This window comes from Perissodus microlepis, chromosome 23 (assembly GCF_051167445.1).
Source record: "Perissodus microlepis isolate ML-2025 ecotype Zambia chromosome 23, ASM5116744v1, whole genome shotgun sequence".
NCBI lineage: Eukaryota > Metazoa > Chordata > Actinopteri > Cichliformes > Cichlidae > Perissodus > Perissodus microlepis.
This window is the reverse complement of record NC_140482.1, coordinates 28,817,719-28,889,807: the sequence shown is the minus strand read 5'-3', so window position 1 is coordinate 28,889,807 and position 72,089 is coordinate 28,817,719. Positions and strand designations below refer to the sequence as shown.

The window sequence follows — 72,089 nt, the reverse complement described above, 5'->3', positions numbered from 1 at the left end:
AGAGAGAGGTATGAGATATTTGGTGCTGCAAAGACAGTGCTCTCCACTTTTCAACCAAAGGGTGTTTACAGAATAATCTCTTGGTCACAGAATGTTTTTACTGAAGTACCAACCTGAAATACTGAGGATTTTTCTTTTTTTTTTTGGCTGCTTGAATAGCCTTTCAAGGACCGCAGTGAGACACTGGGCAGCCGCAATAGATATTTGGCATTTTCAGGTAGGAAAAAGTCCAAGCTGGCCTTACATTCAGAAATAACACAAGTTCTTAAACTATTGACTGCGCTGAAGCAGTAGACTTCAAAAGGTCCTTCTGACCTGTTTGCTGAGGAGCCTCAAACCAAGTTTTTTTTCCTTCTCCTTCTTTCTCTCCCCAGTACTATGCGTTTCATTATTAATATGTTTTTTCTCAAGTTTCTCTCTGACCCAGGACATTAAATAAAACATTGTATGGTTCATGAAAGATTATGAAAGAGCAGAACGTAAGCAGCAGGAGGTGTAAACTCAGCACAATTCATTCTGGTATATAATGTCAATGCCAGCACCCCCTTCTCACCCTACCTCCATGCCCTGCAGGCATATTGGCGGAACTACCAATGGATGCTAAGCTTTTTCCGACAAAGCTCCGAAGATAAAGTATCTTCCTTTTATCCCTTCTGCAAATCAATTCTGGGCCTTACAGCAAAATCCCATAAAATAACTTCAAACACCACTACTTACTCCAAAAATTTGTATTATGGCTATATCTCTTTGAACCCATACCAGTGAAGTTTTGGAGGAAAATGATTTAAGTGTTATCTGCTAAGACATCAGCATGTCAGCACTTCACCTCAGTTTTTCTTCACATGTCAACCTGAACCTTGTATTTCTCTCCTTGTGTTTGGTTTTTGATTGCTTCGAACCATCCAGGCCTGGTGATAAATACAAATGCTGCTTGTAAACTTAATGGCTGTAGTAAGTGCAAACAAGATGGTATGAAGCCCTGCTGGTGCTTCATGCTCACTCAGCTGCTGAAATATTCATTCCCTTCACTCTTCCTCAGCAACATGATATAAAGTGGAGCTGATAAGACGAGTAACTGAAAAGCAGAGTGTCGGTGTGATTACTGGAGTAGCCACAGTGGCGGCTTGATCCAAAGACCGAAATGATCTGAAGACTGTGAGGTCAATTAAACTGCAATATATACATATAACTACAAAAATTAGAATAAAAACTCGCACGTATCCCAAATCTGTCACAAACGTAATTAGTTACTTGAAGTGTCTTTGCAATTAACAAGTTAGCAGATACCCTCCTAGTTTAAAGAGAGACATACACTAATGCACAATAGTGCAGAACATGTGCATCAACTTTATGGTGATTATGTAAATTTCACCATCTGCCAGCCATAGGCCCATGTTTTAATAAGTACTCATGACACTCTAAGGATGATTGCTCTTAACGACTGCATTTGGAAGACAAATTAGATACTCCACAAGGTTACTGCAAAGTACATGTTAAAAAAGTGAACCATTTCTGCTCCCAACATATTTTAATGTCAAATCCACAAGATGTAGCCCTAAGCTACATAAAACTGCTGCACCGCCAATGCGAGATTGAGCAGTTTTCTTTCATTTACAGTAGGCAGCAGTACAAATTTAATCTTTGTGCACAAAACTGAATTTGCCCTACTAACGCTGACTTGTGTATATGTACATGTAACCTTTATCTTTTCAGTTGGCCTATCCGTGGGATGAATATAGAGCTGTGAGATCAGAGAAGGCTTGAAAAGATGACCTGACAATCATGGTCACATAGTCTTACTGGGCTCCTCTGACCTCTGTCAGCAACACAACTTCAAAATTTCACCTTCAGGAAAAAGAGGAGACATCCAAAGCCCACAAAATCAATAGCTTTACTTACTGAGAGGATACACAAATTTACAAGTCACAGAGATATTTCCATGTTGGTGGGCCCCAAATTTTTCCCTTGTGAGGATGACATAAGTACATTTTACAGCAGTCAAACGTATTTTATGATAATGTCTTCCATTCTTTTAACCAACAATTGCTCCACCTACACAGCACTTTATCCACAGTTTTACAGATTCCAAACCTCTCACTCCCATTTATACGAATCAAATCACATATTAAAATATTCCTGTTTATACTGTAGTAAATATATGTTTGTACTCATAAAGTGAACTTTAACTATTATATATTGGGTTAGATTTGAGGCAGCACAGTGGTGCAGTGGTTACAACTGCCGGCTCGCAGCATCACCTGGAAAAGGCTCGAGTTTCCCCTTGAACGCGGAAACCCTGAACTGGATAAGCAAAGCATCAGAAAATAGATGGATTGATTGGGTGCTAGATTAATTTTATTCATCCACAAGGATATAATGAGTTTTTAAAAAAAATATAATTAACTCTTATTTTTGTTAACATATCTTATATTTCAGTTTTAGCTGATATCACTTGCAAGTAATACAGCACTAAAATATCTAATCAAAGCTTCATTTCAAATCTGTGTTCGCCTTTTGCTGGGAGAAGAGAAGCCAGAGATAAAGTTATATGGTAGCAACTAAATTAATCAGCATCAACAGTCATTAAGCTACTCTAATTAAATTTAACAACCTGTAGCTACAACCTGAAAATGAGCAGAGAAGTAGCAGAAGCTCGGATAATTGATTTATATTGACTGACATAGTAAAAAAGCTGTAATCTAAATGCTGGAAGTCCTGATTCATGAATGTGAGGTTAATGAGGTCATGATATTGATTCAAAATGAGAACCTGCTAAAATATTTTTACAGTCTTAACTGTGTTGCACTATAAAAAAAAACCCTTTACAGTCAGGTGTGTTTCCACTTGACTATAAAGTGAGTGTATATACAGTATATATATTCTAACTTTGGTTAAAGTAACAGAGAAAGCAACCAGCTTTTGTAGCTACATTACAGATCAGGTTAACTTTGCACTCTCCACCTCCATTGCAGACATTTAAGGAAATGAACAGTTGCATAAAGCAGCAATGTCAGGGCAAAAAGTGCAAGCTCCCTGCAGCTTTGCAAAAAAAACCCACAGGTTTTTCCCTAAAATATTCTTTTTATGGCATTTTTCCAAAACTGAAGTTACATTAAAGATACACTGGAAATTTGGGAAAGAGAGCAAGGGAATGACATGCAGCAAAGGTCTCAGCCGTGAACAGAGGCGCTGAGAGCATTTTCACAGATATGTTAGCGTGCCCCATAAGCACTCAGCCGTCGGGTCAAACTACACGAATCATTTTAAAAGTTTGCTTTTGAGTGTGCCTGAAAGTAAACAGAGGTTTTCTGGAAGAGCCCTTTTGGTGGGGAGGAAGTTGCAAACAGGATGCCCAGCACATAAAAAAAAAACCTTAATGCAATGTAATAATGTTTTTTTTATTTTTTTCTGCAGACTTTGGGGAGATGGGGAGAAACCACCTGTAACAAAGCTGGCTTACCTAAATAACAGCAGTGGAGGTGGAGAGGGTGGAAATCTTGGTTGATGGAGTGGAGTGGGTATTGCCTATGTGGAGGAAAGCTTCACCCATCCAAGATTTTAAAAGTAAAGTCTTTTCAGTCAGTCCTCCTTAAAAAAATTAGCAATACAATACAGTTTTAATCAATTGTATGAAAACATTAAAACAAACTAAGAAACAATTACAGAACAAATAACACAAGTTACCCTCTAAATGTGTGTTATTGTTTTACCCAATATTTCACCACGATCACATGGTATACAAAAATAAAAAACATACATCTTTTCTGCAGTCAAATATATTTTCATATTTAAGTGCTGTATTTGTTGAGCACAATTTTAAGCATGACTAAAACTCACATTAAGTGTAGTTTCCTGTACTACATTTAGCCATGAGAGCAACTTTGAAGTTTAAAGGGTGATGCTGGGTTTTTTTGTGTGGTCTTTTTTTTGTATTTTGTTGTCATTTTTTGCCAAACTGGTATATGTACAAATTAGTGCTGTCAGCGTTAATATCATTAAAATGACGTTAACGCCATAACCGCATTAACGCGCCAAATCTGCTAGCGAGTTAGCGCGGATCGCCCTGTGCGTGGGGCTGCACGGCGCTAGCGCGTTAGCACGGTTAGCTCGTTAATGTAATTTGAACAAAATTAACAGTGACAGCACTAGTACAAATTAATATTGCAGGTAAGTCATGCTAACTTTGTACGCTCCATCTCCATCGTAGGAATGGAGGGCAATGAGAAGTCCGCATGATTCATTCCACACACTTAATTTTAGGTAAGCTGAAAAATTTTACTCTAATTAGTGCCCTGGAATTGTCATTTTGCCAGCTGTATTGGAGATCTACTTTCAGGATACATGCTGCTGATAATCAGTTATTTAATCAGATTTGTTTCAATCATTTAGACTGTACAAAATTGGTATGACACAGACTATAAGATATTAGTGACATCATTATCTTTTGATAAACGCTTGAACCATTCAACATGTTCAGATTTAGCCAATACCAATAACTGGCAGACCTTTAAGAGCATCCATAAATACCAATGTTTATTGTTTACCTGTAAAAGCTTAGAAAGGACATTATATATGCAATAATAATCCACTGTGATCTTTCTATGTGTCATTATGCCATATAGAAATACTTCACTGTGTCACTTCTTTACCAATACACCTGCACTTTCATAGTGTATACACAATACTCTATGGTATATTAGTTGTTATAATGGTATAATGTTGAACTTTTAACTACTGGTAAGTATTTTTAAAGGGAGACATTGTTCCTGCTACTTATATATATATATTTAAAAAAGAAAACTGTTGGGAAAAGTACAAACTCCTCCTAATTAAGCAAAACTAAAAAGAAAAATGGGAGTCAAACTACACTGTTCTTGTGAGCTTTTTTTAGGTCTCAAAACTGAAATATTAGCAGAAACATTTTAATGTAAGTTGCTATGACTGATATTTTAATGTGAAGGGGGTTGTCCAAGTGATGAGCCTACAGAAAGTGATTAATAATTAATCAATAGATTCTTTACTGGGCTGGGTAGGAATTGTAAAAGAGGATATGTTACTCTATTTAGATAAATGTTGCCGTCAACAGCGTTGTAAGCTGCACAAGTATTCATGAGAATGTATTTGAATAATTCAGACTCTTGCCAACTGCTGAGGGAGGCCAAGTGACAGTCTGTGCATTATCCTTTGATCAAGGGTTCCATAAGAGCGCAGCATCGGCCGCACTGATGAAAAAGCATATTTAGGCCAACACAAATGCACAAATCCAAGATAACAGAGCACCGGAACACTAAGTGGCCCCTAAATATTTTTAGCAGCTAAGGAATATGAACAACATGGGTTGACCCTATGTTAAGAAGTAAAAATCCATCAACTAAAACATCCCATCTGGTGGTGCTAGATTTAGTGACGAAAGAGCGCTAGCTCATATTCCCAAAGGTTATGGTCTTTTTTAGAATTAATTAAAATCCCCTTTTTTTGAGAGTGAGCTTACACAAAGTAGGAATGCTACAGGTTCGGCTTAAGGGGATTTGTATACATGGGATCCATTTAGTTAACAAAGGATTATGAGCCAGTTGACTAATAACATGAATTCAGTGAAGCGTGAGATTTACAGTATCATGAGGAGGAAGAGTGTGAATGTTAACCTCAGAATAAAACATTTAAATATATAGGCCTAGTTTAACTGCGCAAGCTAACACAGAATCATTAAAGAAGCTCGCGTTACCATAAAGTGTTAAGACAAACAGAACAAAGGAAAATGGAGCACTAAGAAGTACGATTCAAATTCCAGACCCAACACCTTTGGACAGCAAGTCCCTGGATGCAACCCGCTACAAACCAGATTATTTCAACAAAGACTGTCACAAAACGAAGCACTGCACCACCCAGGCATAAGACAGAATACAAAAAAAGTCACCCGCTGTTCTGAAATGCTTTGTCACTAAAATTAAATGTGATGTAGAGCGATTTTCCATGCATTTGCCCCTCAATTATGGATCGTGATTGTAATTAGTGGAGATGGCACCCAAACACTGAACTTCTGTTCAGTCCCACTACAGTTTGGCAAGGATTAAAAATACATTAGTTGTGTATACATACTCACTTTTTTTAAAGCAACTTTTAAAACACTTCTGCCACAAAATCCCACAGAGTCGGCATGATCTTTCGCTGATTCAGAAACAATTCGAGTAAATATTCCCCAGCGACGCTATGTGGAGGACTCTAGGATATAATTATATTGCTGACTCCCTGGGAGAAGTGCTTCTCCAGATCCAGCTTTGGGAAAGGTTTTTATATGTGGATATCTTGAATTCAGTGACAGGCTGCTGTTATAAAGGAGAAACCTAATGGAGAATGATCTTTAGCTGACTGGTTCAGGGCCTGCACTTCACTGTCTGCTTCTCAACAGGGCTCCGGGGTAGAAGAATCTCTGTGTAGCATGTCTGTAAGTGCTGTTTGTTGTCAAAAAAAAAATCTACTACCCAATGTTCTGGATTAAATATGCAACATCTCCTGTTTCTTGTCTATTTCCCCTGTTCCATCTCCTGTAAATGAGCTCAGTCAGGTTAAATAAGAGATGCAGATTGACTGTAGCAGCGTAAATAGACATGTGCTCAGCTCTGTGCAATCCAGTCTGTGGCCTTTGCCAGACAACTTGGCTGTCATCTTGACTTGTGCTACAAGAGAAGCTGTTTCAGGGCATATGTAATGTGTCTTTCTTTCACAGCAGTAAACGTAATCCCTTCTTCCTGTGGAGCTGGGTTTTTTTGGTTCGTGTGTGTGCCTTTGGAACTTCAAAATGGTCGATAGCATGGTGTTCCACATATCACATGTAAATACAGCTTCATGACAATATCGGTTTGGTGAAGAGACGGAACAAGCGCTAGCTTCATTCCCATTGTATCAGTCTCTTCAGAGACCCCATAACAAAGATGTGAACTTAGGAAATCATATGAAACTTCACACTGACCTTATGTGAAATAACCAAGGATTAACAATGCTTTCTCTATTTTTAAACCTCCAACAAAATCACTCTTTTTATTGTTTAAACACAAACACTAAGCGCCTCAAGGTCCCACTTCAAACTGCTAACAAAGTTGGCTACCTAATCAAAAGGACTTTTACTTTTCTCTTGAGATTAAATTTATAGATGTGTTGGTATATATTCCAAAATTTTTGCAAGAAAAAGTAGATAGCAGTTTCAAATCCTGCTAATTATACATTTGAGATACACAGAAGGACATCTGTTGATATCCTAAGATTAGATTACACTTGGATGACGCAGTCCTACATTTGATGATGAGATGAGATAGTCTTTATTTGTCAGTTGCAGGTCTTTTGCCCACAACCGAGATGACAGACCTTGCCGACCGTACATAAAATACACAAACATCACATTGGGGAGACAGGTCAGGCTAGGTAGCGAGGAAAAAAACATCGAAATGTGTAACACAAAAGGATAATACAGGAATGCACAGATATCAACACACCATAGCACAATAAACACAGAAAAGCAACATTTTTGTCATGGATTGGGTTTTTTTTTTGTTTTGTTACAATATAAAAAGCTGGGAAAAGATTTTGTTTGCAAGCACACATAGTGATTCATTTATATATCCATACAAATCACAATAAATGAGAAAGAAAGCATTATTTATTTTGCACTCTTTCTACAAAGTAAGAAACTGCTGAAGAAGCATTAAAAAATTTTTAATCACCATTATACCTTACAGCGTAGTGTACAATTTCACTCTGTATCAAAAAATACCATTCAAATTACAACACTAGCTTTCAGTTGGCCTCAATTTGGGCTGCTGTTACGATCTAAATGAAGCTGAAATCAAGTAATGGAGGGATTTCATAACAATCGCAAGGAGCCAGAGTACTACACAGAGAGAGTATGCAGACACCACACAGAACTCGGGATCTTCTTACTGTGAGGCAACAGTGTTAACCACCGCGCCACCCTACTATTACCTTCTATTAAATACAAGAAGCTTCTGCTCAGACCAGTATAATTAAGGCTGTGGAAGTCCTGTGCAAGACTTTTCTTCATTGCTGATTGATTCATATTTCATATTGTTAATGGGGATGTTTATTGTGATCAGTGCAGTATTAATTATGATAATCAGCCCGACAACAATAATTAATGTGGCTGTGGTTCTATTTAGATATCCTCTATTAAAAACCAAGCTTGAGCCACAGAGCAGCTTGTCCGCTGGTTGCCTTTCCCTCACTGCTTCCATCCACTAGAAAGAGCAGCAGTAAACTGTGTTATCTCATCTGGGCCTTCTGTGCCATGTATGCAGTGAGCAGAGACTTGGTGGGGAGGCTCTGTAAACACAGCGTTACAGGGAGCACACATGTCTACCTTCTAAAACATCAGTCTCACACTGAGGCTGTCAAAGACACGAGGAACAGGCTCACAGCACAGCACACACAATGGGAACGGACCTGTGGCATCGCTTTCAAATGCAATCAGAGCTCAGCAAACCAAACAGGAAAAAAAAAAGAAAAAGCGAACAGCTCAATGTATTTTAGTTGAAAGCGTCACATCTGAAAAAGTACAAATGAAGGTTTGCTCAAAGGATAAATAATACCGTGACCTGCATTTAAGGCAGGTGAACAGAAACAACTCATTGTCTTAAATTTCAAACACACTCATCCAAACGGCAACTGATCTAAAGGATACGTTGAAGAAATGCAATGACTATGCTATTTGAATGAAAATAGTCACTTTGCTCACACTGACATGAGAGAAATATGCGCAGAGCTTTCCCCAATACTGCTGAGAAGCAGTTTAATCGTTCATAAACTTGAGATTTTACCAAAACTAGCAGGTTTCCTGTCATTGTTTCAATACCACCCACTCAGAAGCCAAAAAAAGCAGACAGCAAGAGAGTGAAAACGGAGCCATTTATGGGATGTCTTATACACTGAGCACACATCCTGCCATCAGCCTGAATGTTTTGAGCTCTTAGATGTTATAAAAGCAGTGGATAATGATTGCCGGAGACTCTACCACTTGCTGTTGTTCTCACAGAGACACGGGGCTCTTAGTGTCACCCATCACTCTCTGACTTTAATTGAAACCATTTCCTCTTCTGTATCTCAACGCCTCATCACAGTCTCCAATGAGCTTCGCAGAGGTGCTCTAAGGCAGCCACGATGCTAAAAGGATCAGACCTCTGGGGTGATCCGCAGCCAGAGAAGAGAGCGTTTATGCAACGCCTTTAAAGCGACTGTTTTCCTGGCTGTGTGACTGGCTTTGGTCCAGGCTTCCTGTGACTGGGACAGTCAGGGAGCCAAGTCGAAGTGGCCGCTGTGATGTCCTCATTTAAAAAGTTCTCGCTCCGAGTTGTGTGCCGTACAATCCCTCGACCACTTAGGGAGAAAACAGCCGCTTGAGAGGGCTTTGATATGTAGAAATATGAAGGCATCATATTTATCCCCTATTCCCTTCATTGAGAATGCTTGGATGAAAGCAGCAGTGGGAGCAGGCTGAAGGCTGAGGATTAACAATGACATAACATGAAGAGGGGTCTGTCAGCACAGTGACACCTCGTTTCGCCTGCCATTGTCTGATTACCCCAACAGCAACCCACCAATGACAGGGATGATCACAGGAAGGCGGGAAGAACACAACTGTCAAGCTTAGGCTGTAAAGCCAATTCCCACCATTTCTGCTCCTTCAAACCAGATTTTAGACAAGAAGAAACAAGAGAGCAGCGGAGAGTGAGAGAGAAAGGGTGGAGGAGGAGGAGAAGGACAGGGAGAGAGTGAGGGAAAAGGACACACGGACAGCTTACAGGGGATACAAACCAAAAGATTATGGTAATCTTCCCTCCTTTGTCCCCTGCGAAATGTTTTCGTACTACGCCTTTTATCTGTGTAAGAAGGGATGTGAACCTCTTCAGTTAGTGACAGTGGGCACTTTCTGTGTGGTTTCTGGGTAATTAGCACCAGTAGCAGGCCCTTTCTTTTTCTCTGCTCAAGCTTATGGTCTTCTTAGGGACGGCAACAGGGGATTTTCCCCCTCCAACCCACTGTCTGCTCTTAAGGAGCGATTCCCAGCCTGGGCCGAGCCACAACAACCATCTGTTGGTGCTAGAAGGATCAAAACCTTCAAGACTCTCAGCACCACTGACAATCAAATGGACAGCTTAAGTTCAGACAGGTGACTGAATTAATTATACTATTCAGGGCGCAACAGAGATGTTTTCAATAGGTCGGTCAATGGACTGCTCATATGCTCTGCTCAGCTTTTTGTTACCGTGTCCATACTGCGGGAACACCATCCCCCCCACCACCACCAAAAAAGTATAATTCTTCTTTGTTCTAAGAAATCACTCAAATCTTTACTTAAAATGACCAGTGTATTTAATCAATTAAAAACACAAAAAACTCACACTTTGTTTGATGACGTGACTGAAGCTCTGACTTTTCATTTTCCCTTGGTGGTTATTTGACGGGGGAGAATCTGACTGCTAATCTTTTTCCCATGCGGAGTGACAGAAGCCAAAGGATAAATTGGCTGCTGCCACCACAAACACGCCTTTTCAATTCAAGATAGTGCCAATACCAGATCTAAAAGAACACCCAAAGCTTACGCTCATCATATCAACTGGGGCTTTTGAACAGGGGGTCAAAGGTGGCCCTCAGATAAAGTGCTATACAAGAGATCAGTGGGGCCAGGGCCTTCTGCACACTAATAAAAGCACACACAGTGTTAATAGTGACACATTTCTTGACCAGAAGTATCGCCACTGCACTCCTGAGTCAATTTCTCTTCTTTTTCATTATCCTTTGATGTTTTCTTAATTTTTCTTCAACAGCGACTCTTCTCTCCACTCCACTGGATGAAACTTCTTTTTGTTGTGGTTCAAGCTGCATCTTATTGTCTCTGTCACGGGTGCTTTGTCTTACCAAGGCCCGCTGCACCCACAGAAAAGCAGGGGGGCTTCATCAAAGCTCAGGCGAGATGGACTCAACAACAGTGGATTAAGGTCTTCTGCATGATAAAGTCCCTACCTAGGGGTGGAATTAAGTTAATATGTGAAAGAATGTTATTGAGAGGGAATAAAGTGCCAAAAAGCTCTGTCATTCTCTTCGTAATGTCCTAATCCAGTGCCTGACACAGAGACCTTGGGTTGGAGTTTGTTAATCACAGAGATGCCCATCTGTATTCCCTGTCCTTTAAGCTATTTAAACTTCGCCTAAACTCAATTATTGTCCCCGGGAGACCAAAATGGCATATTAAGTTACGTGAAAGGGTATTCGACCAGGGGGAAAAAAGGAATCCCAGCCTTAAAGCGAGTGGATGTCAACGCAGCCAATTTAAGTACAGCTAAACAGATTAAAGGCAGAATCTATAGACTTGAAAAACAACGTGACAATGAGTTAAAGCGAGGAGGAATCTCACTTTCAAAGCATCCTCTAAACTGTTAAGCAACCCAGTCATAGAGGATCTGAGAGACTGTGCCCTGGCATATATTCCTCTATTTACAGCTCACACATGCCTGAGATCACTTGGACCTCAGATATTCAGTGGCTATACACCATTTAATCTCACCCCAGTATAAGTCATCGGAGTGATGGTTGCAGTTTTAATTAAAAGAAAAAATCCATTCCTTTCCTGAGCAACAGTCAGAGCAAATATATTTGCTATTTATTATAAAAGGTTTCAACTTTAAACACACCAAAAATAATGAAAAACAAGTGTTTGGTTTGTAATAGTTCATTTTCTTCTTTTAGGATACTTAAAACTATCAGTATTGGTATTGGTACTGGCAATAGACCCTGTATTTACTTGCTATTGGATCAATATCAAAATGTAAATCTAGTTGGATTGAAACAAATGCATTTTAGAAGTAAAGACATGACACTCAAAGAATCCCAAAATATTCAGTTCAGTTCAAATGACATCTGCAGGAGGATTTTTTTATTATCAGCCAATGCAACTGTTGTGCCTCTGCACCTTACCAAACCAGTAAACCCGACACTGCGCAGTTACACTGACACATGTGGATACAAGGCCTACAATGCTTTTAATTATTTTCATGTTTTTCATGAGTATTTAGTGGTGAGTGTATCAAATTTCATCATGGATACCAACTTTGCTCACTGTTAAGTTGCTTTAAATATGACATGTGAAACAAATGCAAATTGAGAACAACATCGTATTCACTTGGAGATAATGACATAAACATAATATGTATATTTCTTAAACGTGTACAAATAATATAGTCAATAATTTCTGTATGTGTGACAATCTCGATTGAAAGTTTTTTGAGATTGGCCCATCCATTCAGGTACACATATATACGGTACGATCATTAAAGTAAGATGACAGTTTAAGCTATGTGGTTGCAGGCATGTCAACTTGTGTTTGGTAAATCATTTTGTTAATTGTTTTTCTTAGTTTACTGTATCCACAAGGTCAACTAGCGAGGCGTTTTTTAGTTCTCTAGCAGCTGGAGTTTGTTTTTTGGTTTGTTTGTTTTTCATTTGACTAGTGAAGCTAGCCATTGGAATTACAGTATTAGATATCTCTCCATTCCTTTAGATAAGGGCTTTGGTGTAACTGTGCACACAACCAATAGGAAGTATTACTAAAACGGCTGCTGAATGGCAAGACTTGGATGAGACCTCGTGCCTTTGAACACCATATGATATGATTTACTTATGTTGCACAATAATCAAACCATTCAGTGACTCCTCATGTCCTATGGATGGGAGCATTGTCTTATTGGATGAGTCCACTTTCATCAGAAAACAAATGCTTGATCCTAGGTCATAGAATATGATTATTTGATCTCAATTTTTAGGGATTTTTTTTCTTTAACAGGACAAGTTGAACCAAACCATGTCATAAAAATGCCTCAAATAAGAAAACAAAGCCACTGTATCTTCTCATTGTACAAGAGGTCTGCTCCATATGTAGAGTAAATGTCTTTTCATTTCAGCCACATGGTTAAGGGAAAGCGCACTAGTTAAGGCAAATGTAATCAGTTTGGAGCACACAATAATGTCAGATTTGCTTAGAGCTGGAGACAGCATCGCAATTTAGAGTCAAAAATTTCCTTAAATGAAAGAATTTGGGCAGTGAGCTGGAAAATTGCTGGCCTTTGTCAAACCATCCATCCAAAATAGCCATACACGCTTGAGTTTGAAAGGAGATGCTGCTCCCTCTGATAAGCATGGTGCACATCTTTTGTCGCTCTGGGTTGTAAATGACACAAGACTATCCAGAAGTCTGCGGAGAGCCAACTTCTCCCCATGTGGCCTGAATAGTGTGATACCGCTCGGAAAACTGTAAACAGGCAGATTAACAGGGTTTGTCACACCATGATTCACACATTTGCTGTAAAGATAAGAAATGCGACTTGTCCATGCAATGGTGATGTGAATTTATCAGAGCTTGCATAAAGACTGAGATGATAAACTTAACTGACCGTACTTTCAGATAAAATTAAATAGCTCTGAAATAGTCTTGATAAATCATTGTTTTTATTTCTACTCAAGACACGTGACAGAAACCTACACTCTTACGCACCTTCAACCAAAATCACAGAGCTCTGATTCTCTGATGATTACGGCGTAAAACATTTTAAACTAAAACAAAATTCAAATGTTTTTGTTTCAGTGAAATATTCCAAGCATGTGCACCAGTGTGCACATCTAGTGGAGAGTATGCTTCTGCTGACATGCTGTATGGAGACATTAACCTGGCCACCATCGTGCCAATGGTGAAAGCTTCTGAATAAAAAGGAGGACACGATTGTCACAGCATGTTTACTCTCTTGGCTTCCCTTGTCTGAGCCATAAGGCCTTCACAGTGCGGAGAGGAAAACTCACAAAGAGGAGCTCTCTAATGAAACGAGAGACATCGGGGACGGTGAATGTAACCCTTCACAGAGGCTAAAAACACAAACCCTAAAAAATTCTACACTAAAGCTTGATACCGTCGTTTTCAATAAAAGAAGAAAAAACTGAGAAATGTGAATGCTGGCTGCAGTTCCCTCTAGATAAACCTTTGAGCAAAAACACCACAGGCTATAAGAGATATGTGTGTCTGCTTAAGAGCTGAGCAGGTTTAATTACTGTAAATAAAGTGGTTACGGCATGTGGCCTAAAGGGAACGCTACAGTCTTCACTTCAACTCTAAGTGTTTCTTTATTACAACTTCGAACATTTTAAAACATCTAAACTAAAGAAAATATTAATATCTAATGTAATGCAAGCATCCTTGTTTAAAGCTTCACACCCTTCCCTTACTGTCAGCGTGGGCAGCGAGTCGTATTTGCCTAATAACAACTCCAGCTGTAGTTTTTTTATTTATCCTTATGATGCTAACACGAAAAGAAAAATGCACTTCAGTTTGTCTTAGTGGTCATCTCCCCACGGACACACTATTGTCTCTTACTGAGAAGAAGCCCGGCCCTCAGCGCTTAATTTGTAGCACTTTCCAAAGTATGGATCTCCTTTTTACCCTCGAGTGTTAAGGACGGAAAACATCGGATGTAGATAATACTCCAGCGCACACGCAACTGATGTCAAAGATTATGCAAAACTGCAGCATAAAAGTCTACTATTTACACCCAATTCTTAAATTTACGTGTCTGTTCTTGAGGGCTATAATTAAAGAGATAAAGCAGGCTTCGAGGGTAGGATGGGGTAGGAAGACGAGCTCACAGAATAAAAGAAATGACCTTAGGATAGTCAAGACAGAAAAGAAGGTACACATCTCTAACTGACCACTCATGCTCCATCAGAATCATATTTTTTCCACTTCATGCTTGGTTTGCCAATGAATCTTTCCCCCCTCTGTAAACAAAACACATATTTGCACAGAAAATTGCATATACAAGGAGATGTGTGCTTTACACTCAATGCTTTGGACACTGCGGCTTCTCCAAATGGAGCAAAACAAGGGCCTTTATATCTAGTTACGGACAAAGTGCACTTCAGCATGGCTAAGTGGTTTTAGAGGGGGTAAGGACGGAGGTGGAGTCAAGATCTGTCTTGACATTTCTTGCACCACAATTCTGTAGGACAGAGAATCCAAAGACAGATGTGAAAACTTACAGAGACAAGCTTTAAAGAGCATTAAACAAATACACTTTGGAATTCAAACCAAAGGGTGTCACAAATGTATTTCCTGAAACTACCACAGTGGGAGACTCTACAAAAATTTTGATGTTTATTGGTTATAATGTGGCCTCCTTGTTGAGCAGTCTGCAATGTTGCTGGAACACATGGCACAACAACTGTAATGGAATCACATCTGACATGTATATATTCCAACTACAATTTATAAATACCTTAATACATTTTATGCTCTCCCGCACCACAGTACTGCTACACTAGAAATAAATGAAAGAAGACATTTGCCCTCTGTCTTCTCGGCACACAAATAAAAGAGAGTTGTTAGTAGGTAGGTATGCTTGCATCTAATGTGGTAGGTTAGAGATGAAAGAAACCTGAGCAGCTAGATAGGAGAAAGTCTGCTCATTAAACTCAAATTCTTAAAAGCTAAGTAAAGAAACAAAGTTCTTCACGAGTACTCTCTAAAATGAGAAGCACACTCACTTTTCAACAATTTCTCTCAGCTTAAGACAGCAGTGAAAGAGCCAGTGATGGGAAAAGGTCAATTAGCTTATTAGAGCCTATTCATATAAAGGTGATTTCATGCTGTTGACATGTAATATTCCTTTCTTGTCCACAATTTGACACTGTTCTTACATTCAATAACATTTGCAATTTACGCTAAAGTAAACCTGCAAGATAGATAGCTATAGTTAGGTATTGCTAGATCAAGCATACTGATACAATTCAGACATTCATCTTTTTTTAACAACGTAAGCCTACTTGGAGGTATGAGGTCAAAAACAATCCACATCTTCAGTATATAAATGTTAATATGGTAACTTGGCTCACTTATGATCATGATCCCAATTATGGTGTATATTGAATTGGTCATTTTCTTGATCTTATTGTTAGGGAGGGGCAAACACTAACTACTAAGCTTTGTTTGGGGCTGCTAAATACACATTAGATGAGACTCAAAATAAGAAAACATTTGCTGGTGAATCATGATCTCCTAAAGTCAGAGTTATGAAGTAACAAATTACAAATACTCTGTTACTATACTTAATTAGATTGATTTTTTTGGACACATTTTTACTTTTAATTCACACATTTTAACACAAAGATAAATATGTTGATGCATGCTCAATCATCCAGATAAGAAAATCCCAAAAAAGTGGATTCCGTTCATCTGGACGTAGCGTTTGTCCCATTGGAAACGCTATGTCCACATGAACGAAATCCACTTTTTGATATCAAAAATTGCAGTGATTTCCTGTCACTGCAGGCCAAACATCAAACCCATTTGAAACAGAAAAATGAAAATGGCGATAAACATATAATCTATTATGATATAATTGTGTTTTTGGTGCGGATGCACTGCATTAGCAACTAGCTAGCTTTACAGAAGAGAAGAGAGAATAAAGGGAGTAAGAGTGTAACAGTGTAACAGGCATTTATTTAAATTTAAGCAGTTGGTTCACACCTTTTTACCATCTAGGGCTGAAATAGCCATGGAAGCCATGATAGCTCATGTAGCATCTGCTTGTATCTAGCTAAATTCAGCTGGTTAAATCCATAAAGAGGAATATCATAGCTCAACTGATCACTGCACCACAACAAAACTTAAGGTTGAAAACTGCAAATCCCACTTTAAAGTCTGGACATGATTATTTCCTTCTTCTTTTTTTTACATAATAGAAGTGGAAGCTGCATAAATTCATTAGAATTACAATTTAAAATGAAACAGAGTTTGTATTCCCTCAATATTATTGCACGATCATATTAACAATGTGCTTCAGTTTTGCACAAGATAGATGATAGAAATGCCCTTTACATTAGAAAGCTAGTTTTTGCTTTCATATCTTGAGTACTTTTCAGAGCCTGTATTTTTCCACTTTTGCTTGAATAGAAGAAGCAGCCTTTTACTTCTATTTAAGTGACGAATGTGTGCACTTTTGCCACGTCTGCTCTCTTTAGGCAGAGGTTTCGCTAATCTGAGCAACTGGATAACAATAAACAGAATATACACTTATCAGATGCTTTGTCATCAACTTGGAAGGTGTAGCTAAAATTGTCTCTCTTCTCGTCTCTCTTTTTTTCCACTGCTGGACCGTACGAGAGCTCGACCTGCCAGCACGAGTCAATCAAACACAGACATGAAAGTAGAAATTATGAAGTATTTGAGATTTTTGTTGGATTTTAATTACATTTTGTACAGAGTGGATTGAATATCACTGCTTGTTCCAGTAGAACAACCAATGAAATCCTACATCAACAGCTCCTAACACAACTTGAATAAATTGTGGCAAGGTGAAGAAAAGAAGAAAAAACACACAATTGGAAAAATACCTGCTGGCATGAGCTCCAGAGAGGTCAGCTCATTGATACCGCTGGCCTGTCAACTGTGGTCTTTTTGAAACAAGGCCAGTCCCAGGGGTCACTGCAGGGTAGCCACTGCCCGTCGACATTTGTGTTACTTTTCAACACCAACCTTCTAAACAGAACATTTGTAAGTTTCCCTTTGTAAAAGGAAATCGTTTGTTTGTCATTATTATGACTGTCTCTGATGCACACTGATTCACTTCCTGTTCATTTTACTTAAGTTATGGGTCAAGCATAATCATATCTCTTAATTTCTTTTAAATATCAATAAATGATTATCAAGACAACCCAGAAGCGACAGAAATAAACTCAACTGTTGTATGAACTGCACTAATGTATCAATAATAAAGGCCTTTTCTTCTCATGTTTTAATACTGGGATGAATGAAACTCATGCATTTAAAACATGCTTTCAGTATCAATTGGAATGCTAACAAAATTTCAATATGCCAACAGCACACTGTTCCAAGGCAAAGCTGTGCTGTTGAGGATGTAATCTTAATATAGATGTGGTTACCCTGCTCTTCCTATAGTGCTTAATACTAACGCAGGCAGCCAGGCTTGCTCCATCACAACGTCTTCGCCTAATGAACAGTGAAACGCTCCATTGACCAGGAGAGGGGAGGGCACTGGTTTGAGATCGCAGCAGATCTGTCTACAAGGCTAATGATCATTGCGGTTAAATTCAACTAATTAGCCACATGCATGCCTGCTAAATCTGCTGCTGGTTTCAGATATGCGACAAGAAATACTGAGCTGGTGGTTTCAAACGCGGAGACATCTTCAAGTGCAAAAAAAGATTTCCCCCAAAGGCTCCTGTGGCCGTGTTCATGGCACCCAATATAAGTTAAAGACATTCTCATGCTTATGAGAGAGAGCAGGCAGTGTAATTTAAATTCTGTTGACATTTACTGTCAAGGAGTATTAATTCACAGGCATCCTTTGCTGCATGGGCTTACTCAGCACCAGCGGGCCGCAGGCTCTGGAGAAAGACAAGCTCCCTTTACTGTACTCTTAGCAGATTCCCCCTCAGACTGTTCCTGTGATCAGAGGCACACAACCCCCAACCCATAGGTCACAATGGGAAAACGCAGGCATATAGCCTGGTGGAATGTCAAACATACAGGTTGTGTCCTCTAAGCACAGAAACACCTTCAGACTGCATTTCAGGGACTGTTTCTCATCATCTCAAGTCACCGTAATTCGATATTTTGTTCCATTTAGAGGAAAATATCAACCTAGTTTTCTTCGTGTGTGATCTACTTCTGGTCAAACGTAACTATTATTGGGCTAAGCATCACAACAATTTCCAGAGGGTAAAAGTAACACAATGCATCCATTAAAGGCTTGCAGCTACTATCTGATATCTGACTGCCGTTTCAATTTATGTAGGCTTTTTTCAAAAGAGCTGGAGAGAAAACGTTCAATGAGATTTGACCTGATTTGATTCCTTAAAACACACCACAAGCAGATCGATTCTTTGAGCTCCTATGGTTCCCATTTGTTATTCAATTTTATTTTCTTTTTTCCATCAGACTTTTCTCAGATTCTCAGAGTTTACCACATTCATGTGTGGCCATGAAACGTCCTGAAACAAAACACACATGCGTTCGCATGTTCTTTACAGCACGGTTTATCATGCGCACGTATACAGTTATCCACTGAGATAAAGTCTATTGGACAAGGCTCGTGCATGTTTGAGCTTCTAGCGATGACACAACCTTGAGTGAATAATTCAGCTTTAATAAGCAGATGATCTGGGGCTAAAAACTTGAGGGGAAAATCACAAGCGTTTAAATGTAACAGAGAGCAATTATTTGTTTGCACAAGGCTAATATATAATTGATATTTAAGGAAATGTGTATTATATGTGTTAAAAGTACAATGTGAAAAGAACAAGAGAGCATGTAATAACATGATCATGGCTATATTTAATAAGTTATCCAATAAAACACATGGTTTTGCTTCTTAGCCACTGTGTATTTAAACATTTATAGCCAGGAATCAGGGAAATTTTAAAAACCAAAGCTGATAAAAGGGGGAATTGTGCTCATTCAATTTTCTTAAATTAAGAGGTGTGTGTGAACAAAAACCTGCATTCTTTCTGGTGAATTGTGACCTAAATGGAGGATTAAACTGCGTATAACAGAGCCTTTAACTGCCTGTGCTGGAGCTGTGACAGGTCCTTGGGAGATACACAGAGACTGCTTGCAACACATGTCATATATCATAGCTTCAATCTGTACCCCAACCAGTACCTGCAAGCTACAAATGTGCACTTCTCCTGTCATTTCTGTAGAGACAGAAGAGGAGAGAAAAAAGGGGAAGGGGGGTTGCAAACTAAAAAAGCCAAATAGCTTTGCATTGTTTTGTCTAGCCTACATTGTTTGAATCTGGGGGAATGCTGTGATTTGAAAACATAACCATGCATTTATGTTTTTCACCAGAATGATGCCTCTAGACTTTGTCTCCACCATGAAAACTGAATATAGTCGCTTAGATGAATCAGTCATGAGAAATAACAGGCATCCATGTTGATGGGATTAATTAGTTTTTATTGTTATTATTCAAAAAAAGACTCTTGCCCCCAGCCTCAGTGTGTGCAAATTTGATTGCAAAGATGATTCAGGGAGAAGCGTACAAGAAGCTACAGTAAATCGGATTTTTCATTCCTCATCTTCACCGACATTCACCGCCCATGTAATTTCGCACTTTTGCTTATAGCTGTTCAACCATTCAGTGCATACTTTGGCATATTTTTTATTTCAAAATACGCCAAATGTCGTCAGTGTATGTGAGATCTGAACCAGACTATTAATCTTCTGAGCCATGCTGTTGTAATACAGAAAGCTGTTTGGCATAGTCTTGCTGAAATAAGCACTGTCTTTCCTGAAAAAAGACACAAGTGGATGGCAACATACAGTATATTTCTCTAAACCCTGTTTATACTATTGAGTATTAATGAGGCAAGCAATTAACAACTTGTGTTGCCGAAAACCCCACAATACTGTTGTACATGCTGGCTTCCAAACTCTGCGCTGATAAAAATGAAGCTGGTCCTCTTCTTTTAGGATGGCGAATTCCAAAAATCTTACTGACCACAGGACAGTTTCAGCCTGGAGAACGCCTTCTTTGTATGAATGTTTTGTTCATTCCAAAAAAATAGTTTTTAGTAGTACTTTTAAACCAATGCATTGGTTTACGTCTGGTTTAGTGCAGTGCTTGCCCCTTGTCCCAGTCTTGTCCCTTAAGTTAAGAGATTTCTACAGATTCATTCATTTTTTTGACTCTTAAATGATATTATGTAGCTTAGATGATTAAATCTTTACAGTCTTTGCAATTTTACATTGAAAAATATTATTCTTTAATTGTTAAACTGTTTGGTACACAGACTTTTACAAAGCCCAAATGACTCAGACCCAATCCCAGTCTTCACACCCACAGGTTCAGCAACTTTGAGGCACATTGCCGCTAAAACCGTGTGGACCTATCACTGTCACACTGTAAAACTGAAATCTGCATTAAGGCCTCTCTCACAGACATTTTTGAGCCCTTGATGCACATTTTTTTAAGTCCAAGTTCTGAACACTTTGTCTGAGGGATTTATATACAATTCACGGGGCTGCAACATTAAACATGGGATTACCAGGAGAAACTTAAAAAAACAAAACAAAACAAAACAGGAATGGAAGAAGCAACAGATCCTAACATTACCAGAAAAGTTTACACGAAATAAAATAATAAGCAAGAATATATTCTGTAACTCACTGCTAGCACTAGCTAGCACCAGTTACTCCTTATGTACAACAACAAGGCTACTGATGGTGGGTCATTTAAGCTAACAATCTAACATTATGATTACATGGATGTCATAAGATGATGTATTAAGTGCTTAAGCCTTAGGGTAAGGACTAGTCTTGGGCCTTAGCCACTTTGGGATAACATTATTATACTCAGCCATCTAGTGTTTTGTCAACTGAACTAATTAGCTGTGTGAAGTCTGAAAGGTGTTACTGGCATCAAATGAAACTAACTAGTTTTTTTTTTCTCAGTGTTTCCATCTGAGATTTGACATTTGATAGTTTATGTAAAAAAACAAAATGTTGTTCATCAGTAAGAAGAAAGCAAAAAAATATATAAAATGAATTAAGTGGTCTGCACATCTGTGTCTGAAAACTTGAATTTGTCACATTTGAAATGAAATCGGATGTTTACCCAAATCTCCCTGACAATTACCCGAAAAGAGAGACAGTAAGTGTAACTGTGAATGAGGACACTCTCAGGTCAGTTTATAATATTGCTCAACAGCGTAATTCACTGCTACTGAGTGGATCGGACACCAAGTGCGCCTGCAAATTAAATAAATCACTAACCAATAATACCACTCAAGCTCTGAGTGCAACATCAGTCACACTGAAAATCAAAATCCTTTTTGCAAGACCTAGCACCTGCCAGTTCACTTCACCTGGTGGATAAACAGATTTCTTTCCTCCTTTTTCTCATACAGTATCCAATCATCATATGATACTTCAGCAAATCAAATGGGCATGAAGAAGGATTATAAATATATGTAATTTATATAGAAAACCTTGTTTGGATGAACAGGTGTTATGGGTAAATATCACCACAACTTCAGATAGGGACTGCAGTAAGGCTGCATCCCACACTGTAATTACAGAATTATCAGACAAAAGACAAATTGCACAAAATAGGGTTCTTGTATGGGTGCAATTAGACATCTCATAAACTGTGTACTAAGAGCTTCTTGCATTCTGACCAACAGCGCTGTTTGAGTTCTGGACTAAACTCAGGACAACTTGCAATTTAATTTAAATTCAATTCAATTTTATTTATACAGCACCAAACCACAACAACAGTTGCCTCAAGGTGCTTTATATTGTAAGGTAGACCCTACAATAATAAATGAAGAGAAAAACCCAACAATCATATGACCCCCTATGAGCAAGCACTTTGGCGACAGTGGGAAGGAAAAACTCCCTTTTAATAGGAAGAAACCTCCGGCAGAACCAGGCTCAGGGAGGGGCGGCCATCTGCTGCGACCGGCTGGGGTGAGAGAAGGAAGACAGGATAAAAGACATGCTGTGGAAAAAAGCCAGAGATTAATAACAACTACGATTCAATGCAGAGAGGTCTATGAACACATAGTGAGTGAGAAAGGTGACTGAAAAGGAAAAACACAATGCATCATGGGAATCCCCCAGCAGTCTACACCTATTGCAGCATCACTAAGGGAGGATTCAGGGTCACCTGATCCAGTCCTAACTATATGCTTTATCAAAAAGAAAAGTTTTAAGCCTAAACTTAAAAGTAGAGATAGTGTCTGTCTCCCAAACTGGAAGCTGGTTCCATGGAAGAGGGGCCTGAAGGCTCTGCATCCCATTCTACTTTTAAATCCTCTAGGAACAACAAGTAAGCCTGCAGTGCAATAGCAAAGTGCTCTAATGGGGTGATATGGTACTATACAGTCATTAAGATAAGATGGCGCCTGATTATTCAAGGTCTTGTAAACTTGAGTCGTCTTGCTATAACTGTATGCTTCTTTCTGTACAGACTTTATATTCTGGTTGTGCAATTTAAAGCAAAGGGGGAATTTCAGGTAGCTGAGTAGTCTTTAAACCTGATTGAGGCAAGCTGTTATCACTGGAGGTCTCTACCAACCTGGTCTAGGTGATAACATTTGAAATAAATTCTGTCTTTGATTTTTGTTTTCATTTCATGCCTTGGCAGAGAGTTGTTTGAATTAATTATAACAGTTCCACACACTTACAGTAATCTCACAAATGAACAAGAACACAGATTGTTAGTTCACCGGTGTTGCCTTTTAAAACTCACACATTGCACATTACTATTCTTATTTTGATTAAAAGCTTGAGTGACACAAAAATCATCGCATGCCAGAAAACTTTTATTTCATGAATTCTAATTTGATCTCTGCCACAGAGAATGAGCAGGCTCATGCTGGCTTCTTAACTGCTGACACGGCTGGTCAACAAGATGATTTCTTTCCTCTCGGCGGGTGTTTCTCGACTTGAAATGGAGAACATTGGCAGGACTTAAATTGGTGGCATTTTGTGGTCTTTAAAGAAAGGGGACTCATTAAAACTAACCCAGAGAAACCTCCAAGTTTCCTCCATCATTAGCCAATGTAACAGCATATGAGAGAAGTATAATTATAGATCTGGGTAACTTGTGTTGTCAATTTAAAAGTGATGGAGCTGCATAATACCCAACCTTGTAATATGACCCTCTACCCTGCAGTGCTACCCTTGTTTTAATGAGTGTTAGCCTGTGCAGAGGTATAATCACAGAGATGGTCACTACGGACAGCACACATATTACTTCTGTCGTAAATCACAGGCTGCTCTTCTTGTCACATTTCGGTCGTGTTACGTACTCTGTTAAATAAGGAAAAATATCTTTGAATGACAGATTGTACCTGTGTGTATCCACTGAGCGGGTGCACAGGTCCAGTGTGATCTAAATGAAGTTTAATTTCAGTCATTTGATTTATTGAAAAGTAATTAGCAATTTATTCTTACTCCTCTGAACACCGATAGTCTGTTTGATGAACATGAAAACAGCCATTTTAAAATCTGTTTTTATTCACTGCAAATACAAGAATTAATTGGAATATATATATATATATATATATATATATATATATATATATATATATATATATATATGTAAAAGGGCAAAATATGTAGAATTTCCTAACAAAATATTTGTTAGAATAATGATCCAATAAGACAAAACGTGACTAAAGTATCCAACGCCACAGACTGACACAAATTCACACTGGAAGACACAAATAGAGGCAAATATGCATCTGAGCTGAAATTCTCCTTTAAACTGAATTATCCTGATACCACTGACCGGGAGGCTGACGCTGTAAAAATAATCAACATCAAAGAACTTTCTGTTAATTAGGTAATACTGATTGGTTATGTTTTGCATGGAGGTAGCTCTGTGATTGGCTGTCAAGACATTTGTAAGTTGTGAAATGTCCAAAATTGTATTTGCACGAGTAACACAAGCCAAAACATTGCTTCTAACTTGCTCTGAGTACAAATTTCTGTGAGTGTAGGAAATTGAAGTTTGACCTGGAGTACGTTCATTGACAAGACTTTTCAGAATATGATAAGTGAATTTGAACCAATCACTTCATGAGGAAACAAAGTGTAGGAATGGAGAGATTCAAAGTCCTGTTTGCAGGAAGGTTCAGCCAGTTTAGAGTCATGACAGGTTGCAGTTTTATTAAAATAAAGTATGAACACAAATAAATTCAATACATGATCCTGGTGGCAATCTACTGGTACAGATTATTGAAAACTAAGAAGCACTTTAGCTCCATTATTATTAAGAAGCTGGATAAATGGATTCTGATTTTCATATTTAATTCACCATATTGTCTTGCAGAATTGAATTAGAGTCATATTCATGTTGTGGTCTTTTTTCCAAAGACTGCTGCCTCAGAGCTGGTCTGGTGAAGTCTATCGTGTACTTCCTAATCTTTGTAGTAAACCTTCTGTGTAGACTAGGATGTCTCCAAATGCTATGTCTACACTCACTCACCATTGTTGTCTTCTGTTGACATCCAGGCCTTTTTATTTCACCAGCACTTTTTGTTTTTAAAACTGTTGATCTTCTTATTCTCTCCATCTAGCTCTATGTATGTGTGTTTGCATGTGTGTAGAATGGATTGGCTTTGTTTTTGTGTCCTATAGATATGTAAGCTTATGTCACACTGAGAATTCATGTGGCATATAATGTGGGTTCACATCTTTTCCAGACATTTTACCTGCTTAATTTATGAAGAGATAATGAAGCAATAGCTCACATCTGTCTATGAAACACCATTTGAGTGAAATAAAATGCATTTGATACCCTTGTGCTTAAAATGGCTCTGAGTCTTCAAAGTTACTTCAACCTTGAATTAAAGCCATCATTTGCATTTTGAGTATTTAATTCAGTGTCTGAAAATTTCCAGAGCCAACTGCACAAAAAAAGCAACTCTTCAACTATACCTATTTTAACTTATTTCCTCACCTAATTTTGGAAACACCAAGCATGATTAAACATTAGAGGATAAGGTTCAAGTAGGCATTTTACCATAAAATTGCAGTCGCCCCCACCTCCCTGAAAAAGATCAAAAAGACGGGAAAAAAGGAGCTGCATAGTAGTGCCACACATGTGGTCAAGGGTTTTAAAAAATTAGCAATGCTCAACTGGAACGGAAGTAGCTTGTGGTGACGGCCACAGCAGAGTTCCTCTAATCATATGTAACATCTACCTCTGGAACGTAGCAGAGGGAGTTTACAATAAGCTTAACCCCTACTTTTATATTGCACTCAGCAGGCTTCCCCTTCCATGTTGGGCACTTTGAACACTATTTTGTTATTCTGACTTCATTTGGTTTAATAATCCGCACTTCCGTGGCAATATTTTTTTTTTCATCATAACTTGAAGGCCTTTGATGTTTTGTGGAAACATGCAGTTGCTGCTTTAGCTCGCTGGTATTTGTGGAGTTAACCGATGATTTAATATGGAGGTTAAGTTTTCTGACTTTTGTTCAGTGGCTAAAATATAACTAGAGTGACATAGGCGTGAAAGCTGAGTTTTTTGTAAGGTCACGGAAGGTAATTTGCTGATGTAGAGAGAGTGGAGGAATTAGGAGCATTCCCTCCCACCAACTCATTTGATATCGCACAACAGAGGCTGCTTGAGAATTTGGCAGGCGTCATTGTGTGGCGTATTTAGGAAGGGTTGAACTTTCAGGAGGTCTGAGTAAACGTGGGAAAAGACAGAGAGCTGTAAAATGGATGCGAATTAACTGAAGTCTGTACATAATTCTGCATCAATGGCCTCCTCTGTCCCGGTGCTGAGCTCTGAGAAAAAGACGGGACTCGATTGCTCAATATTCATCTGCATTTTTTTTCCTTGGATAGGCACAATATGGCGGGCTTAATTAACTTCTCTCAAAGGTGAAGCAGTGCGCACCATCTGCTGTGAGACAATCACATTTGTATGCCTCTCTGAATAATCCCGTTACTCCATTAAAGCAAACCAGAATGCAGAGAAAGAGAAGTCTGGATAGAAAAGACAAAACTTCTCAATTATATATCACTTTGGAAAGCTTAATAGCATGCGCTTGTGCCCTTTTTCGTTGCAACGAAGGAAAAGTTGAGGGTGAACTTAAAAACAGTCATCATAAAACGCTCAAACAATTATGCATTAAGTGTCCAACTCATTCGAATCCACTCAGATGGGTCCCTCTGATAATTTCAAACACGTTATGGCGAGACAATTTCATTCCTTAATATATCTGAAAGACCACACATCATAATCAAGGGCCTGCTGAACTTGCCCTAAAGCCGGGTCATTATTTGATCTTTGTGCATCTTAATCTGATTATCTCATTGTGGAGGTAAACTTCAGACTCAATCTTGTTAGCAGCTGGCCAAGATGGATTACGACGGCCAGTGAGGTGGAAAATGAACTGAGCAGTTCAGCTTTGGCCTTGCTCTCTTTCAAGATACTCACCACCACTACTTCAGCTCCTTCTGCTTTTCTTTCTGCTGGCCCTTCAAACGAGATATTATCCTCAGGAAAACCATTGGCGCGCCCCCCCCCCCATCCTCCCTCCCCACACCCCCTTTTCTTTATCTGTGATGCTTTAACTAAGTGAGCACAATGGCAAAAAAAAAAACCTGACCTCTCTTAAACACAGATTTTCAGCCACTGGTAAAATGGCTAAAACCTAACGCCTAGGTCTGAAAGCTTTAAAGATGAAGACTTTATGTTTTAGCTGTTGTTGGGCCATTTTAACCAAAAAATGCAGTAACCCGATAGGTCGAGAGAGGTATGCGTTGCCTCGATTCTCGTCTTAAATGAAGAGGGTTGGTTTTTTGCCTTTTCTCTTTTTCCCCTCCTTCAATTATGCAAATGCCTTAGATGTGTGGTCCCGCTTAAGACACTCAGTTTTGCTTGTGGTCTTATTGCGGCATTGAGTGCCTTTACAGTGAATGCACACCACAGTCCACAGCACAAAAAGTCCCCCTAAAGGCTGAAAGGAGTTCAAAGCATTCAAAAGACAAAAAGGACTAAGCTGGGATTTTTTTATGTACACTGAAAAGAAGAATAAAATATAAGTTCTCTATGGTGCCTGTTATGGCTGTGCCACCCATATTAAAGCATTATGTTACGATATAAAGGCTGCCTGAAATTTTTCTCGAGCACCATATGCAAAGAAGAAATGAGAATAACTTAAAGAAGTGGTGATTTTGTAACACGAAGCACTGAATGCTCTTTTTGACACACTATTGAGGGAACAAGGAATTCAAAAGAGGTTATATTCGATCAGGTTTTCTGCCTCAATAGGTTATAATCACTCCTAAAGTATTGAGCACTACACAGAGAAGAGAGCTTCTAAGGAGGCTAATCAGCAGGTTTTCTCCCTATTATCGCTTCCCATCTGAGGGTAACAGCGCACAGAAGTACCCCCTTCTATTGATTATCTGGACTGGAATTTAAATATTAATACACTGCCCGGCCCTGCTTGGCACTCTCTCTAGAGCTGGGCTGCATGGCAAAGCACTCATTCCTCAGATTAAAAACCCCTTCGCTCTCTTTTTTAAAGCACAATCCTGCTCTCTTTTCAGCTACAAGAAAAAAACTTCAAGGGGGAAGTTGAGAGGAGAAAGGGGCCAGAGCTCTGTGTCTCTGCAGCGAATTCAAAGACGACACTTTTCCTTTAGGCCTGGGTCTGCTGAAGACGCAGGAATCACATGGCAACCATTTAACCACTGCTGTCTGCTATAGAGAAATAAAGACTAAGGAGCTATGTTCTCTTGTTGGCTGGTCAAGTTAAAAAAAAAAAATCAGTGGATTCACTTTTACCACTTTATGGCGGACTAATTATGTTGAAAAATAAGGCAGGTTTGAAAAAAGAGTTAGTGAGCGCTATCTGAAACAGTCCAAGGAGAAGGTGGCATAAATACAACATGATAGCTTTTCATATTTTCCGTACATTACATCCATGAACCCAAAGACCTTTGTCCACTCGACCTTGTGAATGTGCACATTTGCCTTCAGGGCTTCGGTCTGCAAAGAGGGGACAAAAGCGCAATGACATCAGTGCTGGTGTAGAACCCAAACACACAAGTTATGGCCCCACTTGACATGTGAATAGTGAGCCACAACAGAGAAAATAATATTTTCTGTAGACTGAATATGAGCAGGACTAGATAGAGGCTATTGCACTTAACTGTTACACACAGAGGCGGTCTACCTCTCAAGTGTCAGCTGCCTCAGCACAGATGCAAAATGTTGCAAAGACTCTTTATAACTAGCACATCAGACATCAGCGAAAACACTGTTCGTCAAGTGTTTTAATATCATCCAGCTTTTTTTCTTCATACACTATCTTTATGGTGTTTTCTCCTTTTCAATTACAAGTCAGACAGATCGGTTAAATCCTAGAGTAATCACCTGAGAGCTATATAATGAAGAGATCAGCCCAAAGCGCAAGACAAACAATTTAGCATGGTGTTAAGTCCGTGTCTCATAGAGTGAGAGATGTCTGTTAATATAGCTGCTATGATTTGCATTCATTCTGGCTGGGCTGCAACATCAGACAGCTATTTTTATTCTGAAGTTGTGTCCTAAATTACATAAAGCTTCCCCTCTCTGCATGGGATGTATTTAGGCTGTAATAGAAACTGTTGCCGAATTTGGAATGGCAGGCTCTTCTCCTCTGTGACAGTGCACACAGCCTCACTTCTGCATTAGACAGTTATTTTATTATAATGAGAAAAAATAAATAAACAACCAAAAAAATCTCTTTTCTGCACCGAACCTGCCAGATGCATTGTGTAACAAGATCTATGTCAGTCCCATGTCTGTGCTTTAAGAATTCAACTGAAGCTAAGACGTGGCTAGCCTAGATTAGCATTGAGGCTGGGAAGAGAAAGAAACAGCAAGCACTCCTAAAAACAGCCTAGAATTTCTTTTTGTCATCTAGTCTCCATTGCTGTCATAAATCAAGGGTGAGGCAGGCTAAACCCTGAATACATCACCAGTCTGTCCTTTCACATAGAAAGTGATCGCTAGGTTCAGCAAACAGTCCAAAATTTGCATTGAGCTGTCCGCTGCTCTCTCCATTTACTGTAATTCTTTGCAACCGGCCAGGGTTTTCAAATGTACTACAATTCTGCATTTCTATTAACTGCACCAATATAAGTTACACCATGCCACACACGAGTACTGGCAGGCTTGCACTGCTCTTTGCTCAATGCAATGGCAAATTGTTACTGTACAGTGCAAGTAATAGAAAGGTAGATGTTTTAGAGCACAACACAGTGCATGCCGCTTCCTATGTGAAAGGACAGGACAAGACTCACATTCACACATACAGCAAATTTAGAGTCACCAATAACATAACATGCATGTCTCGGGACTGCAGAAGTAAGCCAGAGTACATCCAGCCAGTCAGCCTCTTCCATACAGTTCACTTTTCTTGTGTAATTCCATGATGCACACACAGTTATACTGCTTATGGACATGTTCGAAGGCATCCAATGCAAACCTTTGTGGACACACAGACCCAAACAATGATATTTTTGCTCTTTACATAAATGCCAAATAATTTAGGAATTATGTGTCCTATAAACTAAGCCTAAGGTCCAAAGAATATTGAGTCACACTGTTGTAGTTGATTATATGAACTTTTTCGCCTATCGCCATCATTGCTGCTTACCCCTGCACGTCCTAAACATCTAAGCTCATTCCAAGCATTAGTGGAGCTTTTTCTGGTTAAACTGTTCCAGAGAGGTGAAGACCTTGCCATACACCTCTGCCACATGATAATGTGACAGCAAAGGTTATTAATGCAAGAGCATAGAGGTCATTAGCATCACTCCATGGTGTAGCATAAAGTAATCACCTCCTGAGATCTGTCTCCTGTGACTGCTGTACAGTCTGTTCTCCCCCTGTGGTTATTCTCTACATGTGTAAGGTCAGTTAATGATGGTGGACAGAGATATCTGACCAGGGGAGCCACTCTGGCAGCTGATTATGCTCTGCGCCTGACACTTCTTAATCAGCCACGAGATGACAAGGCCGACACTGTTAAGGATTTTAAACATTGCCCGCTGCTCATCAAAGATTTTGCAGTGAGAGCAGGTTGACCATAAATTGGACAAAGCAGGTAGGTGTGAAACTCTGACTTTCCTACAACATTACTGCCTTTCATAAAGAAATGTTATTCCTGAATAATTTTCATGTAAAAAAAATATAACTAAATTTTATGAACAGTAAAAGATGCACTGTAAGGAGGTTACAAAAATAAGTAACTATAATCAGTATGGATTGCATGTTGAAATGTGTTATATATGTTATAAATGTGTTATAAATATGTTATATTCATGAGTACTGCACGAGTATATATTGATTATAGCTTTAAAATGCCAACAAATCTTTAAAATTATGGCATAAATAGAATGTTTATAAGGTTTTATTTTATCCGTGCATGCTTAATGTACATTTTACTAACTTAATCACTCACTTTGGAATACATTTACCTCATTGTTTATTATACCTTAGTTAATATTAGCTTTTTTCATTAAGAAAACAGTCAATTAAAACTAGTGAGTATTTTGTCCAGTTTTCCTTCACTCACCCCAAGCCAGTCACGACAGATGGCCGGCCTTCTCTGAACCTAGTCCTGCTGGGGGTTTCTTCCTGTTAAAAGGACTTTTTCCTTTCCACTGTCGCCAAGTGCTTGCTCATAGGAGATCATCTAATTTTGGGGGTTAGCCACCTTAAGGCAACTGTTGTTGTGATTTGATGCCATCAAAATAAAAAGTGACTTGAAATTGATTAACAGCAACAAAAATAAATAAATATTTTTAAAAAAAGAGCTTATTACATCACTTCCATGTCATTTTTATTCAGTAGCTGATGACATTTCAGAATAATTTTACCCATCCCTGGTCCATCTAAAAATGACAGTATAATGATTCAGTGTTATAATAGGTGAGCAAAACCGTGTGAAAGTGACCACCTGAAATACCAAATGACATCTGTACTGGACTATGGCAAACTTTACAGCTTATGGTCAACATTCAGTGGCAGCACAGGAAGTACTGCACCCTGCATGCAGCAAGGTGGAGTGGCACCTTGTGATGACGGGTTTTCAAAGTTCACATCCTGTCAGAGACCTTTTTATCAACCATAACCACACTAACCTTTTCCCAGTCTTAAACAAGTACTTTACTTTTCAAAGCTGTAGGAAAAAGGAGGCAAAATGCACTCATATTTAAGGTAGGTACTGGCTAGAGAGCAGACAGAAAAAAAAAGGAAAGAAATGCAAAGGTTGAACATTGAAGGGTCGAATGCAATTACAGAAGACTCTCTGACACCGTTTCCTTCCAAATAATTCAGAATTAAATTTGCAGTTTGGTTAGCGATTTGTGCTGATAAGGAAGCAGATTTTAACATAATTGCATGACAATACATCTCAAGTCATAACAAAGAAGTAATGAGACATACAGCCCAAACAATTACTTTCTACTGGGATCAAATAAGTCATGTGTCATGTATGACATATGACAATCACACCTTAAGTGTACTTTAACCGGCATTCAATTTTCCTTCAATAATACTGTAGCTACTGGTTATATATTTTGTAGAGCATGATTATTTAAAAACAGAGGCCTCAAACATAAAGGGAGAAATATTGCTGCTACTGAATAGGACCAGGGATTACACAGTATCGCTACTTACACCACTTGACTTGAATAGATTTACCATCTTGGTCAAAAGTTTTAGCAGTGGCACAAAGTTTATTTTTCATGCTACTTGAGTTTTTAATTGAGATTATATTTTTACATCCATGTGAAGAAAAATCAAAAGAACTTCATAAGTTTTAAAAAGTTTACTGGCAAATAAATAAAAGTTTAGTGGCAGTGTGTTGCCACTGGCAAAACCTTTGGCCATGACTCTTTGGCCATCAGAAATCTGGATACACATGACACCTGTTTTCTAGATATCATGTTCCTATATGAATGAATGAATCATGTGATTTGAAGCAGGGCAGGAGGTGTTTAGGTGAACGATCGGGTTGACATGAACCCCTTAAAATCAGCTGTATAATCTGATGATCTGATCACCTAAAACACTGATGGATTTGTGCTGTTTTATCAGTAAAAGTGTTGTTGTGAAGAAAGTTTGAGTGGCATTGGTGTGTTGCCATTCATATTTTCATGTGTGTGGTCTGTGCACGAAGAGGGTGATTGAATCAAAGCAGACAAATTCACCAGATCTAACACCTAACTTCCTTTAAGCACCTTCAAGAAACCCAGAGAGGCGTGTTACCATCGGTGATGCTGTGAGGAGACCAAACAAAAGGAGACAGCAGTGACAGTTTAAGCATGGATGACAAACAAAGATACAAAAGAGAACATCATATCAGAACAATATATCACTACAGCTGATGTTTCTCCTTCACACAAATGGCATCTGAGTCATTTTTCTTTGAGATATGTGAACGATGTTTGCTGCCATCCATCATAAAAGGACATAACGGAGGTTGGGGAAGTCTGAGAGACTTGACACTCAAGGGAGCTCATTACTGGACCTATTAATCTGTTATTTGACCCCTGCGAGAGCATTCCCAATCTAAAAAGACCTATGCTTCCTTAATCCAAAGATAAAAACAAAACCTCTGCTGTGTCTCGGGGATCAAGACTCCAATTCAGACAACAAAGCAGAGAAATAACATCAATGCCTTAGATTGGCTTGTTCTCAATGTTGGATAAAAGCACGTTGATACAGTTTGCTTCATCTAACTCAGCCCTTTGAAAATGAATTCCAAGCAAACGCTGAATTATTGATATTCAAGAGAAATCTTAATGTTGATGCTGAGCCACAGTGCAAATACAAAATGAAGCGGGAGGAACTAAGAGTATGAAAATCACTGTCCAGCAGACCTTTGTTATGACTGAGGAACTAACCACAGGAGTATTAAGCAGTGAGTGCTTTCCACTTTCCCTTTAAAGAAGAGTCCTCCTGCCATTCTGTGTATCACCCCTTCCTTCAGGGGTGGTTGTCTCCTTGTTAGTGGTCTGCTGTTGAGCTCAGCACTTTGCCAAGTCAAAAACAATGTCATGCCTTGGAGGCCTGTGTGTCTCTCTGCCCTTCTGTAAGGCTTCTGCAACACTCAATTAAATTTTCCTACATATAGCAGGCAATAGGCACAGGTATAACATAATTTGTATTTTTTTGCAGCATTTTTTCAGAGACTTATTGCACTCACTCTAATAGTTCAATTATAGCCATGGTAACTACTGTACTATCTTTATTTTTGTAGCTTATCATCAGGCCTGATTACGTGACACTTTTTACATTTATATCTGTCGTATATTCGCCTTTACCCAATATCCTTCTAATTTTGTATGCAAATTCTAAACTACGTAACTATTATGATAAGGCACTGACCAATAAAAGGCCAACACACTAAAAAAAAAAGTTTTGTGATTTGTATTTGCAGAAGCCGGGCTTGGCATCCATCTTTCCCTCCAACAGCCACAGTCAAACCTTTTATAAACCTTTCCAAATGTAAAATAATCATTTTAAAAAATTACATTTGCAATAAGGAAGCGAATTAGCTGTTGAGAATTTATAAAAAAAATCCTCGATCAAGCTGTAAACACATTTATTTCTGGTGTAAAGCTGAACATTTTAACATGGGAAACTATAGACACCAAAACACTTTTAGAGTCACCCCCTATTGGCCATTTGAGGAACTGGCACTTTTCCACTGGCTTGTGTGCAACACATTCTTCTAGAATTAGCCTGCATGTCCTTAAACTCTTATTAAAGTATGCAAGTATACTATTATAATAAACCAAATTGTGGGATTTTTTTTTTTTTTGAAATAGTTTCACAGCTGTGCTAGTGTTTGTGGGGTTTTATTATAATGATATTAGCAAAAAAAAAAAGCCTTTTGGAAATATGGTTTTATATGGTCTGCTAAGTTAGTTTATGCTTACATTTATATATAATAAACAGAAGTAGAAGATGTTTGACCTGCCATCACATTTTAAAACTCTGCCCTTTAGTGTAAGTTTTCAGTGTGCAGGGTGAACACTGTGAAAAAGCAAATGCGTAGATTAACCCAAACCATGATCTTTATCTAACACTCACAGAGCAGTTTTGATGGGTAAAACTACACAAATAACAAAGAAAACAAACTCTAACAGTACAGAAAGTTACCCACAGAACAGGCTGACAGTCTTGCGATTGACTCCATCACCACCACCCTGCTTTCCAATGTGGACTTTGTCAAACGGAAGCATTCGCCCTCTTCTTCCAGTATTACTTTATTTCATCCCTGCCGCCCAGGTGGAAAATAACGAAGTAAAAATACTTTATTACTGTACTTGAGTAGAATTTTTGGGTAGTATTCTACTTCTTACATTTCCAAAACAGACTTTAGGTTCATCTATGGCATTTATACTTCAATTCAATTTTATTTATACAGCGCCAAATCACAACAACAGTATCCCTAAGGTGCTTTACATTGTAAGGTAGACCCTACAATAATACATACAGAGAAAAGACCAACAATCATATGACCCACTATAAGCAAGCACTTTGGCGACAGTGGGAAGGAAAAACGCCCTTTTAACAGGAAGAGACCTCCGGCAGAACCAGGCTCAGGGAGGGGCGGCCATCTGCCTCGACTGGAGGTTACTTGGCTTTTACTTGCAGGTTAAAGTGGGCTGGAATAACTGCTGGTCTGTAAGTTTTGGTTGTAGTACTTATCCCAGCTACTGTATTTCATAGGTAGAGAAAAGAGTGTGAGATAAATTAGTCAGAGATGGAGAAAGATGTAGCAGAGGAAGAAGAGAGAGAGAAGTTATATTTGAAGGTAAGCACTTTTCCGTGACGTTTGATAAACAGTCATAATTTTAATCAGGTATTGGATTTGTACAGGATGTGCTTTGACAAATTATGTATTTTCATTTTGTGAAACATCGTGCAAAAGAAATTAAGTTATAAATAACTTGCATGAAAATACTTGGTAACCTAAACAGGTTAGATTGTGTTAATGTGGTGAATTCACAGTAAAGTTCTGTTTTGGACTGGTCTACAGCGACTGTGGTGCTCATGGTCAGATTTAGGTTACATCAAGTGTAGCAGAGATGAATTTGCATTTAAGCTGATGATAAAATGCTGTTTACTGTTTAGGTGTGGAGGCAAAGTCACCCTCAACCATGTAGGCAAAAGAAAGTGCTGCAAGTTTGTCTGTCGATAGACCTTCTCTCTGCTCGTTTTCTCCACAATGACAATGAGAGACAATGGGAGATGCTATGAACTTTTATCCTGAACCTTCAGTAAGAAGGTTTGACTGAAGAAAGGACTGAATGAAAGAAGCGAAATTAAAGTCTTTATGTCTGAGTCTTAAGCACACAAGAATCAATAATCAGAATCATATGTCAATTATCAAAAGTACATGGAAACAGTGGATGAAACTCAAAGCACTTTCTGACATCAGTTCCCATCATATTGGCTTTTCTGCTGTGCTGATGGTATGAAAATGTTTCTATTTTTTGCCCAGCACAAATTTGTTTGAATCTTCCCAGAATTGTTGTCTTCAGTCCAATCATTACAAAAGTTATAGTGTTGTTTTTTATTCTCATATTGACTGTGTATAAACTCTGCATCCATCCCTGAGGATGTCCAAAACTGATTGCCTCACATGACCATGTAAGGCCATAATCGGTGCTTATTGCCACACATTTAACAAGTTGCAAGTGGTAACCGTGTCCTTTTGAACTATGTGGCTCTCTCATCACTGTTTTCTGTATTTGTATTTTTATCTCTGTGATCTGTGGCAATATGCAGTGGCAATAGTCCACGTTCATGTTTTGAAGGTCGCAAAGGGTTCTGCGCTAGGTATCAGGTTAAGAAATGATGACACCATATAGACACACCATTTCAAACTGATTCTCACAGAAACTTCTGGCTTTGATTTCCCCCTCAGATGGCTTCAATGAAAAGGACAGTTATACATATTTCAAGGCCCAAGGCTTTACAAAGGGACTTAGGAATAAAGAGGTACGAACCTTTGAACTAAACAAAGGTCCATCACCCACATTTCATATCAGATGTGCTGTGTAGCCCTTGTAAAGACGTGGATGTGGAAGAATAGAAGAGAGGAACCAGCATGGCTGTGCAGACAGGTTGTCTGAGTGTTGTCTGTGTCTCCCATGACCCCCATCTTCCCCGTTCCTCCATCTAACCCCCACAGCACTTGTTGGCTTGCACAGGTCTGCAGAAAAGCCTCCACAGCGTCGTCCATCTGTGGGCCTCTTTGAATCGGACCGGAGGCTCATAACAACAGGCAGTATCAGTTGCATTAAGTTGATTAAAGTGCTTGGCGGACTCAGGCACTTGTGCTCTCACAATGCTAGATGAAAGAGCAGCGTGGCGGCGGCCCCTCTCCTGGTTGTCAGAGAATCCGCCTTTGCTCTCAGCAGAGGTCAACAAAAGACCAAATAATACCAGAGTGAAAGCAATCGAAAGCTTCTTTGCCAAATGATCTCTAATTGGCCCTTTCTTCCTTGTGGATCAGTCGTATGATTTTGGTGGTGACTATTGACTTACCCACAATTCTACCTTTAAAAGCTTCTCTTGAAAGTGGACTACTTGAAAGAAGTGACCATTACCTAAACTACAATTGTGAGAGAGAAAAAAAAAGAATTTCCACTGAATTGTATCCATCAAAAGCAACAGATAATTGAAGGCATTTATCAAATAGTAAAAAAATACACATGGCAAAGGTAGCAGACGAATTATAGTTTTAAGAAAAAGAACAGAATTTGATCAAGATCTGACAGTGCTTCAGTTTCATTTATGAGTGCCGCACGGTAATTTATTCCAATAATTACGATGCCAGATGCCATCCCCTCTTTAACCATCAAAACAAACTACAAGCGTTGTCCCTCCCATGCAGCTGAAGAGGTGTCATGTGAGGCAAGCTTTCCTTTTTATTACAGATACCATTTGAGGAACATGCCATATCCCACTTTTAGAAAGAAGTCAAGACAGAAGCTGACAGTATTGTTCTAGTATCAGTGTAGGAAAAAACAACAGGAAAAACAAACAAAAGCTTTGGCACTAAGGAGCTGTTCCAGGGACGATAACAAAAAAAACACACACACACAAAAAAAAGCGAAGTGATCAATGCTGTTCTGGATTTTGATAACACAATGCTCATGACTGAGACAAATGATGGAAATTCTTAAGGAGAGAAGGCCTGCAATATGCCAAATATGCTCCAAATTAGCCTTCAAGAACAACTCTCCGTGTGTATATGGAAGCTGCGTGAGTAAATAAAGGGCCAGCATAAATTACCTTTGGATGTCAATCGTGATAGCACACCCTGTTTTCTTTTTGTTATCGTGTCGCCTATTCGTCTCGCTGGCGGATGACATGAAATGAAAGTATTCTCTCTCTAGCACCAGCAACAGTACTCAGAGCGCTTTCTGACACTTGAAAACGCTACGGGTTCGTGAAACCACAGCTGGGCCCCTACTGATTGGCTTGCATGCAGGCTGCCACTAAACTTTCGCTGCTTGAGGAGTTGTCTGTGCCGGGACAGGTGGTGTTTATGCAGATGAATGAACACATTACTGTGTGCTCTTCCTTTTGGTTTAAACATTAGTGTTTCAAATGTGACAAATCAGATGTTCATCTCCTTCTATATGCAGCTATTGTGTATGCTGCTAGAAGACCTTTGTATATGAATTCCTCTAGGTGCACATCCATAAAGCACGGACAATGCATACAGACTGGGAATTCTCTTTGAATTTTTGCGTTCGTGATAGCACACCCTATGATAGCAACACTTTTTTTTCAGCTAGTACTTCACATACACAGGATATTACAGCCATGGTTTGGTATATTGCAATGGCTGTGCAGTATGAATATGTTTCTCAGACACCATCTGAGTGAAGACTTAGCTGCTGGCTCTTAAAATGGGTATTGTGAACACCGTGCAATTATCTCCCTATTATCGCACATATGTTCTGTTATAATTGGGCCTCTCCCCTTGTCATTTCAGAGGAGTGAATCATTGACAGTGAATGGCAAACTCTAATGATATTACTACATTCAAGGCGTTGACTTGGCATTCGTATTCCCTGGATGGTCCGTATGTGCTGAAAACTCTAAAGGTCATTCAACGAAAAACACATCCATGTAGGTTTAAAAAAATATCTATTTAAGCGCTCTATGGGAGCAGCTAGAAACTACTGCTTATTATCTATTAATTTGCCAGGTAGTCTAAAGAAAATGTTAGTATAACAAAACGATCATCTGTCTTATTTTGTCACACATCTGTCCAAAAAATGCCAAAATAAAAGATAATCTCATAAAATAAAAAATAATATATATATCCACATCGTCACAATTATTTCTGTGCGTTTTTGCTAAAGAATTTGAACACAGATGGTTAATCAATTATTGATTAAAGTGGTTCTGTTGCAGTTTCACTGTTAAATGGTGTCTTATGGAACCTCGTTTTTTTATTTATACCCACATATAAAATGTTGGTACCAAAGAACAGGCTTGGAAATAAATGTCCTGTAACATCTATTGGAGTTATAACGGGGTCTGGAATAAGAAAACTATTTTTTCCAAATATTGATATCTATTCAGAGTGTAAGAATAGATAAAAGTCCTGCTTGATGAGAAATAACAGATTAGACAGGACATTTATAGACTGAGGCCACGACTTTATGAAATGTTTGCTCCACTTGCTGCGAGCTGCTTTGTTTCTGCGACACTCTGTGCTGTGGGTGAGACACTAAAGTCCCTATTGTCTGAGTCAACTTGACCTGACCTAGCTGGTTAAGCTGAGGCATTGTGAACAGCAAATCGCTTCAACTAGGGGGGTAGCTGCTTTGTGTGACTATGGGGAGAATAACTATATAAAAAGCCCATAGCAATAGTTAATGCAGAGAAAGACCAGTTTTGTCTCTTGAAAAAAAGCTCTGTTTATTTCCAACTGCAGTGAGAAACATAACTATTGTTCTGTTGTACCATTCTGACTCCCTTGGTGATCTGATCCTTCCTTATCCATTTAGCAACACATTTAGCGACTCTGTGTGTGCGCATGCATATGTCCAAGTTTCTCACCACTCTGTGTGTATGAGATACAGGCATATGCCCGTGTGCATGTGTTAAAGTCATTCCACTTCTTGCAGGAGGAGATGCTTGTGAAATATCTAAAAACACAGAGCCAATCAACAGCTTGCATTCTGGCCCGAAGCCTGCAGCACTGAAGTGGTGAGAGGGCCAGACAGTGCTTAACACGAGCTCCTAATCACATCTCACCACTCGGCAGGCCCGTGCTTGCGCGTCACAGGTACTTCTCGTCACACCCAGTGCTGTTCTTAATGTCAATCTTCAGCAGGTTGATCTGGAGACCGCTTTAATTTAAAAATGTAATTAACTGTGGCATGACACAACCTCCGGCAAGTGCTCGCTGCTTACTGTTGTGATTCCAAACAAAAACAAACAAAGCGATGGAAACGAGGATCACGGCATCATCCTCATTTTTCCGAACTGCAAAATGGCAACGCAAGGTCCTGCTTAGTTGGGGTTTCTCTAACTATTACCCAACCAGCGCACACTTGTCTTTGAAAGTAGATCATCATGCACACTTTATTGTATAGTGACAAACTCACAGCTTTTATAACAACAAATCTTGCCTTAAAGAATACTAAACCTTTATTAGCAGCAGTCATGGCTGTGTGTCTTGACACATACACACCACAGCTGTGAAAACTATCAAAAGCTGAATTAACTGGTGGTTTTGTCCAGACCAGTCCAAACTTGTATGATTGTCTGAACTGGGCACAGCTCTTGTTTGTGGTCTCCCACTGAATACCGAGTGGGCACAGAAGGAAGGAAGCCTTTTTGTCCCCATAGGCCCACTGCCACCACCTCATTTCCTGCTGGACCTCTCTTCTAGACACCTTCCTTCCTCTAATTACCACAGTGTTAGTTGCATTTCCAGGAGCAGCAGCAGCAGCAACCATTCTCTCCAACAGCACCTTATCCCTGCACTGAACCACGCTGCTAATTGTTCCATTACATCAACAATAACGCATCTCAAGAAGAACAAAAGATGAAAAAAAGAAAAAGAAAAACCGAGGTAGGGACTAACTTGACATGCTAATTTTCATTAACCCTGATCTTTCTGTTCTTTCATCATCCGCCCTCCTCCCCGTTGCCTTGCTGTTACAGGGTGGCGAAGCACTCAAATTATCCACAAGCGTTCCAGCTATCACTAATTATCCAAAGAGTTCCTCATTAGGCTATTTCAAATCCAACCTTAGATCAACACTTACTCAGACCTCGGGGATTCTTGATTCCCAGCAGCAGTTAAACAAACAATCAGTTCAAAGGATCAGGTATTCTACTTTAAGAGGGGGGGTAAAAAGCCAAGGGTAAATAACTGCTCAATTGAAACGACTTCAGCAGACTTCTCTGGCATGCATGCCCCAATCCATATTTCATTTTGCTCAAAAATGTTCACTTTCTGTCTTAAATTGGGGTCATTAAGATATGAAAAGGTCTAAATGTAAGAACATTAGCTTAGCCCAGACAAAAGCTAGAGCTTTCAGCTGCCTCCGGTTACTGCTGCCATATCTTTGAGCCGCTACAATCAATATCTTATATTAAAAATGGATTACATTTGATTGCCCATATGTAAAATAATAAACTGACACATCGTTACCTGCAGTTTCTAACTAAGGAGCCAGATCATTTCCAAGAAGTTAGTCAAAAACTAAAATAATTCCAAACGCTAGCGTTAAATTGGTCCTAAATTTGTAAGATGCCAAGTGACATAAACCTAAATAAATCTTAACATTTCTCCATAATCTGAAGGTGCAAACAGGCATTTACTGATCATATTAATATAAAGATAATTATAAGAGCTGCGGTTACAGTTTGGTTCTGATGTAACAAAATTGCAGGCCTAACGCTGCCTAGAGTCGTTTAACGTGATAGAGGTCAGAGGTCAGATTTTATTTCTGATAAAAATCACAAGAACGTTTTTTTGTTATCTGTGTTTTTCTCTAGAAAAAATCCTGGATATTAGAATATTCATATCTCACGAAACAATACGTTTTGACAGTCAAGTGACGTCAGAATTCATTACTTCAAGGTTTAAGGAACAGATTTTGTATATTACTGTTCTTCTTGTGAACTTCGCTAGGTTCAGGGGTCTCAAATAGGCAGTAAGTTAACAAAAGACAAGGAAATTGTCTTTCTTCTTTCTTATGAAAGTTTGTTAACCTCTCAGCTTTTTTAAAAAAAACACCTGAGAGGTTAAAATGAAAGGACCTCACAGAGGTTAAAACAAGTGGAAAGATAAAACTTTGTAGGTTTGGCGCCGTCACAAGGAGATGCGGGTACAGCTGTATACTGTAATGCTTCGATGGCAGGTGCAAAGTTTGAACAGATATTAGATTTTCCATTTGTGTCTCATACTAGATGGATACTTTATACCCACAAGGGCAAATAGACAACTCAAGAAGGATGTTCTGGAAAATGTGTTTTCCAAGTACAATGTTACATTGTCCTTTGTTTCCCCTTAAAGAGGAAGAAAAAAACAGCAGTAACCATATGTTCCTTAGAGACTTACTACTACTTTACCCAATCACAGTCCTAATGTGCAGTAATTCTTATTGCTTCTCAGCCACCATCCTCCTGAGCACACTCCCTTAATGTCAGAGCTGTGCTCTGTGAAACACCACCAGAATTTGAGTCTGTCACTTAAAATATAATGCCGTCAGATCTGTTACTTTAACCTTGAAGCAATTAGCTGTTGCTGAGCCGTAATGAATCCTGACATCGCTCCGCTGTGATGAAACCCCTAATTGCTCTGTAAAAATTGAAGCTTTTGACATCACTGCTGACAGACTTTTTTCTTCCTGGTTGTGCGGTCGCATGTGACGGCGCCTGGTTGAAACTTGAAAGGTAGCGGAGCTTCTCTGCCATCAGCTGTCCTGTCACTTGACAAAAAGAGAGAGGGAAACTGGCTGGATTTGCTGAAATGATGAGGCCATTTAAACTATGATATGTCGCAGCTATACGGCATCATTCAGACGGGACTGTTGCAGATGTCCATGCTAGTCTAGGCTGAGCTGTGAGGTGGGTGTTTGTAAGGATGATGAGTGGATGGCTTACCCTGTCAACAAGTCTGCTCACCGGGTACTCACTGCTCTTAACAACCAAACTTAGTATTATTTTCTGTTTGAAAAAAACACAAGGCACTTTAAAAAAAAAAAAAATAATAATAATAATAATAATAATAATAATAATAATTCAATAACAAATATTTTGCATCACTAATTTCGTATATCAACACAGAAGAACTATAAAGGTCAAAAAATGGCCACTCTCTGTATTTGAGAGGAAAACGGAAGAAAGCTCTTATCTCATCTTTCAGCTGCACAGAGTCCTAAACACTGCATGAATACAGTGCATTAAACTCACAAATATATAAACGCTTAAGAAAATAATTAAGTTGTTAATTGATGCTGAAATAAAATGGATTTTTATTCATTTTATGCAAAACTTTTCTGAAAATAGGTGCATTTTCAATCATCCCTAGAATGTCATATATTCATAACTAGAGCAGTAAAAAGCAGTTAAGGAACTTTGTTTTCTATGCTTTATGAAATTATTTAATGCATACTGGTCAAGTAGGTTTAAACTTTACAATCAGCTCGACTGACTAGCACAACCTTGTGTAAAACTAAATGACACCTGTAGATATTTTAGCCTTTAAATTAATACTCACATATTTGCTAAATAATACTACAGTACTGGGAGAGTCTTTGGCTTTTCAAATTACTTAAAGAAGTTGTACTCAAATATAAGCATTTTGCTGATCAGTGGATAAAGCCACTAGCTGACCATCTTTCTGTATGTGTGTGTGTGTGTGTGTGTGTGTGTGCGCGCTTTGGACTAAAAATCCATTTATAAGCACCACCAACTTGATGCATGCACGTCTCTGAATAGCACAGCGCCTGACCCTCACTGAGTCCCAATGATGCATTTTTCTAACTGAAGCTATTATTTACACCTTTTGAATATGATTCTCCTGGAGGCTCTTAAATAATGAAAAATGTTTTACTTCTAACAAAACAGAAACTGTTGGTGATAATGTGGCCTACAAGATGCAAGATGTGACCTGTGTAAGAGATCTTAGCCATCAAGATTTTCCTTTTTTTTCCCTTTTTTTTGAAGAAGGCGGGGCTGGGGGGGGGGTTAAATTTGTGTTTAGTGAGTGATGTAGGAGCTGTGATAATGAGAGGCCAAGGAGAGCAAGTGTTACCTCATTATTGTAATGAAAAAGATATCCCACCATTACATCAGTTGGAAAAAGTGGCAATTAAAGTGCCCAACGAGGTTCCTTGAGGCAAGAAGAAGACGAAAACGACTCTCTAAAGCCCATCTGTTCTGGATAATATGCGCCATGTAAAAGAAAGGCCTAATCCTCTTTATTCAAGTCTGCTGCCCTTTTTTTTCCACCAGTGATTGTGTTTCCTCAAGTATTGCTCATCTTCGCCCAAAAGTCCGTTGTTTGGCCTCACAAGCGAATTCACTGTCTAAATAACAATATTAGCCTATTTTTTTTTTTCGCCATCTAACAGTTTTGAGAGACATTTAATTTATATTTAATCGGCAGATAAGTATTCTTGCATTTACCACAGATTCTACAACAAAAAAACTAATAATGCTTTAAACTGGAGCAACTGTTAAAATAAAAAATACAAAAATCTGATTAAAGCAGTGCCAAGAAATTACCGATGGTATAAGATAGTCGGAGGCTATTAATTCTGCGCTGCTGTATGGCTTAGCTTATTATTAATGAATTGGAAACAGCCCCCACAACCGCCGACACCCCCAACCCTCCCACCCGCAGAGTGCAATAAATAAATAATGCTGTTGAAGTCATGCATATGAACAACATGCGTCGGCACTATACCGCAGTAATGGGAAAAAGCTGCAGGGTCAATACAGTGGGCTAATATTTTTCCGCGTTGGTGATACAGGCTAAAGTTGTTTTCGCAATCATTGCTTACAAGGCCGAGAAGGGAGTGATTTATCCTCCAACAGTCTGCTCTCCAAAACGCTTCTTCTGCGGCCTGATGCGATTTCACTCCAAAATCCACAGACCCCGAGTTCTGATGAAAGCGGACACTGTGTTTAGTCGAATTACAGTGCACAAGAAGCGCGCAGCGACTGCACCCCGAACACTCGAGTCCATAATAATCCCGGCCCTGTCTCAGAAATTTGATTAAAATGGGAAAACACGAATTTAATTGGTCGAGTAAGTCCTTTAGCGTGCAGCCTTGCGTGCACGCCGAAGGTGAAACCAGCAGGACTGTTTTTCCTCTAAATGGCTGAGAGAGGTGTCCACAGAGTGAATGACAGGCAGATGGCTTAAATAGGCAACATTAACATGTGCTCAAAGTATTAAGGAACGGCTAAACTTAAGCCTGTGTTTACGGCTTCCTCTGGCAAAGTGACAAAGCTGACTTATGTGCGAGTCCGTGCATTAGTGTGTGTGTGTGTGTGTGTGTGTGTGTGTGTGTGTGTGTGTGTGTGTGTGTGTGTGTGTGAGGAGGGAGAGTGAGAGCGCTTTTCTTAGAAGACAGGAATATAATATGCGAGAACTGGCATTTAAATGCTGGAATGTGGCTACTTCTTTCAAAACGAGAATGGAATTATCAGAAACAAAATGTGTAAAAAAAAATATGTGTTTTATCTCTAAATAAAAATATATATATATATATATAAGAAAAATAATATATAGGCTATGGTTGCTGAAGGTTTGCATGCACTCCAGCAGCAAAGGTCAATTTGGCCCAGATAAGTAACCCAAACAAACGGGCCCCGAGGCGTTAATTCACACCAAGCGCCCCCTCGCCATATTCTCCAGAGTGCGCGCTTAGATGAAGATAAATAAAATCAAAGTAGTCCGTTAACATTTCATTTCAGAGCCGCGTTGAACATCTTCAGGTTTGCTCCTGCAGCAGCTTCTATTAGCGCAGCACAGACACATTCAGAGAAACGGGAAGGGTGTAAAAAACAGAAAAAAAAAAATCACGGCTCCCTACCGTGAAAACATTCTAAGATTATTTTTTTTTTACTCAGTGCTGATGCATAACGTTGCAGATGATTTAAGAGTGATGCAAAACTTCCAATGACACCGAGTCTGCTCTGAGGTCACTGGAGATTATTTTCCCACAAAACCTCCAGAAAGTAAGTTCACTAGCGGCTATTGGTTATTGAGAATGTGCAGATTATCGGCAGTTTTTTTTCTTCTTTTTTTTCTTGCAGGCTTCTTGTTCTGATCCTGCTGCACTGATCGTTCACGCTGAGAAATTCAGGCTTATTGTCTGCTGTTCTCCCAGGGAACAGCTGCTAAGCCAAGGCCACATTCCCAGTATACCCAACTCATCAAAACCATTCATCTCACCACCAATCAGCTGCTGCGCATCCATATGCATATGTGCTGGTAAACACAAATATAAAGGGTTGGAAACTGACCTCCAGTCGGTGATCACCGGTTCTGTGTCTCCCAATTTAAAGACCATATGTTCCTGTAACAAATTATTTACCTTTAAATTAAGTCAGGCTAATAAGTGATTAAATTCTGCTGGTTATCCACCGCTATAATGAGGTAGGTTAAAATATTAATGCGCGCGGTCGATTATTGTAATAGAAAAAGCGCAGAGGAAAACTTTTTTTTATATCTGTTCTTTCGCAGATTAATGTAATTGCTGGGATTATCAGTCAAAAAATAGAAGGAAATTGTAAACAACTTCTGTAATCTGTTGCTATTTTAAATGTGCTTTATGAATAAAATTGGACTCCGGCTTTTGCATCTTCTTGAATGAAGGTTTGCGTTTAAAAAGAAATTAATTTGGACTCGAGTTTGAATTAAAGCTTCTACAAATCAATCAGTATCATTACTTCTTTATTCATTCAGTTCTTCTCCATCTAATAAACTTTATAAGTTTATTTGCTAATGTAAGTGTATTTGTACAAAAGACAAACAAACAAACAATCAGACATGAGCAGTCCTCGCGGTGTGTCTGGGCCCGGACAGAAAGTCTTTAGGACTGGACTTAGGCTATTCGGGCCTATATTAAATACCTCCTTTACTTCTGTAAAATGTCTTTAAATGTGTCTTTTTGGGGGGGTCGGGTTGAGAGAAAAAGTCCTGCAATGTGGTTCCGATGCAGTTACTCACATCACGTGTTCAACCAGGTTTCTGGTCAGCGTCTTAATTTTGCGTTTTACCGCGGGTGCGGCGTGCCGGGCATGGGGTTAGACATGGGGTTTAGTGCCGGTTGCCCCCCCGGCCCAAGGCCATGAATGAGCACCCTCGGGACAAGAGGTCTCTGGAGGCTGGGATGCGGCGAGGAAGGAGTCCGGTACATACTGCTGTACATGGCTGCGGCCGCCGCGGCTGCCGTCGTGCTGTCCACGGTGCCCAGCAGGCTCGGGTGGTAGAAATAGGGCGACGGGAACATTCTCTGTAAGGCCGAGTAGTTTCCTGCTTCAGCCAGGAGCTCTAATCCGACCGCCGTTTGCCTCTTCCACTTCGTCCTGGAAATCAAAATACAACAGATGAATTATTTAATCACTTCACTCTCTTGCTGATTTCCCAAACGCCCCTTTAATTGGTATGCAGAGGCCTAATTATTGCGGGCACGAATATATGGTTATGGTTTAATTAGGCAAAAGAGAGAACGAGAGAGAGAGAGATGGGGGAAATACGCTTCAGTCCAAACTTAGCTAAACCTACTTTTCTCACACCTGTACAAAAATATAATGCACGCACATTCTTTCAAATTCAAATCAAATTTTACTGTGAAGGGTAGCGGGATAAAATGTAAAGGGCCTTTTAGTGAGATTATTTTAGAAACTCTGAAAGACTAGAGCAGTAAGAAGCACAAGTTCCATATTTATAGCGCAGGAAAAATATATATCAGGACACTTGCAGTAATTAAACAAATGCACCAATTTATTATTGTTGAAATAATTTATGTAATAAGACTTAATGAAGATTACAAAACTGAATATAAAAAAGACAAATAATATATTTTCATATGATCTATAATGTCCGAAATTACATACACTTCCTTATTTTACACATCATCTCCTGATCAACGTGTCATCATGTCAGCCTCACATTTGTCCACAAATATTCAGAAAATAAAACTTGCTTATTTTTCTATTTGGCTGTTTAAACGGAATAAAAATGAAACATGATCAAAATCAATTTTTTTTTTTTTGCCAGAACGACAATTAAATCAATTAAAATACAAGATTCTTTTGTGGTGTAATTTATTTTCTCCCTCCACGTGGATTAGAAATGCTAAGATCACGCAGCGCAAAAATATAACCAACGCAGATCTTTGCAAGTGGCTGAAAACACTTTTTAAAAAATAAAACTATTAATTAATAAGTCAGATTGATTTTCATAAGTGCTTGCAAAGCCGATCTTTAGATTTAAATACCCAGTGTTGGCCGATATAACAGCTGTATTCATTTGTTTTACAGAGCCAAAAGGGGTTCTTGCTCCCCAGTTTGACCTCGTCTCGCTCGTTGTGTCTGCAGCAGTTATTAAAAATGATGGCCGCTTACCGTCTGTTTTGGTACCAGGTCTTGACTTGTGTGTCTGTCAGGTTGAGAGCCGCGGCCAGGTCCATGCGGTCCTGCACGCTGAGGTATTTTTGTCGCTCAAAGCTCCTCTCAAGCTGGTTGAGCTGGTGGTCGGTAAAGGCTGTCCGTGCTTTGCGAGGTTTTTTCGTGCGCACCGGCGGACTGTCTCTGCTACTGGAGATTTCCCGGTCACCCTCTTCTTTAGTCCCTATAGGCGCAGAGCAAGGCGGATGAATTGTGGTTAACCATAAAAGGCCTGCTGGAAATTTTCTTCACACACCAACTTTTTTTTAAGTCTTCCTCCCGACACCGACACTCGAATAATAACCTCGCAGAGGCGTGCGTGCGTCACCTCCACTCAAACTTTGACCAACTTTGTACAAATACTCCCTTCAGCCACACGTGAGGCAAGACAACAGCAATAAAAGAAACGTCTGCATTTGATACCTGAAGATTTCTTTTTTCTATCAGAAAACGAGAAATCAATATATCAATCCATCTCTATTTGTAGTTGTGTTTCAGTGCTCCATAATCCCCCCTCCAGGAAGAACAATAATCTCTCTAATTGACCCACTAGGGAGGCCCCGCGCACGGGGAGAATCACCAGGCATACATCTGTTTTCACATCTATTAGACTAATAAAGGAAGCTGGAACTAAGACAACGAGCGCTATTATTATTATTATTATTATTATTATTATTATCATCGAGTCCCTGGCTCATCCTGAACTCTACTGTATTGAAAATGTGAATTTAACAAGCCTGCTAGTATGACGAGCTCTTACCCTTGCATTTCATTTCGATCTGAATGTCGTCTCTTTTGTCCAACTTGCTTCTGTTCTCGTCTTCTTCCAGCTTGGGCCTGAAGCCGTCCGGAGCCGTGGCACTTTCTGGTTTTGGTGTGTGATGGGGTGAGGATACACTGGTGCTGTAAGGTGCGCAGGCAGCCAGGGGTTTGCTGTCGCCTAAAATGTCTTTGATTAAAAAGGAGGAGGTGGCAGTCCTCGGGGCGCAGCCGGCCCCGGCGAGCGGCTGCTGCTGCTGCTGAGGCGACAGCGGCAAACTCTGCGGCTGGTTGTGGTGATGGTGGTGATGCTGAAGGCTGTCCTGGACCAGATGCGGATCGGCGGCGTGCTCCATGGTGACCGAGATGGGGGACGAGGGAGCCGTTCCCACAGTGTCTATCTCCGAGCATGGCGACGGGGTCGCCTGGCTCCTGAAATCCGCTGTCCTGCTGTCGAGCCGAAAATCTCCGTTCATTAGCACAGGGTTACCAGAGTTAGACGCGCTGGATAAAATTGTGTCTATCCCAAAACTCGACCCGCTGGATCCTTCCATATTAAGAAAGGACGGATGAAGTCTTCATAACAACAGCGAGATGCTTCTCCTCCGGCGCAAATCACAAGAAAGTCAGCAAAATTAACTCGGAGTTAGAAAAAAAATAATTAAATAAATGAAATCAAATTTTTTTTAAAAAGAGCTGAGAAATAAACCCCGGAGAGAGACAAAATCCACGTTTACAGGCGGCTCACACAGCCTATGGTCCACGAAGTTACATTCAGTGAAAATGCGAAAAAGCAAAGTGTGGGTCTGCGTAGTCCACGTCCCTTTTTGTGTTTGGATATTGAACTTTGTGTTAAAAGTTGAGGCGTATAGAGAGATATACATAGGGCTGACTCCTCGACATCAGGCTCCCCCTTTTTGCTGCTAATCGCTTCAGTGTAGCTCTACAATGACTTCCTATACTGACGTCACGGCCCACGGCGAGGGGGAATTAATATTTTCTCCTTTATAATAAACACTCGACGCCTTTTTCTCTCTCCCCCTCCACCTCCCCACCCACCTTCCTCCTCTCCCATTGGCTCGCGTCCTGACCGGCTCGGGCACCTCACCAATCAGCGAGTTGTTTCTTTATCTAGGTAGTTCAATCCAACCATTGCACCGAGTTTAGTGCAGGTCTTTAAAAAAAAAAAAAAGGGAGGAAAAAAAAAAAACACGCGTGTGCTTTAAGGCCAAACTGGGAACATTTCATATTAAATCCTGGCCGTGAAGAAAAAGCTACAGATGTGGGAATTTAAAAGAAAAAGAAAAATTAAATTCAGATTTGAAATAATTTTATAAAGCGAAAAAAAAGTCCTCAGTGGAAACTCCAGCATGGTAGGATGAAGTACAAACATTTACTTTATTTTCCAGCCGTCAAACTCTTTTTAAAGCTTTCTTTATCCTCGTAGACGATAAAAGAAAAGTGCAGCTGTTGCCAGATTTGACCACAGCCAAATTCCAGCCCTGATTTATTATTTTAAAAATAGTTTGTGGAGATAAAAAGCTAAATATCAGGTCAGACGTTTGTGCGCCCTGAGAACCGGCTCCAGTGTCGCTGCTGGCATCTGATCTATCTTTAAGGATATATTCTAGGAGCCGCAAGGTCGACATATTTAGGAGCGGGGAGGAGTGGGGACTGTCATGACAGCGCATCTTGTTAATAACCATGTCACCCTAATTAGTAAAGTAATTATGAGGTGCTAATGAGCGTTCAAAGGTAGTAGAAATTCAGCACTTTTTCCCTCTCCATGTGGATCTGAAGGATGCGGAGGAAGAAAAAAAAACTGCGGCTCAAGCTGACAAAGTGTCTGCGGAGAGAGGCTCCACACTCTCCGGATGATGGGAAACGCCACTTCTTGTAGGTAGGCGAATGTAGCAGCACGTTTCTCTCTCTGTTTGGCAGACGCGTGTAATTTCTCTCAGATGGAATCTTTTCCTCTCTCCACAGCCACTGCGACCTTTCTGGAATTTGATGCAGGGACATCGGAAAGGGTTCATTTATTATTCTTCTTATGATTGTTGTTGTTATTTCTTTTTCTCTTTTTTTCTGCTCCTTCAGCAGGTGGGCAGGGAAGACGGTGCTGGTGTTGATTATTCATGTGAAGGGGATGAAGATTTTTTTTGCTGTCCAAAATCCGGATTTGTAGGTTTGTTCCTAATTTATTTATTCATTTAAAAATAATAACACCGGGGATTTAAAACAGCAAAGTGTTTTCTTTATTTATTTTTAATTCATAGAGCTTTTATTTTTTACAAATTTGGAATCTAATATATACTTATTACTTTGCTTAAAAACAAAATAACTATATTTATTTATTCGTTTATTTGTTAGGAACGGCACCATAATTAAAATTAAAACGTTTGTGTTAATTAAATAATTTAAATATCTATTATTACCTAGCTGCATAAATATTGTATAAATATTATTCACGTATAGAAAACGTTCAGTGCGGTGAAATATGAATATTTTCATTCCAAAATAATGTCTCTCTTAATCTAAATATGTTTGGGGGGTTTTTCTTTAAGCTTTTAAACAAAGTCTATTACATTTCCTAACCTTATTTCATAATTGTTTAAATGAAAAGCCGCGGACACTAAGAAGATTAAAATGATGTTTTATCTCTGGATCATCTCAGCTGATGTTGCCCTCCTCCAGCGTGAGATGCAGGCAGGCTTTAAACACAAGGCGGCGACAAAGCGTGACCCGGCGGTGCTGGAATGAAGTTCACGAGCAAACTGGGGCCTCAGCTGCCCTTTGATGAGTCGCATTGCTTCGCATTTAACTTATACAACTTATTTTAAAATAGTTATCGATCACGGATGAAGCTCCAAAAATAAAACAAAGATTTCGAGCACAACATGACACACATGGCTGTAAAGTGCATCATCCCCGCGGTGGAGAGCCAATTAGAATATCCTGTCCACATGCAGCCTGTAATCGGGCCTTTTCTGAGCCTTATTCCCTACAAATCGCTCAGATCGGATCAAAGCGATGCTTAAACACGTCAGTCAATGTGTGGAGAGGCGCATGGGCAGCTCATCAACTGCAAACAGGAACAATCAATCGCTTTATTAGGTTTAAGGCGCCGCAGGAGCAAATTGAATGCTACCAGTTAGAGTATCGTCTTATTGGCCTCAGCTGATGGTCGATGATGGGACGGTGTAACAGTGGCTGGCACCATATTGATTCTCTGGCGGCTTTGCGTGTAAGCTGTCACTTCACCGCTGGCGACCTTTAGGTTGCACAGTTGCAGCGTTTACGCAGAGACACCCCCGCATTTAGCCTGTCAGTCACTGCGGGGATGGAGGGTGGTGTCGTTAGGAGGATGCTGCGACAGCCGGACACGCACGGAGAGGTGGAGGAGTTTCACAAAAGACAAGTTAAAAAAACAAACAAACAAACAAACAAACTTAAAAGTCGGCTGTAGTGTTTCTCTAATGAGAATAAATTCATGGTTTGCAGCTTGCCTTATGACCGCAGACTTAAGATCTCACTCAGTTATATATTTTTAATTTTCATGAGCAACGTCATTAAAAGGAGGATCCAATCAGGACAGGAGGAGGCCTATTTAGAGATTTATTTTAATTATGCATGTAAAAATGCCACTTTTCCTATTTTAGTACCTACAGCTTTAAATGTTATGTGTCACACTTTGTCTGTCAAGCAGTATTACAAATATTTTAATAATACATCATAACACTTTACACATTCAGGGGCCAGTAAAACAAAAGTTAGAGTGACTGCGAAGCATTTCAGTATGTGTATTGATTTTTTTCTGCTTGTAATTCAGAACACAGCTATATTTAAATCCAAGTTTATCAGCTACTAAAGTGCCTGATTAACATAAGCCCATAACACTGCACAAGCTACGAGGACAATGGGTCTTTTTGTGGATTTCTATATGATCTAAGCTACTATTACTATTCAACAATAAATAAATGTTAATATGAATTTTAAGCTTTAGTATTACTTTTATAATTTTGCTAAAATATCTCAAATTAGACACAACAGAGCCAAGTGCTGCACTCAGCAGTTCACATTGTTGTGGCATGAAAATGGCTTAAGTGTCAGTGTCAGCATACGGGCTGTGACTGACCATCCCATCACAGATGGTGGGAATAGGATGGGAAGTATTGTATTGATTAAAAGCTGCAAAAGGACAACAACAAGGACAGCAGGTATGTATGAAGTCAGAGTATCACATTGAAAAATAAAACCCGTATCACCCGCACGTCACTAATGTTAGGTGGTCAGTGTTTAAGAGGGAGAAATACATTTTTTAAAAGAATAATTGACTTGTCTTTGTGTTTGAGTCCCTGGGGAATTTGGGATTCTTCACAAATCCTTTCCCAGAAATCTACATCTTGAAAAATTGGTGCATATCAGCTTGTTGCAATGATGACCTCTAGTAAAGAAAACAAATAAAAACGCAAAAATTAACTGGGTGCATAGAGGTCCTCTGTGTTTTGAAATATCCAGCTCTGGCAAATATCACACACTTAACCTTTTTTGCTGTGTGTGTGTGCGTGTGTGTGTGTGGCCAAGAGAAACCACAAGAGAATTGTTGGTTCAGTGAAGAACTGGTGGAAAGAAAAACAAACAGGTTGACACCAGTAGTGAGATGTCTTAATTTTGTTCAGAATTGCTGCTGACACAGAAAACATCTGCTGATCCTAAAGTTTGTCCTTTTTTATTTACGATATTAAAATATGTTTTGCATCTTTTTTTTCCTGAATGTTTTAGAGTTTACCAATAGTGAGGCTGTGGCACTTGAATTATATTTGGATCGACCCTCTGTGAGAGATGTTGGCACAACTGTTGAAGTAGTTTGCTAAACTCTGACCTCATAGCAAGCTGAGTAACGCCCCCCTAACGTTAAACTTTACATCAGCTGACCAAAAACTGTTCCGAGGAGTCTGACAGCGAAGGCAGGCGCTATAAACGTGAACACAAAGTTATGCAATCAAATCAGAACCTTCCTGGCCAACATTTTTGTTAATATGTTAATATAGCCTCTCTGTTTAGCCCTAAAACCCACTGAAAAATATTTAACAGATGGTTTATGACACATGTTGTTGCAATGTAGCTGTAATCACATATAGTATCAATAAACACCATTTTTAATGTGAGGGTTCTCTATAACCACACATTACATCATATGACATCATTTGTCATAAAAGCTGTTTTACACAAACAAATTCTTTAAAAAAAACTTAACTCGAAGGTCATTTGTTAGGCTTTTTTTGTGATTTTCAGCCACGTCTAATTGCATCAGCAAATATAACAGACATGTTAATAAAGCCTTAAAAATATCCTTCTATGTGTTTAGCCTCGTGATAAGCCAGTTATTCACCATTTATATTACTCTTATGAGTACTCTGAAGGCGTAAAATGAAGTGGTTTATTTAGCATGTGGACCCACTATTGATTTAACTCGACCTGGATACTGCAGTTGCCAGTTTAAAAGTTCAGACTAAATAACAGAAAGAACTCTTGAGTGTTTGACATAATAAATAGATGAGTTATCAATGGCCCATCAATCTAAAAGAATTGTGTGCGAATGTTCACACCAATTATTCTCTTTGAGACCATATGGACAACCTAGTTCTCCGCTGTCAAACATTTTTCATTTTGTGTGGTGAAATAAGGCAAAGATATGACAATATGCCGATGGGAAGCAAATTCCAATGGTAATTTAGATCTTTGAAGCTCTGGAATTAAAGGTTGGAGCGCTAAAGTGACCTGACATTTAAGATGGAAACACTGTATATTATTTCAACTTCTACACATCACGCAATAACGAAACATGTGACATTCAAGTTCAGATTTGAAGTGCCCGTTAGAGTTATTATATGCCATGAAATTCAAAGATTGATGCAAGGAAGAGAGTAAAATCTACTTTTATTCATCAAGCGTTAGCAACCTTGAAATTTGCAATTTTTTGGCCTCCTGTGAGAAACAAATATGCTAAAAATGTTCATGTTAAGTATATTTTTTAAATGTGCGTTTTAAAATCTCTTTTACTGCCATGTCAATTATTAAAGGAAAGCAGCGTCAATGCAAAGAGTTCTTCTGTCTGAGGTACATGATCAGAAATGCTTAGGGAGTGGAGAACACATTGATTTGAGTGTGTTCCAAACACAGGCTGGCCCTGACAAGGTTGTTATAACAGTCGGAGGGGTCTATACAATCACTTAATTACCAAAGCTGTCAGTCAAAGATGGTCGCTGCTGGCTCCATCTATGGCTGTGAGCGGCGTTCCACTCGCAGCCTCCCTGAGTGATTGATCCATGCTGATGGCATCGCAGAAATAATTACAACTCGTCTCCTGATGTGTGATTCCATACCACATTCACGCTTCACGAAGGTAATCGGGGGGATCAGGAGGGGTCAGTGCCATTTCCTATTACCTGAAGTCCAAGCAAAGGGGTAAAACAATGCAAACAGAGTGAGGCGGGGAGAAAAGACGGAGGAGGGGGGGTGAACAGAGGTGGACGGTAGACATTACGAATAGCCAAGGAAGCTTAGGTACACTTTGTCAAATTATGCTGTGATTTTTTTTCCCCTCCAGAAACACCACATACTGCAACAGATTGATGGTGTCCAACACGGGGTAATGGAAATTCAGAACAATCACTGGGTCATTAAGCTGATTGGCATCACAATTGTCAAGCTGTTGGAGGCTAAATGGGGAGGAGGAGTGCAGCTCATTCACAAGACTCTGCTCTCCTGACAGAAGCAATTGGTGCCTGAAGTCACTTTGAAAACAGTGATGGAGTTTGGTTTTAAAATGTGTAGGTGTGCGAGCATTTCCACCTCTGCAGGGCGCATTGTGAAGAAAACCGATGTCTGATAACACTCCTATCATCTCCAGCCTTTAAAAGGTGTCAGTAAAACAGCAGAAATCTGAGCGTTTGAAGCATTTTGTTCTTTTTCCCTTTCCAGAAAAATCCAGTTCAGACACACATTTAAGTCTCAATGCAATTTGTGATTTTCCTCATTTGGAGTGTTTACAGATTTGCACACATTTGCACCAATCCCTCTGAAAATCTCTCCCTTCTAATTTTGTTTAGTATTATTGTTGCTCATTCAACATGTCAGCGACTCTTCTCTTCATAGATATTAAGAATGAAGCGTCACTGCCTCTATATTAACTGACAGGGAAAAGAAGCCCAAATTGTGGAGTCTGTCACAGAGTTTCAGAGCGCTGTGTGGAGGCATTCATATTCACAGTGAAAGCATTAACCACTTTAACTGTTTCCCTGGTCTTGACACAGCATCAGGAGGACTGGCAAAAACACGGTGAATGTGTACCCATCCTTCAAATCCTGACAGCACTCAGTCGTCGCACCGTAAACAAACAAAAAAAAAAAAGAACATGCAGAGAACACAAACAAGACAATGTAAATCGGGAATCAAGCGAGTAAACAATGTACATATGGTATCTGCACCTGAAGGGACCATCCCATTCTCCTCGTGTTGCTGCAAGAGCAGGCAGCGAGGGGGGGGATGATGTCACTAATGAACCCTGCAAAATACGGCGGTGAATAATGAAACACAACACTGCATTTTGCAACAGAAAGAATAAAAGGTGAGATCATCAGCAAGCAAGGGAGGCAAGAGTGAAAGAAAGCAAGCAATGATTAAATGATCAAAAGCTGGCAGAGCGAGTCTATGTGTCACTGCAAGGCACACTCATCTACCCACAAGTGAAAGTTAGGTTTCAAGCACAGTGTAATTATAGCTGGGGATGTCAGTTTGACATTAATGCAGCCAGCAGAAATTCTCTAATTGGCCTCAGAGGAGAAAGTGAACCAGAAAATATATTAACATTTTAAAAAAGCATATTTTGCCTAATCCTTTCACTTTCCAACAATATTTGAAGACCAAAATGCCCCAGGCATGAGAATTTAAATGAGCAATTTTGTTTTTGAAGGAAACGGCCAATGAGACAGAAAATAGACTAAAGGGAAATCATTAGTGTATGAGAGATCCTGACAGGCTCGCCTTGCTGACTGGCTGGCCTGTCACTAGGAGTCTGTGTTCTTCAGCTCCACGCTATGAGCTAAGCTGATAACATGAAAAGACCCATAAACGTGCAGCCAGAAGTCAAAGCCTATTATCTAGAAATTCAAATGCAGGGGTAAGGATGAGCGAAAAAAAAAAAAAATTGGGAGGGGGAGTCATAGCTCTCTCTGTCTCCTGTAGGGGAAAACTGGCCAGATCGAGAGATCTTGTAATAGGCCCTGTTATCCGACACAAACGTGTGGCAGCAGCACTGCCAGAAAATATTGCAGCAAATCATAACATCACTCAAAAAAATGGGAAGATAAAAGCAGAAAGAACATGGATGGCAACAAACTGCTTAAAGTTAGGGAGAGATGCAATGTCACATGTGCCCAGGCTGATGTGATATGACCGTATCAGAGAAACACAGCTAAGTGCAGTCAGGAGACGTTAGCCCAGTCCCCCAGTGATGAAGCAGCTGAGGCAAGCATCGCCCCTGGCGTGGGACTGCAGGGCAAACTGCTCAGGCTGGAGAGCCTTGCCCTTTTGAAACAAAACAGAGGGGAATGGCCAGGGGAAGCTAGCTAGCCTCAGCAAAAGGGGCCAGGTTTATTTCCTCCAGCAATAAAGAGAAAAAAGAATGATTGAGAAGACAGAGGAAAGTGAGAACAACAACAGATCTCAGAGCCTGCGTCTCTTTTTGTGCGACAACAAAGGGCATATGATATTCCAGCCTTCCTTACAGTTGGCTGGTCAGAGGTTTCTTCTGGCACCTAAACATCCACTTGCTTTATTCTGCTCACAATCAAACAAGGACTCCTTGCCAAGGTATAGGGATTTCACTTTTTTTTCTATAAGGCTGTTACGCTGAACACAGCAATTTAATCAGGCCCTTTGATAAACATTTGACACGAAGCAGTGGGCTTCTGTCTCTGCTGCCTACAGCCCAGGGCAAGAGATTGAGACTGACGAATTTTCATCCACAATTTTCTCTATTTTAACTCCACCTGTCAAATAGCATGCCAGTCAGTGTGACACAAAGATGGGGGAAATCAAAGCCTCTCTCATCTTAAAGGAACACAGGCGAGCAGAGGGCTACAAGTTTAGCGGGGATTACAACGGCATCCAGATGATGAGCAGATGCAAATCAGCTCACAGAAATTGAATTTTTGGGGGCATGAATTAAAAATGAAGATAAACAGTGACATAACTATAATCACCAATCAGTATTTAGCTCATATTGTATTCACAAGCAGCACAAAACACAAGCACAATCATCACCTTGAGCAAAATGTCAAAAACATCCCAAACCCCTCCCTGCTGGAGATACCTACTCAGCTATCAGCCCTCCCTCTTCTCAACAGTCATTTGCAACAAACATCTAACTAGAGGAAACTACAAACTACAAAACCATTTGACCCTGAAGCACAGAGTATAGAGCAGCCCTTCCTCACCCAATGGAAGCAGGCTCAGGTCACCAGGGTCAACACCTTCTTCACTGAGCCTACAGCAGGATGGAAGCGGCAGACCCGTGGAAGCATCAGGGGACTTAGCATGGCCTGAGAGCTTTGTGGACCAGCAGCAACCCTCCCCAGAGACCATGGAGGGAATGTGGGCTACAATCTTGCAACACAAGCAGCAAATCTAAATGCAAAATGTGATTATCTATTCATTAACTCCCATAATTGAGGTGAGCAGCTCTTACTTACTAGACTGTCAATGAAGCAGCTCTTATTTGCCCCTCCGGAACCAGCCTGCGATGTAACAGCAAGAAGCAAAAAAACATCACATACAGCATTCCAGAGGCATCAATGCTGAGAATTAAATGATATGACCTCTGGCTATAGCATGGCCTTCAAATCTAAATCCCTACCTGACCAGCAAGAATCATCCTCCTTTAGTCATTCCTCCTGCATACCAAACATGTTCTGTACTGAATCACATCTCCATGAATCTTTTGATTCCTTTCAATCAGTTTCAAGGACTGTAAACAATGGAGCCGCGAATATGATGGGGAAGTAAATCTACCTCAGCTCAATTAAGGAGCTGCCCTGCAGTCTCCTGCGGCCCTGAGAGATAGAAGCTATAATTAGAAGAGGGCAGTAAACTTGCAGACATTATTGATGATCCGCTCCTGACACCTTCCTCGTGTTAGCATTAGCATTTTCCCTGAGCTGGGGCTCATGTCAAGAGAGGCTGGTCTCTGAGAGTCCGTGTCAGCAGGGGGGCTATATACGAGCTACACAGCAAGGCCACATTATGGCTGCGGAAAAGAGGAGAGAGAGAACGAGTGAGAGAGACACCTGGGCTCTCCTTCAGACTCCTCTTAGTGCTCGTCCACCTGATGGGAACACGGAGACTTGGCTGTTCTCCCTCTCATCAATACAGCAGGGCTCTTTGTCAGTAATTTGCAATAAGTGTCCACGCCACATCTTAAGGGACCTGGAAATCATTACTGGCTGAGGCCCTACTCTGCTACTAATTGGATGCGTTGGGCCTTATCAACTGAGGATTTTCCGAGACCTTTGACAGATACCAATTCGAAAATCATTGTTTAGTTGTCAATTTAAGAGACCGTTAAAAGAGCTTATTTTAATTTTAATTGGAACTTCCTCCTGCCTTCACAGTGAGCCGTGAGGATTAAAAATGAGCTCGGGGCATGTGTGTACGTATGTGTGTGTTGATACTCCCGTAGAAGAAGAGGTAAACTATGCAGGTTAAATTGACGGGTAACAGTTCGGACCAGCGTACAAATGAAGACAGCATGCATGCACATTTAGTTTACAAGAATCTCACAGCCTTCCTGGGACTTCATCATCAACATCAAATAAGTCGGACTCTGAGCGGCAAAGCTCCCAATTAAGCAAAAGCCGCATCCGCTTAAGATGTTTGTGCGAGTGTGCCAGGACCATCATCGATCACCCCCCTGTAAACTGACCGGCTGATAGCGCTGCCCTAACATATTTATGTGCTGCACTCTCTCGATGACCCTGAATTGAAACACTCTCTTGGTTTTAATAAGGCCTGGGAAGCCTCAGCCCTGACTAGATATGCAGTTAGGCGAGGGAATAGCTGCGAATGCAGGCACATGAGGCAAAAAAGCTAATATGCATAAACAGGCGCATGGCCGGGATGAGACGCTCGTGGTGACACGGCCACCCAGGAGCGGAGGCCACGCGGCTGAGGGCGTCAGGCAGAGGCTTGGCAACGAAAGGGAAGTGAATTGTTTTGACACCGCTGATGATTTAGGATGCCAGCAATCTCTTTTTTAAATCATGGTGACTTTATTTGTGCAGTCAAACATCACCCCAACATAAGACTGAAAAACACAGCGGGGTTCACACAGAAGCTTCATAAAACTGCGCAGTGTTTGAGAAAAAACGATAGCAAGCCGTGTTTTTATTTTTTTAAGTAAATAGAGCTGTCATTTGATAATAAACCCAGCATTAATGTTAATTCTCCCATCCAGTATTTGCAGTATTAGAGGCTTAGAGCAGAAGAGCAATACTGTTCAGAGGGTAAAAAGTCTCTAATTAAGGACTAGACAGGAGGAAAATTGCCAAGGTATAAAAGAGCTCCCCCCCACTCTCTCTCCTGCTTTTTCACAACCATGTCTCTGGGAGCCGGCGTTGTGTTTGCCGGCTGTTTTACTCGCTGTCAGAAAGGATTTGAGGCGAGGAGCCATCTAAGCATGCGTACGAGAGGATTCATTTGACCTCATTATACATCAATAAAGAAGGAAGCCGGTTTACTAAATATCACCATGCTGCCCACACTTCATGTCAGATCAGGCAGGAGTGTGCTAAAAAGATGATTCCAGAAACGTCTGGTGAAGAGGGAGAGAGAGAGAGAGAGAGAGAGAGAGAGAGAGAGAGGAAGAGGGGGGTGGGGGGTGAACCCTGACTAGCCAGGAGGGATTCTGACAAGCACAGGAAAAAAGCAGATACGCAAAGCCCTGTTTAAGAGCAGAGCAACTGAAGAAAAAGATTTATGCTTTTAATTAATGGCAATTAAACCATGCCTGTTGGGCTGGCCTATGGCAATTGTTCTCAGTAAAAAGGAGGCCGAGCTGGTGACAAGCATTTGAATCCACTAAGTTCTACCAAGGGAGCTGACACTGCAGGCATCAAACCTAAACTAAATCAATAAAAGAATTAAACTTTTATAAATTGCATTTTGACAACTATCAGATAGCGCTAAGCTTTGATATTACGAATTCCTCCGAGGTGATGCAAACAAGGAGAGGCACACTTAGAGATCCAAACAATCAAAGGGTCTCGTTAGCATGTGCTGTCAGATGCAGCAGTGCTATTAATTACTACAAATTAATGTGACTCTCTCCACCTCTGCTGATTGGAATGATAATCAAGCTCGGCTCTGCACGGGGAACATATGCAACCCTGCCAAAAATAATAAGGACAGAAACCAACAGACGCTCCTCTATGGTTGTGTTTACAAGACCAAAATGCTTGTTGCTTTATCCTGCAGCCACACACATGCACACGCACACATACACATACATATGCAAAGCTGCACTGCTTTTTCTAATTCGCTATGTTTTTACATACATGTACATAATGTGATTCTCCATTTGATTTTTCAATGAAGCCCTATATCAGTTGAATAGATAAACAACACTTCAAGGTTGCTGATCATTTACAGCTCCTTTCCTGACACACACACACACACACACATATACTCACACACATGCATCTATTTGTAAGAAGAAAAAGTAGCAGTTAAACTGAGCAATATGTGTTCAGACAAATGTAGGCGTGACACTGTCTTGAAGAGAGACAAAAAAAAATAATAAAAAAATGGGGGGTTAGTAGGAAGTGCTCAAAGCTGGCATGACAGCTCAAACCTCCTGTCACTTAAATCACTGTTCATATCTGCGCATCACGAATCCAGAAACGCATCCAGCATCGCAGCGACATCGTGCTCCCGAGTGCCAACAGGCTTTCTAAATGAGACTGAAAGCAGTAATTACTGTACGCCCCCACGCTAAATTGTTTACCATGAGACTGATCCAGCTTGCTAGTGCTGCTTACTCACCCAATTTTTCATCCTTAATATCAAACATCTTTCATGGCATTCAGCTAACACTAATGCACTGGAGCTCACACCAGGCTAATTTGTTCAGCGGTTATGTATTATTCATAATTATTCAATGCATTTTCAGAGTGATTTGCAAATTCTATCAGTATACTTAAGTTTACACACATAATACAAAATGTAAGATTTTATGTTTCCCTACAAGACACAATAGCTTTAAGGGAAATACATTTTACAGAAGTTGGCCATGTAAATTTAATGGCACAGATAAATGGATATTCTGCCTTGTGAGCGTTAATATGTGGAAATTATTTTAATAACTTTAGACAGTAGATGCCCAGCAAAGCATTTTAAGGGAACGATACAAAGCGAGGCGACGTGATGAACTGCAGCGGTGATAAATATCTTCATTCTTTATTGGCAGGTGATTCTTATCAGTGCCACAGAGCAGCAGCTGGCCTGAATGCATTTGGCCTTGTTGATGCTACCTTAAAGTGTAGCTTACATGATCTCGTTCCCAGACTCCACCTGGCTTCGGCAGCCCTCTGACCCCGTCCTGATCAGCGAAGCACCCCAGAGGACCCTAATCGGGACTTGATGGCAACTGGGAGCGTGTTATCGGCTGTTGTTTGTGTGTGCGCATGACGGGTAAAACTGCAACCAGTCAAGTGGGTAAAACAGGGCCTGTCAAGGTTCCAGCAGATGAAGCTAACCTCTCCTCATTTCCAACTGAGGAACAGGACGGGGATGGAGGCGCTGGTTTCAGATTAATTTTTATGCAATTCTCACTCTCTGATCTCAAGTTAAAAGACAGTGTCGACACTCTTAAGAGCATGCTCAACTCTTTTGTGCATAAATGCCTAAAATTCAGGTCATCTGTTGTATTTTTAATTTCTGACAAAGTCTTCCACCTTCATGAAGAAATATGTAAAACAAAGGCCTGACGCTGTGCTCTGTGATTAACCTGTTCCCATTGTCACAGAGGTATTTTAAGAGTCATGAAATGCGCTCTAATGCAAATTAATCCTGCAATATTAAGAATAGAAGCTATAGACACATGTATAATGATACCTTCTAATAAAGAATGTATTGCATTATATGTAACCTCCTTCTCTGATTTTAATGCTTAGCATTTATATGCAGTTAGACCTCATTATGATAATTTGATATTTTGACTGAATGGCTAGAGGCAGGATTATAAGAGAAGTCTGTTTTAGAATGTTAATGTCTGCCTTTGAAACTAATGCATGTATTTATTGATTTTTCACTCCTAAATCTATCCTTCTTAAGTTGTCATGGTTTAGTTGGAGGGGGTGGGGGAGCGACGGGAGGAGGGGTTCTTTTTTAACAAAGTGGTCAGGGCCTGAAGTGAGCAATGTAAGCTATGCGTAATCATTAACAGCGAATCCTTCACAATCGTGTTTTACGCCTCATCTTTGTCTTTTCATTATTTTTTTTTCCACCCCAACTTCAATGTCACATTTCACAGATGTAGTATTAGCTACGAGACACAAGCACAGGCAGGAACGAGAGAGGGAAAGGGTGGAGAAAAACCTGGCGGAGGAGAATCTGAGAGACAGATTAATGCCTTGCTGGTACTTCAGTGTATCAGGACAAGGATTACGGCAGTAACAGCTGTGCCCATGAGTCCCTTGACTGAGAAGAATTACAAGTATTATCACCTACATCATTAAAGTAGGGTTCATAGATGTGGAATGGCTTCAATCAATTCATCCCCAGATAACACCGAGCCAGCTGGACCCCCTGCGTGAGAACTTGACTTAATTGGCCAGTAAGTGGTGGGGAAGGGTGCGTGCTATTTGATCAAATTACAGGGGCCCTGACTAAGGGATTACAATTTTCAGATGACTGCAGAAGGAGGTGATCTGCGATGGAGACAGACTGTGGGTCGGGTCCACAGTTAGCGCGGGCCCGTATAAAGCTGTCCGTAGCTAAGTGTGAGGCCAGTGAAAAATGGTGGCCCACTTGGCACTGGGGAAGGGGAGGAAGGAAGCAGTATCCAGGTCAGCCGTTTGCTTGGGGAAATATACTCATTCATCATCCCCCCTTGGCCTCATTTCTGGCTGGTGATACTTGTAAACTAATAAGTTCCTTGTGCTATTTAGTTAAGATCCTTATTCTACAAATTCACTTACTTTTACTTTATTCAGACAGGAAAGTGGGGAGTGAAAAGATAAAGGAAGGTACGACAAAAAGAAATAATGAACTCCAAAAACTAACACTACCAAAAGCATTTGGGACATCAGTGATGTATTTATCTGTCTTGAAAAATCGAGATTTTGATTCTCACAGAATAGAGGGGCACCCCCTGTGTTGAACTTCCCAGATGATTATTCAAATGTTTAATTAGCATTCAGATGTATGGTTAGGCTCTTGTGGCTATAATGCATACACAACTAAATCTGCTCCAGTAACCATAAAACCAGCCAAAAGAATTGGAGAGATAACAAGAATTTAAATTAGTTAAAATGCCAACGTTTCGCTGAAATTACCTCTTTGCAATATTCATGGGTGAAATGGCTTGGCTGAAAGGCATTTTCATTATCATTATTCCTAAGTAGAGTACAATTTAGTCATCAGTGCCAAACTCGGCTCCAGTTTTTCAGGGGTTTTTTTTTTTCCAGAGGTGGGAGGGAATTCACCTTTACAGGACATGAGGGTAAAGAGACTCTAATTAGTTCTGGGCCACTAAAGGCAACAGAATATCTTTTTAAAAAGGGGGTGGGGGGGTTGGACTGGACTCTGTTTACAAAACAGGATTCATGATGCAACCGCAGAGTGCGTGTTCGTGAGTGTGCATGTGGAAAAAGAGTGGAGAGTGAGTCTTCGTGGCCATTTCTCAAGATAATTCCATGCTGGAGAGCATGTTTGTCATCGCTGTTATAGTGTGGTGCACATTAATTCTAGTTTTTGCCGTAGTGTAATTCTGGCAAAATGAGCGGCCCTCCAGGGGGCCCTGCATGTCGACTAACTACTGGACAGAATTAGACTCCACAGTGCCTGCTATTCATAATGTCATTAATATAAAGGCAATTAAATGAGTTTTTAACCTCCAACCTCTTATCGTTATTAATGAACAAGCGGATGGAACAAAAACCCACCGAGATGAAGCTGGTAATCATCTTTTGCATCAGGCCTTTGAAACAGGTTTGAAAATTAAAGCTTAGCGAATGAATTGTTAGGGTTTGTTTCCAGGCAAACCCAGAGGGAGATGATGTGGTTTAATTTAATCACATGATGTCATACCAGGCGGGTTAATTAGATGGCTTTTTACTGTCGCTGGGCTCCTCGGTCGACGCGCTGGCATCCTCAAACACACACAGTATTTCCACCAACTATCAAACTGTCAAACTGGTCATTAGCGTCTCATACTGTTTCACTGTATGTCGCAATAAAAAAAATCCTGTATGATCAGGGTAATTAAAAAAAAGTATGGAGACAGAGTGCCTGAAGGTCATGTGTCTCGATATGCTCATTATGGCTTTTTTACTATAATTATTATGTAAGTGATTGTGCAGCTCAGCCAGTGTTAACAAGTTCCTAACACGCTGACATTATAAAGCACACAGGGTGAATTTCACACGTCGAGAATGAAATGCTGCTCTTCGGCGGCAGCGATTCATTCAGAGGGAGAACATTTGAGAAAGCGCCGCAAAACTTGTTTCATCAAAGCAAAAAAGCAGCGCAGAAAGGACAGGTTCTTGTTCTCTAGCCCTCCCTGCTCCCCAGACGGTGTAGGCAAAGGTCAGAGGTCATTGTCACTGTGTACCCACTTCTGCAAACAGCTCATTAGTGAGTCGGCAGTCTCACCGTAGACAGCACTCTTGGGAGAAGGGTCACGTTGGTACCTGCTCCACGCCCCGTTTGTTTAGAGGTCTCTTTAGGGACTGCTCCATGATTTCCTCACTCCTGCTTCTTGTTTAATTAATAATTAACTCATGTCAACCGCTTGTTTACCCACATGGGGTGACAAAAAGGGAGACGAAGATGCTGCAATGCAATGACAAGGACCTTTCGCATTTATTTGTGAAAACTGAACTCTTCTGGTTTTGTAATTAATACTGTTTTGTTATTAAAAGCACATAAAATCTTTCATTTAAAATCAAAAGAATTCTTCTTATGAAACATATGAATACACGCAGCCAAATGCAGCTGAGCTGAGTCTCGCTTTAATCTCACAATTTCCAGTCTCACATGGTTCTCAAATTGGAATACATATGAAGTGTGATATTTCACAAGTCCTTGGACTGCTAACTAAGCTGTCAAATGGGTAAACTGCTCTCCATCTCGCTGACAACAATCTGCAAATGAGCTACAAGCAATTTACTGTGATTATTCTGGCAAATCAGTCAAGTTGGGGTTTTTTTCCCCTGCAATCAGTCTGTCTCTGAGAGGAGGACAGAAAGGCTACCCATCAAAGTCTTCACCTTAGCTCATTTGGCTAATGCATTTGTTTGAAATCTGAAAGTTATTCAGCAATCATGACAATTAGTGGTGAAATGAAGAGAGACAGGGGTCAAAGCCTGACGTCTTTATTATGGTTGTCTCCGATTGCAGAAGGCACTGCCGTGGTGGGAGCGCCGAGACTTGACAGTGTATAAATCTGTCTGTCTGAAGGTCAACAGAAGTGAAGAGGTTCCCCAACCCCATGACCCACAGGTCTGACTTGACATCTCTATCTATAGTCTGTGCCCATGACAAAGGCACAGCTGACAGATAGAAAGAGAAAATAAAAGAGCAGACTGCGCTTCTGATGATGACCTGAAAGGTATCTGTTGAAGGAGGATAATTGCATGGTTAAATGTCAGTTCTGTGGCTGATTCTGTATGTTTATGATGTCTGAAATATTTATGCTGATGTGTTTCCCACTCTGTTGGAATATATTTTAATTATATACTAAGCCTACATTGTTGACCAGCAGTAGAAAGTAACCAATTCTAAGCAGGTTGCTTGTGCTTAACTTTTTAATTTCATGCAACTTTACATCCCCATTTCATTTCAGATAGATAGTTTATTTTTTATTCCATTATTTTTGCTCTGGTTACTGGTTACTTTGCACATTCAGCTACATTCACAACTTAATTTTCTTAAATGTGATGCATTTCTATTAGTTGAAATTGTCCCCTCTTAACTAAAATATGCTTATTATTGCATTAACAATAACAATGTAATTCCATAATAACCTAACAGGGGGCAATTTTGCTTAAAAACATGTCATTGTACTGACAGTACATCTGTGCTTTTAGCTAAGTAACATTTTGAATGCAGAACATACTGTATTCTTTTACTTGCCTTATTATTTTTATGAAAGTGCATAATGTGAAGGCTCGTTCCACCGCTGGCAGTAGCTAAATGTTACCCTTAACTGGGGCTGGGTTATGCAGTCAAAATCACGATCATGCTGAAACATACAGTCAATGTCCAGTGTACAAGGCACACTACTATAGCTTCATTCAATATAGTTTATATTACAGTTGTCTTAGTATAAAGTTAATTGTGACACTGCTAGCAAAATAGATTTTTAAACCTTATTCCTGATATATGATTTAGCACTGTAGTCACAGGGATGTGCAGAGATTGAATATTGTAGTACAGGTACAATATTTAAATGACGAGGTCTTACTATGAAAAAAGAAAAAAAATGTGTATAGAAATATAATTGTAACATCACAAATTGGTAAAGTTACAATTGAATCCAGGTATTGGACTGCAATAGACTGTACAGGTACAAAGCAATATACATGATGAAAAGTTGTTTTTTAAATAAATTGGCTAATTTTAAAAGAAATATTCTAGGCTGCTAAAAGAAATTACACTTTCTCACCATGAAGTGGTACTAAAATGTCAGCTGGTTATTTAAAAATGAAACATGGAGGTCAGTTGTCGGCCTTCAGGAGTCCTCATCCTGGTTAGATATATTTGAGAAATCGTTGATTAATTGCAACCCCACTAAAAGTAGAAAGTGTCCTCTGATGTTAGTGACCGTATCATTTTGCCAGTGCATGCGTCTGGCTCAAGCCCCCGTGGCTCTGATGGCTTTAATTGACTGTCTCGCTTTGATTAATGATCACATGTTAAACATGCACATTGTGGACATTCTTACACAGATGTGGAGGGCAATTTGAGGGAGCGAGGCCATCTCTGGAGAAGCACTTATCTCTGACTGTGAGCTCAGCATTTGGGATGAGATGAAAGAGAGGAGTACCGCTCTGGTCTGCAGGCCCCAGAACCGACCTACGCTGCATCACAGTGACATTGAGGATATTTAAAGAAATGGCCTCCCCCCACTGGGCCTCAGACAATAGCAAGGAAATTCATCGCTGAGGTATGATAGAAGATTTAAAAAAATAGAAACTCTAACAGATACTGATTTTTTTGTCTTGAAACTGGAGATAAATGGTGCCAATAAATCAATTTAAAACTCAAACTGAATCATAGCAAGGTATTTTACCTCAAAGCTACATTTAGTGTCCACGAAAATCCCCAAACACTGTCAAGTTATGCATGCGATCACAGTCCTGTGATTTCCAACATGCTTCCTTTTGGTTACTGCTGCACATTACAAAGCTCACCACTGATCTAGGCTTTAAGGGACTAAAAGATTCACTGCAGTGACAGTGTTTACACAGTGGGGTCTGCATGGCAGGGCTCTGTATGGAAGCACAAGCCAGCATCAATCAACCAAGCACCAGGCAGCCACCAGCCATCAGGACCAACCACTGTTCAGACTGATTATCAGAGAAGCTTTACATCTTTAGCCCAACCCCCTGCCCCTTTACCCCACCTCCTGATGACCAACAAGCCTTGGCAGGCTGCAGCTGAAATGTCTTGGCCAACACAACCAAGGACCCACCATTACCAGAAGCCGCGCAAACACCAAACAATTTGACCCTGTTTGCCGAGGGGTAGTTGAAGCAAAGTGCAAGAAAAAAGCAACCAAAGAAAAAGCCCTTGAAAGCGAGAGGTCAGTATTGGAGCATGTGATTGAGCTAATTGAAATCAACATCCATGATTGGACACGCAAGCTAGGGCATTTGGCAGCACATCTCATGCCAACATCAGTCACCATTCAACGCTGCCCTGCCGGCAGTGAGGGCAGCCTGCTGAGGAGTGGCATGGGTCGCATGCCTGTCACGGTTTTAAAAAAGAGAGGGATCACAGAGGGGCTACTGTAACATCACCGCTGCTATGTGCGCCTATGTCAGCCCTGCTTCGCAAGGACATCATATATATATGGATCGGAGGGAGCTCTGGGCCTGCAGCCCGGGTCGAGGCTGGACTGAGTGTAGAGCACTCTCACCTCCCAGCAGGCTGCTTTGGGCCAGTGTTAATGGTGGCTGCTCTACAGAGCCATGCCAGCCCCCCCATACACCCCCTGCAACTCTACGCTAGCCCAAGGCGGCACACATTAATGCCACACTAATTAGCAAAGGAGCTGACCAACCAATTATGCACAGTTCAGTCAAGATTCAGAGGTTAAAGGTTAATCTAATGCTGCATGACATACCTCAACATGATTTAATCTACAGTATGAATGAGAGAGCTGTATATGTAAGTGTGTTAGTGGTTGGCAGGCATAAAGGGGTTACATACAGTCCCCTAAACCTACTTTCCACACCCAAACATTTTCAGCTCAGTAATTCAACCTCAAACCCACTTTAAGCTGTGCAGAAGCCATCATGGGAGCAGTTTGCGCAATGATTTAGCAGTCAGATCGTGTAGCGTCTGGCAGTATGTTGTGTTTATGCTGGATGGAGAAATTGTTTGTTACATAAATTACACAACAAAAGCTGAGTTGCCAGCAGCAACCTCCCGGTACCAGACAGTCTCTATTTGAAATTTTAAGCTGCACTGTGATTATTACAAACTAGATTAATTTAGTTATTGTCTGCTTCACATTCAATACAAATACACAAACCAATACTCGTCTAAATCAGAGATCTTATTAGTGAGATGCATTATTTCATTGCCGTCTTCTTATTGTCATTATAGCTTTGAAAAAAAAGAGGATATCAGCTTTATTTATCAGTCATTACTTCATTTACGGTAATGAACTATAACTGTAAAAATATAGTGACCTATTTGTGCCACTTGCTTGTAGATAATAGCTCTTAAGGTCCCACCATAGCGTTTAAGGTGGGTTGAGGTCTGAACTTGGACTGGGCCATTGCAACGCCTTCATTCTTTTCTTCCATATATGAGGTGTTTGTGCTAAGATGCTATATTTGGTTTTCTCCAAAGACAGCACTTTGTGTCACGTAAAAACATCTGCACGTTGGTCTTCTCTGTCTGAAGGACATTGTTCCAGAATCCTTGCAGTTTGTTCAAAAAACTAAGCCATGCTGCCATGTTTTTGTTTTTTTGTTAAAAAGAAAATGTCTTCTTCCGGTAACTCTTCCAAACAAGCTATACACATTTAATCTTTTTCTAATTGTACTGTCATGAACTTTAACATTTAAAATGCAAACTGAAGCTTTTGAGATGTAGCTCTTGGATTTTCTGCAGCTTCTACAAGCATTGCATGGTCTGACCTTGGGGTGAATTTGCTGGGAGATCCACTCATGCACTGTTTTTCACTTGTGAACAATCTTTTTCACTGCAGAATGATGGACTATCTATATTTTCTATAATTCATAATTACAAGCCTTTCCAGATGTTTTGATGTCTTTCCTCCTTGGTGTTGTGTTAACACACACCTGAATGCTCCAGACCAGCAAACTGTCAAAACTTCAGCTTTTATAGTTGTGGTCACACTTTCTTATGATGTTTGTAATAATAGATGATAATTAGAAAATAATGTTGCGCTTACCCATTCTATATATACTAAAATTAAGTCCCATAAAAATAATTTCACTCGCAAAGTCAACAAAGAGCTTCCAGTTTTTAATATTTATTAGTTTCCATGCTGCCACTGATTCCTTTGAATCCAGCAAAGCAAGATTTTAATCATATTCCAGAAACAATTCCTAAATCACATTTGAAAAAAAATTCTTTGCTTGCAAACAAATATATTATCAGATCTAAATTTACACATTTCTTTCCTAATCACTATAAAATCAATGATGCAAGCTACACCACCATGACCAACAGCTCCTGCTGAAGGAAAACACCACCTCAATGCTTAATGCTTGTAATTATGGCGGTAAAGGGATTATGCAGGCCTGTATTATTCATTCATGGGTCCAAACAAGTTTTACTTTAGTCTCAGACACTTTCAAACAGATTCCTATAATTTTACATAACTAGCTACTTTTCCCTCTTATAAATTCACATCTACTTTTTGGAAAAAGAATAGAGTGGGCAAAATTTCCAGACTAGAAGTCTGTGCTTGCTCGGTGTTCAGTCTATACTGATGCTTTTGTTCATGCTTTCATCAGGCCCTCACGGAGGTCGGTAATACATCTCCACCCCCCCCCAGGTGTGGTTTCAGATTTCTGATTTTGCTTAGAGAAATGTTGCTCTTTCCTCCATTCCCAACACAGTTGCTGCATTATACCATGAATTATAAACACGCCTAAGATGCTGCTGACAGAGACTCCTGGAATTTGAAGTGTCTTGGATTTTTATTTCTTTATACAAATGTCTTTTTGGTGTAATGAAATCGTTTATTTTCTTAGCTTGACACTGTTCATTTATGTTTCTCTCTTTACAATTTTGTAGCTTTACATACTAAGAAGTGAATTTTAACAAGCAATATGAGAAGGGGTCAAATAACCTCTGAGTCTTACATCTTATATTATCAGTTAGATTTTGTCACTCATTTCCAAATCTCGGTTATTAAAAATGTTCTCTGGAGTTATTTACCAATGCAGATATGCTCTTCTAGCCATCTCCTTTCTACCTCATTGCCTACATGTGCACAGTATATATACAATATGCACAGATCTGAACTATTTTCTGTCATGCCTTTGCATTTTATGTGAA

At 39.9% G+C, this 72,089-nt stretch overlaps 1 protein-coding gene and 1 long non-coding RNA gene across 2 annotated transcripts; one reads left to right on the top strand and one right to left on the bottom strand.

Annotated features, from left to right (window-relative positions):
• Nucleotides 1-46,548: 46,548 nt before the first annotated feature.
• On the bottom strand, nucleotides 46,549-50,038 carry barhl2 (BarH-like homeobox 2). The gene is made up of 3 exons (XM_084922497.1): nucleotides 49,045-50,038; nucleotides 48,243-48,468; nucleotides 46,549-47,201 (listed from the first exon to the last, which is right to left on the bottom strand). Exons 1-3 carry the CDS (start codon nucleotides 49,595-49,597, stop codon nucleotides 46,889-46,891), a joined length of 1,092 nt encoding a protein of 363 aa, XP_084778623.1. The 5' UTR covers nucleotides 49,598-50,038; the 3' UTR covers nucleotides 46,549-46,888.
• A 273-nt stretch (nucleotides 50,039-50,311) lies between these two features.
• Nucleotides 50,312-53,033, top strand: LOC146361701 (uncharacterized). Its single transcript, XR_014799518.1, has 3 exons — nucleotides 50,312-50,416; nucleotides 50,844-50,943; nucleotides 51,030-53,033. It is a non-coding gene; the product is annotated as an uncharacterized LOC146361701 (long non-coding RNA).
• Nucleotides 53,034-72,089: the final 19,056 nt, after the last annotated feature.

What these genes read in the sequence shown, in the direction of transcription:
- barhl2 (XM_084922497.1), bottom strand. Translation starts at nt 49,597, where the DNA reads ATGGAAGGATCCAGCGGGTCGAGTTTTGGGATAGACACAATTTTATCC. An exon ending in GATCGAAATGAAATGCAAGG is followed by an intron (nt 48,469 to 49,044) that starts GTAAGAGCTCGT and finishes CTGCGCCTATAG; the next exon opens with GGACTAAAGAAGAGGGTGAC. An exon ending in ACCTGGTACCAAAACAGACG is followed by an intron (nt 47,202 to 48,242) that starts GTAAGCGGCCAT and finishes TTTGATTTCCAG; the next exon opens with GACGAAGTGGAAGAGGCAAA.